At 42.9% G+C, this 72,089-nt stretch overlaps 1 protein-coding gene across 1 annotated transcript; it reads right to left on the bottom strand.

The window, feature by feature from the left end:
* Positions 1–29,880: 29,880 nt before the first annotated feature.
* Positions 29,881–49,158, bottom strand: LOC147628938 (coronatine-insensitive protein homolog 1b-like). The gene is made up of 3 exons (XM_086812110.1): positions 48,366–49,158; positions 31,388–31,892; positions 29,881–31,183 (listed from the first exon to the last, which is right to left on the bottom strand). The coding sequence occupies exons 1-3, from the start codon at positions 48,854–48,856 to the stop codon at positions 30,440–30,442; spliced, it is 1,740 nt and encodes a 579-aa protein (XP_086668236.1). The 5' UTR covers positions 48,857–49,158; the 3' UTR covers positions 29,881–30,439.
* Positions 49,159–72,089: the final 22,931 nt, after the last annotated feature.

Genomic DNA, 72,089 nt, shown 5'->3' with positions numbered 1-72,089 from the left:
ATTATATTGGTTTTGTCTGCAACTTGGCTATTGTGGGCTCTCTCTGTTAAAAAGGTGCCATTTTGAGTGCATCAAAAATAGTCATCTCGAGAAGTCACCATTTTGCTTTGTATGCTGCTCCGTTGATATGGCTACACATCAACAGTATGCCATACGACAATATCAGGATATGCAACAACATCTTCCTATCGCCTTATCAATATCGCCTACATGTTGAGGAGATCAACCATGCAAGTGTAATGCTCAAGGGTTGGGATAAGACCATGGTCATTGCTAATGAATGTGACCAAAGCTAGCTTAAAACCTTCTTTTACCATTGCTTGAGATTGTTGAAGCACACCTTCCATAAGCGCTTGGTTGGTAGGTGACGTTGTCCACATGAGCTTGACGGGTAGGTGATGTGGCAGTTAACTGCCACGTCAACTACCATGTCCGATTGACCTCTTCAAAACGGGAGATGCACAGCTTCAAAGCTCGCTATCAAAAAGGACATGCTGTGTGCAGCTGCCCCACTGAAAGCAGGAGTTACACTAACATTTACCCTCCACACTGAGTGCTTGTTAGCACTGAAAGCGGCGCCATTGGCCGTTATTTCTACCCCCTATTAAAGCAAATTATTTAATTTTTTAAAAAAAGCACCCACTTCGTTAAGTGTAAGATGGGTAAATTATTTAATTTTTTTAAAAAGTAAATCTTCCAAATTAGTTTTTTTATCCGTAAAACATAAATTAGTAATATTTAATATTAGTTTTGTAATCCGTAAAACATAAAATAAGTAATATTTAATATTAGTTTTGTTATTCATAAATCGTAAATTAAGTAGTAAGTAATATTTGAACATTAAATGTTGTGACCTTGGTTCTTTAATAGTAGCCAATCACGAGACGAAGGCAAGAAGCGTGTAATCACGAGAGTTGATTGGTGGGCTTGCTTGCCAACCAATCAACATGCTTTGCACCTTTTACAATCTTGAAAATTTCAAACACATGAAATGCAGGTAGCACCTGCGGGGCTGTACACCTGGATGTCCACGATTTACTTTAATGCTTTAATATGACCAACTTAAAAAGGTAAAAGGTTCAGTAGGTTGCCCAGGGGCGTGTAGTAGTTGAGTTGGTAGAATCGTTGGGTTCCATTGCGAGGACTGAGGGTCGATGCCATCAAAGTTGCACGATGGGGTGTGTGTTGTGAGCCGATGGATAATCCACCTTACCACCAACACAAAAAGGTCAAAGGTTTGAAGCCTTCATTTAATTATATACTCACTTCTTAAGTGACCCTCGGTGACCCGCCTCCACTAAATCATTAATTAAGAGTTCAGACCGTACACTACTCTATATGTAGCTAATAGCTAGTGTCAAGAAAAAAAACCGCCCTTAGTGCAATTTTCACGACTCAAAAGTCAAAACTGGTCGTAATTTTACCTAGCCTTGATTTTTAAAGGTTCACAAAAGTAATTGGCATTGGTAAAATAGCTCTAATATATTAGGTGCCAAACGTTTTTGGGCATTAATTAATTAATGGCAAAGGAAAGGAGGGGTAGCATACTCTCTTTGGTGCTTGTTGGCTGACTAGATCATGCCCAAGTATTGCATTCTCTTTTGGCCTATTATTCTCTACTATTTCATGTGAAAAATTCAATCTTGCCTTGATCATGGTAGACACAGCCATCTCGACAATAAAAGCATGTGGCTATGTAAACTCTAGAGCAATCGCATCATCATAGTAAATTTGATATTTGATATTTGGTGTTTGGTGTTTGATTTAAGGGACGATCAATTGAAAAACCTACAAAAGCTTCTTTACTTCCGATACAAGCATAGACAAGCACAAAAACAAGAGTAAGTATTTCAAACTCTCAATTTGCAAATTAGAACCTCCATGTATCTTTTTTTGACATCTCCTGCCCATTTAATATCCAAGCTCTAGAATTGTGCCAAAATCATGAATTTTTCCCAAAATTCCTAAATTGGTGTTTGCAAGGAGGAGTAAATGTACCTTCTTTAAAGAAAAATTTAGTATCTTGATTATGTATTTTAGGGTTAACTCCAGATCTTGCGCTATGATAAATTTGCCTTTACTTCTCAACCTAAGAAAGAGCTACCTTTCTAGTGGTCACCAGAATGTCAAAGTAGTTTTGAGAAGCTAAAGGTGGCACTTGCTTTATCAGCCTATACTAAAGCTTATAAACTTCAATGAATCATTTGAGGTGACCGATGCTAGCGGTATTGCCATTGGTGATGCCTTGAAGGCTATCCCATTGCATATGAGTCTCGAAAGCTTCCAAAACATGAGAAGAATTATCATACCCATTATTTGGAGCTCTTATCTATGGTTCATGTACTTAAGCTCTAGAGGCATTGTAAGGACTCTCTCTCTCTCTCTCTCTCTCTCTCTCTCTCTCTCTCTCTCTCTCTCTCTCTAGTGTAGCGTTTTTCTTATCCTCCCATTGCCATAAACATGCTAAGAGGGATGTAGATTTCAATTTATTAATTGATCACAAAATCTTGAAGTGGATCTTCTCTAATCCTATCCTTAACATGAGGTAGAGGAGCTGGATGGAACTACTTCAAGAGTTCCATTTTACGATTAAATTTTGTCCTAGTAAGGAAAATGTATTAGTTCATGGTCTTAGTTTTTAAAGTTTTAGTGTGGCCATCTCTATGCCCTCTAATACTCTTCTAGTAAGGAAAATGTATTAGTTGATGGTCTTAGTTTTTAAAGTTTTAGTGTGGCCATCTCTATGCCCTCTAATACTCTTCTAGGGAAAGTTAAGGGAATTCTTATTCAAGATCCTTATTTTTCAGCTAATCATGGAAGTTGTAATCTCTAATAGTAGGGATCCAAAGATTGAAGGCTTTATCTTGGTGGATGAATGTCTCTTTTATCATTAATGCATCGTGATAGAGACAATAAGTTTGCTTCTAGATTTTGGACCACTTTATTTGAGGTTGTGGACACTCAGTTATATATGAGTACAACCTATCATCCAAAGATAGATGGATATATCGAGAGGCTAAATAAGGATATTGAGTGACATAGAACCTTGAGAATGTCTCCCTTCAAGGCATTGTATGGGCAAGAATGCATTACACCTTTGAATTGGTCTGATCGAAGGAAAAAAATAGGGACTAATCTTCATCAATTGGCTAGAAGCTGCTAAATAGATACTAGATGAAATGGAATGCTAAGTGAAGCTAATTCGACAAGACCTTTAGAGATCCGAGAAACTACTCAAAGAAGGAGATATGGTTTTTCTCCAAGTCAAGCCAAATAAAATCTCCCTATCTTTGGGAAAACTTTGGAAGCTCTCTCCTAGGTATTGTGGTCTCTCCTAGGTATTGTGCTCTCTCCTAGGTATTGTGGTCTCTCCTAGGTTTTTCTCCAAGTCAAGCCAAATAAAATTTCCCTATCTTTGGGAAAACTTTGGGAAGCTCTCTCCTAGGTATTGTGGTCCACTGTGTGATCACAAGGTAGATTGGTTAAGCCTATTAGCTACTTCTACCTCCTCATCTTTGGATCCATGATGTCTTTCATATAAGTCTCCTTATTAAGAGGTATGTGACTCACCCCTCCCATATGTTGGATGATGCCCAAGTAATCATCCCTAAATAAGGAGAATATATAGTAGATCTATAGTAGATATTAGACTTCCGAGAGAAGCCTCTTCAGAATAGATTACGTTGAGAAAGTGGAAAAACTTACCTCTAGAGGATGCTACTTAGGAAAAAGATGATCATATTCATCATACCTATCCCCATTTCTCAAGATGGACATCTCATTATTTTTAGGGGGAAGGATATTGATCACTTATGTTGTAAAAATTAAACTTGTGAGTGCCTAGGTAGCAAGTTAAAAAATTAAACTTGTGAGTGCCTGGGTAGCAAGTTAAAAATTTTCTTAAACTGGCATTGTAAAGAGATATTACTTTTGACTCCAAGTTTTTGTTTCCAAGATTTAGTGATAGATAATAATAGATATTTTGTAAATTTTATAGGGCAATGTAAATATTAGATAATGAAATTTTTATTGGGTAAAGAAAAATTCTTAACCAAGCCATTATTAGGAATTATGATGACAAATCTTGATTTCAAGCTAGGCATGGTGAATTAGCAAGAAATCATAGAAAAATAACAAATTATTTTAGCAAATCAGAAAAAAACTATTCTTGGTGATTTTTTTATAGGTTGATTAATTTATGATCTTCATTAATCCATGATTTCCATGTATCTTAAGGTTCTTAACCATTCCTTAAGTGTATATAGATGTTTTGAGGACTTTCCATGAGCTTCATTGTGCGATTCCTTGGTATGCATAATAATGATTTACATATTTTTGGCACTATATGTTGAGCTTCTTTGTAACACTTCAAAGAATTCAATCTTCCTAGGATGAAGGAATGGATAGGGTTCAAATTTTTTTGGTCAAAAACCTTGGACTAATAAGAGGAAATCTAATAGATAATTATTCCATAACTAGGTTAGACTAGGTAGGTGTGGTCCAGCTATTAAGCTCACCCTAACATGTCATGGGAAGTTACCGATCCTCTGATCTTGAGCTATGCTCAAGAGCTCCACCGTAGCCACTCGTCGTCTCGCTATCCCTCCACGCTCATTGTCACACCAGAGCGGTTGCTAATCCAACGGGTGGTGCAACCTCTCTTATAAAGATCGTGTGGGATATCTGCAAGACGATTGCGGTGATAGCCTAATCACTTAAGCAAGGGGTGAGTAAAACAACGGTGTTAGTAAGCAAGTGGCAAGGGGGAATTCCAGAGGGGCAAGGAGATAACTCGCATGGAAATTTGTTGCACTCTGAGATGTTGTATTTCAATGGCGATGTACATGTAGCTCTAGCATCTTCATCAAGACACCTTAATGGGCATGTTGGCTCCCGTGGGGGTGTTGATTTATTAGGGTTCGATTTTTAGTGGTTTGTCTTCTTCTATCATTGTAGCACCTGGGATGGGGATCCTGTGTTAATAGGAGTGTTAGTTGATGGTGGCGAGGATCCATACTTGTTGAGCATAAGAAGACGTTATTCGGTTGAAGCAGGGGTGATTAAGAAGATCCAGGTAATGGGTTGTACCATTGACTAGGCTTGCGCCCGCCATGGTCCCCCCATCCAGAGATGTACCTGGATGGTTGTCGATGATGAGGCTTTGTGCAGTGCATGTGCAAATGATAGAGACCATTGAGGATTGTAGGTGTTGTGCACGGGCAAGGGCAAAAGGTGTGCCCATGGTCCTAATCACATAGATATTCCTAATCACCTAGAGACCTCCTTTCTTTTTTATTTTTTTTATTTTTTATTTGGTCCTCATGCAGGTGAGGACTTACATGTGTTTATTGGTCAGCACCCCAAAAGAGAGTTTTATACTGATTAGCCCATTTGGCCAGATTTTTGAGCTTACACTTGAGGTTATCTTTGAGTGGTTGGATAAGCTCTGACAGTTGTGGCACTTCCCCTTGGTGTGGTGACAAAGTCGAGGAGTGGGGGGAGCATCGTGGACCAGGCTCTTTTAGTTGAAAGGACTAGGCAAAGTAAGCTTTTGCGTTCTCGGGTTTGGTGTGTGGGCAAGTCTGTAGGATTGAGTTGATGAAGAGGGGACTTGCGTGCTTTGTTAGTCACCAAACCATCTACGTCGATTGGACAGGTACTGGCATGGTTTGTGTGGTTTGGGCCAACAGTTGAGGGTTATGCCGTGGGATCCAAATGATTGAGTTGGTATCATTGAAGCTTTGGGCTTCTAAGAGATGTTTAGGCACCCATTGTTGCCGAGTGATGTGGTTGATGAGACTTTTTGGTTTTTTGTCGACGAGGCTTTGAGTTATGAGTAGGTTGTCGACACGCTAAGGACAGGCTTTTGATTGTGACTTTGGGAGCCACAAGTGTGTGTTGCCTTCATGGAAACCTTGAGCTGTGAGCAAGTTGGTAGGCACCCATCGTTGTTGGCTGCTTCACTGTGCTTAGGTTTGCCTACCCATTTTGGGATCTAGAGTGTTGTGTAGTCATCGTAGAAGCCTTAGGCCACAAGAAGATTCTCGGGCACCCACCATTGATTTTCATGATAATGGTAAGAGATTAGGGTGTTTGTGAGGTGGGTGGTCGAGGATGTAGAATTGAGGGTGATTGTTGATGAAACGAGGCTTTATTGTTGGTAGTGTTGGATGGTGTCGATAGTGCCTGTGCGACCGGCTTTGGTGAGGCATGAGGTGTGGCAATAGGTGAGACTGTTGATGATGAGGATGGGACTTGAGTTTGGAGGGAAGTCGAGGGTGAGGCTGTGTGGATGATTTCCTCTTGGGGACACAAGAGGAGTGCGGCTTTTTTGCCTTTGAATTCCATGGTGGCTGTTTCTCCTCGCCAATTGATTTGGGAGTGAGTGGCATCAATCCACTCTTTTCTAATGATAATCTGGCCTTGGAGTGCTCCTGCATCTATGATATGAAATTTGCACTCCAACTAGTTATTTCCTATAGAGATTTTAGGAATGAAATACCCAACACTCATTAGACACATTTCATGTGAAATTTGAATGTAAGCGTTTTTTTGTGTAAGTGTGAGTTTCCTAAGAGTGTTCCACACCTCCAAGAATATGAGATTGGTGTGGACCATAGGATATATGTGGGCTTGCCATCGTTGTAAACCATTCTTAGTCGGGATTCCAATCCATATTCTTCGTGGGTTTAGTTCTGGTGGTAGTTCAGTGGGGTAATGGAAGACTTACCAGTTTTTGGGGGTGAGAGAGTACCCTTTGTGGAAGCAGTTGATGCTGATAGAGAATCGGATGTGTTGCACTCCCTATCCCAGAGGATCATCATTACCTTGCCCTTGGAAATTGAGGGTAACTGTATTGTCAACTAAGTTGTTTATACATGTAGCGTTCTTAACGCAGCTCCCTCCAACGATGACTGCTTCTTTGGCCTCACCTATGGGAACCACATAAAACTTACAAGTCAATGGGTAAGAGACAGTATGTAATATTTTTGTAAAAGACCCAAGGCTTTGTATATGTTGTCCACTAGGAAGCTGATGGTTTACTTAGGGAGACCCATATTTCCCATGGCATAATATTATTGCTAGCTATGGGAGACATTAAAACACGTGCTTTGCATGTTTCACCAAAAGGGAAATCTAACCATACCTGAAGGGTTTCCGTTTTGTGCTGGGGAGCTATGCTTACACTCAGGGTGTTAAAACGAGGCAAAGGCTTGGTAGGGGCCATGACGGCGCTCGCCGATTGGGACCACAAATTGCATTCCGAGTTTGCAATTTTGAAGGGCATCAAGTGTAGCTAGGATTTTCATCGAGTTGTGATCGGCTTCGTCATCATTGACAGAAGCGATTGTATATGGTTCCCATGTGTCATTAAGGGTTTAATGACAAGCTTTGTAAAAAAACAGATCACTAGTCCTAGCTGTGGTCACAGAATCTTTGATGAAGGGACCTCTGACCATGGGATGTGTCTACCAGCAGGTAGGTAAATTCACTTTGAGTGTTTGATCCCCTTTGTGGAGGTAGACATGATTTGTGTCCCAATCATGGACCAGTCTTGTTTATCTCATGGACCAGTCGTGTTTATCTCATGAAGGGTCTTCCCAAGATGCAATCATAGCCGCTGTGATGAAAGTCCATGACTACAAATGTGAGTTTGAAAGTCAGGTCACTGACTCTAATCTTGAGGTCCTTCGCTAGGCCAAGGGGTTGTGTAGATGTCCCGTCCGCAATCCCATCTTCCAGCCATATCTTCGATTGGGTGGGATCAAGGGGTGGTTGTCTTTATGAGGTGTATGGATTTTTAAGATGAAGCTTTCTTTCTTTGCTTATTGACATTCTTGTGTTATTTTATTTCAGATTTATACCCTTCATCGTATGAGACATGGCAAAACATCGATTGTATTCTAGGATTTATAGATGTTTTGCATGGATCGATAGGAGAACAACAATACCAAGGTCGATGTGCAACAGAGCTAGCTCAATCGGGTATATTTTTTACTGATCATTTTTATCAGTTGTTGCTGGACAATGCTAACACACATGGTGTGTTAAGAAAACAAGACCTTCCGGCATGGAATTCAGTGGATTGGCCTCTCCCACATTTTAGTGTTACAGAGGCATATAGGGCCAAGCTTTTCAAAGAAGTACAGAAAGCTCTGAGGCCCAATATTGCCACAAGGATAATAAAAATTTCTTTATGCATGCCTCTCACAGTTTTTGTAGACTTGTTTAATACCTTTCTAGTGAAGGTTTCAAAAACAATGTTCACAGTTAAAGCAACAAGTCTGGCATGCATGCCACAATTTTTGGATAAAGGTTGGGATAAGAAGACATGTAGTTTAGTGTTTTGTGAGGTTGTCCAACCTTCTATCCAACTGAAGTACATGGTTGCATCACAAAATTTTATTTTTTCTTTTTATTATAAGCGCAGTCGAATGCTAGGCACAAAACTAGTCCCAATGGATCAAGATGAAGATTCTTTTGGTGCAGAAAATAAACTTCTTGATATTGATGTTGAGAATGGTGATGTGCTAGTCAATATCTCATTAAGACAATGTTGCTCCCTATCTCAATTGCGCAATGACATTCTGTTTGAGACAGAAGGTTCTATTTCAAAGGACTTTTTATTTATCTACAACAATAAGAAGGTACACCATCTGACTTATCATAGTCTCATTAAGCACTGCTATTAGTTTACTTTACCCTATTGATTCATATTGCTTTTTTGCAGGTGCTCAAAAGAAGAGAGAGTTCAATAAAATGCAGACATTGAAAATTTGAAAATTGAGATAACACAGACTCCATAAACAAAGGTATTATATTCAATAAAGTAAAATTTTGTACAGAAGTGTTTAATTGTATATGTAGAACATATTCTTGACAACCATTTTCTATTTATCTATAGCCTGATCCAGAGGCTGCTCTACATGGTCCAAGCTCTCCGTATCATCTTTTTTTGGAGAATTTGTTTTTTGCTGCTCCATCCTGTCCTCCCTGTACAATCTCTTGGTGCTGCTCCATTGCCTCCTCTACTGCCCTTGGAGCATCTGTTTGCTGCTGCTCCATCTTCTCCTCAATAACATCAGCAGCAGCAGCAGGTCCTTGTTCCTGTGGCTTCTCCTCATCAGCACTAGGTCCTTGTTCCTGTGGCACCACATCAGCATCATCTATGTCATCAAGGTGTATGACACCTTCTCGACCTTTAGAGCTCTCACCCAACTCGACAGTAGCTGGTACAATAGGTTTAGGGGAGGCATACTTCAAAAACTTCCAAATTGTATCAGCTCTGAAATTATATACATAGTTCGAGCTGAAGCTATCTTCTCTCATCTGCAATGGCATATGATGATTTAGAACACTTTGTACCAATATCAATCATTTTGAAGCTAAATGAAAATTATTTTTTCTTACAAGGTCTGGCTGTCCTATCTCAAAATAGCTTAAAAGTATATATTTGGCACTGATCAGCACTCTCCAGCCAGCTACTTGAATCATCTTGTTGTGGTGTCTGTACAGTTGGAAAGATATGTTAGAAACTGTTAACATCGGAACAAAATAAAATTATTCAATAGGTTCAAAGGCATAGCATGAAATAGACATCAGTAGAGGGAACGACTTTCTACCTCTAAATTTATTGGCTCTATTGAATCCAAAAGATTGACATTAGGAGGACATTGATCCAATGCATCTAGAAGCCTTCTAATACAACTGCAATACAAATGCAATCCAAAAGATTGACATTAGGAGGACAATGATGCAATGCATCTAGAAGCCTTCTAATACATCTAGAACCTTCTAATACAACTGCAATACATATAATTCAGTTAGTGTGCATTAAATCAAAATAATGAAGTTTAAAGTTAAAAATAGCACACACACCACTTACAATTTCAGCTCTGTGTGTGTGTTTTTAAGAGAGTTGAACATAAAGCATTGCTTCTGCTGGGGATGTCAATAGAAGCAAAGCTCCAGTGGTCACTGCGTAAGGAAAAAAGCATTAAGAAATCAAAGGCTACAAGAGTTCTCAATCTTAAAGAAGAATCCCAAAAGAAGCAGTCACCCACATACATGTTATGGTATGGAAGTAGCAAAACATCGATAACATCAAAATTGTAGTGTCTGAACCAATTGGAAATATCCATGGGAGTTTCCTTTGCATCTCTTAACTTGGAGGAAATGGCAGGATCAATAATATGAACTGTATGCTGTACAGTGTGGTTAAGCCAGCTTCTCATCATGCTGCATTGGACCAAACAATAATTAGGGTAGGGTGTAAAGGAGGTACAAGAAGGATTGTTTTGCAAACAAATGTAAAATAAAAGACACTTACTAGAGCATTGCAAGAATGATAGTGTCTGAGCAATAGTCATTCTTATGAGCCAATGCTGCCAAGCATGGTTTTGTCAAGTCAAAATTATTCACTAAAGTTTCATCCTCAATATGGACAACTATGTTAGGGCCCAGCTCCTGCAACCTTCTCTGTATCTGCAGCTCCCTCTGTACAGTCTCCACATCTATAACAGATTTGGATTCTTTTATTTGCTGCTTCAGTGACTCCTCATAAGTAAGCAGCTTTCCCTCTGTGTTCTTTGAGTGGGTTACTTCAACAACCTTAACCTCATCTACCTTCAACTTTCTTGTAGGTGGAATTAATAATATGTCTCTCATCTTGATGTCCTGCCATTCCACAGGATGGACCAGCTTGTCATACCTCCATCTCACTCTGGACAAAGTGTTGAAGTCTTTGGCCATCAGAGTTACCCTGTGAGCATGGGCTGCTACCAGCATTGCATCTTCAAAATATTTCTCCAAGTAATCCTCTGCCATTTCCTGTAAGGAAAGAATGGCAGTCCTGTTCCACCTGAAACCAAGGTGCCAACTATCACATATGTCTTTCACTACTCTCTGAAAAGGTGCCTTGGGGATTGCAAAGCCTATAGCTTTCTATTTCTTCCTGATCTCCTTTAGCACACCTGCACTATGTTTCAATCTCTTGGCCTTTTGCTGGAGCATGCTCATTGGCTTCCCCTTCCTGCCATGTGCAACTCTTCCCTTTGGAGGCACACTAAATTCCTTGATACCTGCCCCAGCTGCTACTGCTGCTGCAAGCCCTGGCCCCTTGCCAGCACTCCTTGCAGTTGACTTGGTTCTTGCCATCACTCTGACAAGCTGCATACAAAGCAATGGAAAGAGATTACAGCCATGGAGAACATGGAATGACACAAAAAGGCAATGACAGGGGTGGATGAAGCAACATTTATAAATTTGCAACAAGACGCGATTTCGACAGTTTGAAATTCCTAACAGCTCACTCCCGTGTTTTCCTGCAAATACCTGAAGAAACATGCTGGTACATTCCTACAATGATTTCTCTATCTTTATAACTAAATACAATATGGATTGAGTTTATGCAAGGAGTGTACAGCCATGGACAACTTGGAAAGACACAAAACCACAATGACATGGGTGGATGAATCAACAGTTCAATATTTGCAACAAAACGCGATTTCGGCTGTTTGATATTCCTAAAGCCTTCTCCTCGCTTTTTCTTGCAAATTCATGAGGCAGCCTACCGGAACATGCCTCCAGTCATTTCAACCAGCCCAATTCAAAAGTCTTCCTGCTTGTGGTATTTATCCTAATATCTAAACTACATCACATCCCAAAAGTATGTGTGTTATACTATTAAACAAGAGGATAAGGATATAGAGAGTCTTACTGACCTGGAAGCTATCTGTGGGTGTGCTGTGCTGCTGATGAGTACCCTGTGCTAGGGATGAACCTGTGCTGCTGGTCAAGATGCTGATGGTGCAGAGTAGGGAGGTAGGGAGGCAAGAGAGCTGAGAGGGGAGGGCCAAGACAGGAGAGATTAAACAGGAGGGAAAAGATTAGTGCAAAATACAAACAAGGCAGCTACTAAATACCACACGTGTGGAATGGAGTCGTTTTTTCACATGTGTGGATGGGACCCAGATCTCTTGGAGTTTGAAACTTGGCACATGTGAATGGGATACTTTTTGCCTTGGAACTTGTGCCAATCATGATTTCATAATCAGTTCCATAACCACTCTTCCCTCCCCGTCTTTCATCCCTGCCAGCACCCTTCCATCATCCTTTTCCTTCCCTCTCTGTTCCCTTCCTACCCAACACACTCCATCCAGACTACAACCTGGCCTGAAGACTACTACCACTGCCAGATCTCAAGGTTACCTAGGCTGCAGCTCAAGTTTGGGAGAGACCAGAAGATTCACCAGTGCAACTCCAACAGCATGGAAAAGGAAAAGAAAGGTCAGAGTTCTATATTCTTTTCAATGCTTTTTGATATATGTTTCTTCCATCCATAGAATTCTTGATGTCCAGATATCTAGGCAATTCCCATCCACCACATCCCATATCCCAAATTTCCACATCCAAGTTTTATATTTGCATCAAAACGCGATTTCGGCTGTTTGAAATTCCTAAAGCCTTCTCCTCGCCTTTTCCCTCAAATTCATGAGGCAGCCTGCTGGAACATGCCTTCAGTCATTTTAACTAGCCCAATTCAAAAGTTTTCCTGCTTGTGGTATTTATCCTAATATCTAAGCTACATCACATCCCAAAAGTATGTGTGTTATACTATTAAACAAGAAGATAAGGATATAGAGAGTCTTACTGACCTGGAAGCTATCTGTGGTGGGTGTGCTGTGCTGTTGATGAGTACCCTGTGCTGGGGATGAACCTGTGCTGCTGGTTAGGATGCTGATGGTGCAGAGTAGGGAGGTAGGGAGGCAAGAGAGCTGAGAGGGGAGGGCCAAAACAGGAGAGATTAAACAGGAGGAAAAAGATTAGTGCAAAATACAAACAAGGCAGCTACTAAATACCACACGTGTGGAATGGAGTCGTTTTTTCACACATGTGGATGGGACCCAGATCTCTTGGAGTTTGAAACTTGGCACATATGAATGGGACACTTTTTGCCTTGGAACTTGTGCCAATCATGATTTCATAATCAGTTCCATAACCACTCTTCCCTCCCCGTCTTTCATCCCTACCAGCACCCTTCCATCATCCTTTTCCTTTCCTCTCTGATCCCTTCCTACCCAACACACTCCATCCAGACTGCAACCTGCCTGAAGACTACTACCACTGCCAGATCTCCAGGTTACCTAGGCTGCAGCTCAAGTTTGGGAGAGAGCAGAAGATTCACCAATGTAACTCCAACAGCATGGAAAAGGAAAAGAAAGGTCAGCGTTCTATATTCTTTTCAATGTTTTTTGATATATATTTCTTCCATCCATAGAATTCTTGATGTCCAGATATCTGGGCAATTCCCATCCACCACATCCCATATCCCAAATTTCCACTAAGCTCCAGCATTCACATGTCCCAGTCCTGCTGTCGAAGAATCTTACTATCCAGGAATCTAGATCATCACCCTAGGATTTGATTGGAGATGGATATCAATAGAACATAGAAGTTTGCAACAAAATGCGAGGAGAGTGCTTAACATTTTTCAAATGGCCCTATATCGCGTTTTCCTGCAAATTCCTATATTCCTTTTGGTTTTCATTTCTTCCTCATTGTTTTGCTTTCTTTGGCCCTGGGGAATTCTTCCTAGTATCATCTACTGTCTAGAAATCTGTGAGATGATCCTAGCATTTGATTGGAGATGGATATCAACAGAAATGGAAAATCTGCAACAAAATGCGAGGAGAGTGCTTAACATTTTCCAAATGGCCCTACATAGCATTTTCTTGCAAATTCCTGTGTCCCTTTTGATTTTCACTTCTTCCTCATTGTTTTGCTTTCTTTGGCCCTGGGTATTTCTTCCTTGATGATGAGAAGTTTTTGCTTTGGAACAGTTGATTCTCAGGCCCCTCCTTTCAAGAGGAAGTTGGACTTTTCTGCTGCTATACTTAGACCACAGCAATCTCACCAGGTGAGTCATGTGTGCTCATGAAGGGAGTTGTTTGGTGATATCCTATACATTCCCTGATTGCATATGTCAGCATATAGAATTCATGATATATAAATTTTGGTTCAGGCAAAAGGAAGAGACTGGAGCAGAAAGCTGAGTCTTCCCTCTCAAAACAAAAGGAACCAGAAGAGGACAAATCTCCAGATTTGCTCCTATTTGACTTTCTTCACAAATGCAAGGCTCAAAGGAACTTCCACATATACCACAGTATTTTCAACAGGGAGTTCACTATGAGCTCTGTACTGGAGCATCACAGAGATTTTCTTTCAGACCATTGGGATACCTTCAAACAACTGATAGAGGCAAGAAGAATTGTGGAAGGTGAAAAGGTTTTTGTGCATGTAAATCATATTGTCTCCATTGACAGGCTGAGGTACCATGTGAATAGAAGATTTGACATCCTGCCTGAGGAAGATAAATTCAACTGTAACTTGCACACCAGAAAGTGTAGAGTGCTTGAGGAAACCATGGCATTCCTTATGTACATTGTCTTTAGTCATCAGCACTCTCTAGAAGAGCAAGGGTAGGAGGCTGAAGAAGAAGACACATCTGAAGCAGAGGAAAAAGAGGATGTTCCTGTGGCAACAGAAATGGCAGAGCAGGAAGAAGATATCAACCTCCAGGATGAGGGGCTGTAAGTGACTGCTCTTGACCTTGTTCAACTGAGGACTGAAACTCTTAGGGCAGCACAGCCAGTTGAAGATTTTGATGTTCAGAGCAGCAACTATGTAGTGTCCATGCTTCCAGGTGTCTTGATTGGTGGTAAAGATTATGTTTTCCTCCATGATATAGAGTGTATGTTCAATTTGAGGGAGGACTATGCCATTTCCCTTATTGCCCAGGCTTCAAGGCTTGATAAGGAGGTTGGCATAGAGGATGACCATTCACTACTGGCTTTGGAAACAACTTTTGATCCTACAGAGGCCCTTACTATTTGTTTCAAAGAGGCTGAAAAGTTCCAAGGGCCAGATGAAGCTGCCTTCCAGCTCACACAAGAAGCTATGAATCTCTCAGCACTATACAAGGGAAATCTTAAAGAAGAGGCTGGACTGGAGGGGAGAGGAATAAATCTTTGGAAAGATGAACTTTTGTTGCTGATGAAAATGAGAAGGTATGATCTTGTTACTTCAAATCAAATACTTTATCTTGTGTTTAAATGTTTTGTAGTTGTGTATTGTCTCACTCCAATCTTTTGATATGTGGTAGCTACAAATTGAGGATGACACATTCCTCCAGAGAACAAGTGGAAGCAGGCTGGCTGGGTTTGGTAAAATGTCAAGCCTAGCTCATTATATTCATGATCTAGGCAGTGCTAAGATCTTGATTTACCATAGGTAGTTAAGCAACAATGGAGAAGACATTGTTTACTTCTTTAAATGTTTGTCTAGGCTTTTAGGTGGACATGATCTTTCATGGCAAAAGGAAAAGATCATTTTGATAGAGAGGTTGTCTACCATAGATATATTTGGGGATTATGTGAATAAGCAGGCCTTTAGGGCCTCTTACTTTTTGTCTTACACTTCTTATGCATTAGCATGTGGTGTTAAGGAGCCCAAATGTCTGCAGGGCTATGGAAAACACAAGCTCATAAGGTTTCGAGAGCCACCCATGATTGCATCAGGTGACATAAGGTTTCGAGAGCCACCCATGATTGCATCAGGTGACACAATCCAAGAAGAAGAACACGTGGAGATAGCTGAAGACAAGGATACCCCTCCCAGACAAGCAATAGAGGCAAGAATTGATAAACAGACAATCGACATCAAGCCAACAAGGAAGAAAAAGAGTCCAATCAAGATCAAAAAGAGAGTTCCGATTGGCAGGCCCTGGGAATAATAGGATTTAGTCATCAAATATAGCACAAACATTATGTTGAAGTTGAACTGATTTGTACAAAGTCTTTGATCCTCTACCTTTCCCTTTTGCATTTGTCCCATCACCGTACGACACTTCAGTACTCTTTCCACACTTCAGTAGCTTCTAAAAGCGTTTGACACTCAGTACCTTATTGGTAAGGATCAATAGTGTGTCTAGCATAATTAAGTAGTATTGATTGAATTTTTTGTGTGTAGCTCATGGATGTATTGATGCTTGCCATTGAATTGTCCAAAGTTTTTTTTCGTCTTTGCTTTTGGGCTAGAATAAAAGCAAGCTTGACTTTGGAGCTAGCAACTTTTCTTTTAGCATGCAGCCTCTGTAGTATGCCTCAGTAAAACCATTGGAAGACTTCCTTCAGACTAGTTGCCTTTTGACTCCCTCCGTAGTGTTGTGTGTGTCTGAAAAATGCATTACGTGCCATGTAGTGAGACTTCTCCATGCCTTGGGTAGACCAAATTGCTGGGCATCCATACTTTTTGACAAAATAGGGAAGGTGGTTGTAGATGATATGCTGTTTTCACAGAGACATAAGAATGCATAGTAAGTTATAAAAAAAAAGGATCACACTTAAGTAAAAGAAGAAGATAGAACTTTACCATGTAGTGAGTTATATTGCAGGCTATCCACGCGTCTTTCATTGACTTCCCAAAATGTTTAATTGCCTCTTCAATTTTCTTGTAATCACTCTTTGTCCATGTTACATTGTCACAGAACATGAAGAGTTGATCAAGAGACCTCCACACCTCTGCCTTCACATTTCGTGCTTCCCCATTTGCCTCATGATCTTTCACGGCATTATGGACTCTCTTCCACAATCCATAATTAATCCTTGAAACTGTTCTACCTTGCTCTACTTGCTTACTACTGTGTTTGGGTCGAGACAAGAATCTTCTTGCCTTAACACCACCAATAGAGGGCTTGATTGGTACCTCCTTGCCATTGGTAGACTTTTTAAAATCCTTTGTGATATGAACATCACCTCCATGTAGACTTATATCGGATAACACTTTTTCCAATGCTTGAAGAGCATCCTTTCTATTTTTTTCGAGACAGAGTTTCCAAGCAAATCCAATATACAAAAATACCAATTTCTCAATAATTCGACATAGACCATGCAATGTGCATATGTGAACATTACATAGTGGAATGTCAAGAATGGCCTTGAAGTCAAGGTCAACTTTATCTCTATTAGGTGCTCTCTTCCACCATTTGGAATCCATTACTTGAGTTGATTCTTTGTAGTAAAGACAAGGAGACTTTGAGTTGCCTCCTTTACTAACGTCAGGTATAATCATTTTTTGTTTCGTACTTGATTTTAGTCATTGTTTTCAAATCTTTTATAGTAAGACTTTTGTTTTCTATAATCACAGGTGAAGACACAAGACCATGAAACACTAGATTGGGTGTTTCACCACACGGAAATACCAAGAATAATTAAAAGACAAGTGCAAGGAGAGAATCTCCATGTTGCAGGAAAAGGTGATTTTCAAGTAGTGGCACATGGCGGGGGATCTTAAAACACTTAAACCACCATATGTGTTTCTCCGATTGCACACTAAAATACTTCGAACTCGCTTCAGTCAATGATGTATCAAGTGCTCCATTCATCAATGTAATAGTAATCCTTTCCATTTTCTTTTTCTTTACAACCTCACACTCATCCAGTTTGATAACAAATTTCAAAATGCCTTTGCACTCCTCAAATGTTATTCCATAAAACTCGACCATTCTTCTTTGAAGTTGTTGTAGATCTACAAATATATTGTTCCAAGGGTCATACACAGTGGTTCCTTTACCACCATGAAATATTTCTTCAATATGGATATATTGCCCAATAAACTCATCTATACTTTCATTCAAATGACCTCTTATCCTCCACACGGTTGCTGGATTTGGCAGCAAAACTCGTTTAATCCTTTGATCTTTCAAAGTTGAGGATATCGCATGGAAAATCGAACTATATCCCTTCTTGCTAACTCCACTAACATTAAGAGCCTCTTGGATTGTAGTGCCATCAACTTGATTATTGGATATAAAGTCCTCTACAACATTGCGTTTGATTGTTTTGTATTTTTTTTCTTCAATCAAACCTTTTGCTACACTACAAGAAAGCAATCCTTTCATTTGTTTAACAGGAAGAAGGTTGGGATCCATATTTTCTTTTGCAGGCTCCAATAGTTTCCTATAGTAACAACACAATATGCCTATATCATTCAACACCTCCATTCTTGTTTTGCGTTAATGAACAAAATAGATATAGTCATTTGAGAGCCTTTTTGAGTATACAAAATAAAAAATTTCAAACAAGCCTTGCTTCCTGAATTCTTTGCTTGCATCCACCAGTCCCAGCCTTCAAATTTGCAATGTTTTTAATCTTCCTGCTTCGTAGTCTGTCTCCAAGCACGGTTCTCTTCCTTCTTGCTCTTGTCAACTCTTTTTTACTCTTTGAATGCTCCTCAATTTCATTCTGCACAACTGCTGCTCCAATTTTGCACGAATGGCTATCTCTTGCATCCTGGCCCCCTTTTCTTGTAGGTACATCATTTTATATGTTTCTGCAAATGCAGACTGCGTTGAAATATAACCAAGAAGTCCATTTTGTCCATCGCCCGCAAACCTCAGTAGTGTGGTTGGATTGATAAATGGAGGTGTAGAGTTTTTTACTAGACATTTTGGATATATGCTTCCATCACACCATAAGTCAATATGTTGAAGCCCTTCTCTTCTCATATTTTCCTGTTATTGAGCATTCAGCACCGTATCCTTTCGTCTTTTTTGAGCTGGAGCATATTGTTCTTCTAAGTCGATGTGAAGATGGTGTAATCGCTTCTTCTGAGATTGTGACTCACTAGTATCAGACATTTTTTGTGCTTCTGAGGTTGCAAAGTTTTCTTGTCAATCTCATAGTCTTTTTGTACATGAATCGTGGAAGTGTGGCGGTATCCATGTAAATACTTTAAAAAAGTGCAATCATCAAGTTCAGTGATGGATTCTTTATGAGAGGCCTGCACACGTCGTCAAAAGAGATACGAAATCTTCAGGAAACAAAAAAAAAACTAAGGAGATATTTAATGCAAAATCGTGTTAGTTAGACAAAAGATTATCTTATTCCTTTTAAAACTGACAGTTCTATAGTCCTTACTGACAGTTCTGAGCCACGTTTTCGTATTTTACTATTTTTGAGGTCTTTTAGGAGAGAAATAAATCAAAAAATAGTGAATTTCTTACAGGGCCCCAAAATGAGCTCCCTTTTTCCCTAATGCGAGTATTGGTTCAAAGGTCACAAAAACGAGGCAGTTCTTCAAGTTGATCTTGGTAATAGTGCTCGACTAGTGCTTGGGCCTTTCGTGAAGAATTTTCTTCTCGAGGATAAGATTGGGATATGTGGCCAGCCGCTTTTGTCATTTGGTTAGTTTTTGTGGGATGCTTGTTGGGGGAGTGGCATTTCAGCATAATCATCACTCTCGGAGGAGGAGGATGTGGTCTTTGTTGAGCCATTTCTGATGGTAACCCGATCTTCACCTTGGCCAATGTTCTTAGAGCGTTGTAAAGGGCACATTTAGTAGCTAAGGTGCTAGACTGCTTTGGTTTATTCACCAATTGCTCACCAAATCATCATCTTCCACTGCATTGATAGACCTAAGGGATTCAATAATGCCCTTGATCTTTAAAGCATACTCACATTGATAGATATATTTTTCTTCTCCATAATATGCAGCTCTTGTTTTAGCTGTTGTTTCCTTACCTTTGTGTTGGTATGGAACATCTACACCAGGTTCTTTCATATGTAACTGCTGGAGTGTTGGCATCTTGCATATATGATATCATTATGTTTATGACACTAGTTGAAAGCCAATACATGACTTTTCTTGCACCCTGGTTCTACTCCCTGAATTTCTTCACATTTGCTGGACTGGCATTCTCTTCATGCAAGATCTAGAGGCTCATTGTTGTTGTCTCCTTTGACATAGTCTCAAAATCCTTTACCCATCAAGAAATTTCCATTCTAAACTTCCAAGCATGGAAGTCCGTCAACATGTTTGCTTGTAACAACTAGAAACGTGCAACAAACAGACAATTTATGTATGCAACTTGTAACACAACAATATCGTCTATGATTGCCACCGACAACGCTACTTCTGCACAACCTGTATGTTACCACATGTGACCAAAATACATGTATATATGCACAAGATCAGCAATACATGTGCAAACACTATCTACACTCCCAAAATGCAATGTGCACTGTAATAACCAAGTTTTGAGCAGAGAGATTTCTCAACCATGACTTCTTGGAACTGCTCGTAAACACCTTGCAATGGTTGAATGGAAGCAAAAATACACCCAAAATGTGAATTTGGCAACAAAACTTCAGTACAAAGTACTACGCGCCACACATGCATCTCCAGGGGCATGCAAAGACAACTTCTCAATTGGAGATATGTAGCTCCCAGAGCTACCCAGGGGTGTTGTACCTAAACAAGAAGGTAAAGAGATGATGATGCTCTTACCCATGTACCATTTCCTTTACCTTTGTAGATTCCTTTGTTGCTCAACTCCTTAGCTTGAACCAGGCTCAACTCCTTAGCTTGAACCAGGCTCTAATACCCATGTACCATTTCCTTTACCTTTGTAGATTCCTTTGTTGCTCAACTCCTTAGCTTGAACCAGGCTCTAATACCATGAAAAGATTGGGGGAAGAGAGAGAGCTTGAGCTTGCAAGCACACACACAAAGATGAAGGCTGAAATTTTCTTCTTCTTCTTACTCTCAAAAGAAGGCTACAAAAGGTAAGTGAAAAAACAACATAGGTACTAGAGTACTATGTATAAGCTGTCCATAATGTGAACACACTAAATAGGTAAGCTAGGAAGATCATATACCATAACTCGGTTAGACTAGGTAGGTGTAGTACATATGTAGAATCACTGACAAAGATTCTCATCTTAGCTACCACCCATGGCAGTGATGTAAATGTGGAACGGTCACCCAAGCACATTGTGAGTGTCAGCTGTGGTTGAGCCTGACATCTTAACACTAATTCCTCTGCCACTTTTAACCTTCTGATGTAGGAGATACACATGGATCAATTAGATGATTTTATCCTTGTCGTTCCTTTATGATATTCCATTGTATTCCAAGAATGCTTTTGATCATGAAATGCATGTAAGTTCTTGAGATTCTAAGAAAGCATAAGCTCTTTACTAAAAAGAGCAAGTGTACCTTGTCCACAAGTCATGTTGAGCACTTGGGTTATGGTGTCCAAGGATGGAATTTCTCTAGACCTTGTCAAGATTCAAGCAATTATAAATTGAAAAACATTAAAGGAAGCTAGAGGATTTTTAAAGTTAATGGGATGGTATCATACCTTTTTATTCTAAGATAGCCTCTCTCTTTTGAAGAAGAATACCTCTCTTCAATGGACGCCATGTGTCAAAGTGCCTATGACAAATTGAAAGTTACTAGGGTAACTAGTCTTGCTCTTAAGTTACTAGATTTCAACAAAGATTTTGAAGTAGTGATGTATGCTAGTGGATTTACCATAAGAGAAGTGCTTATGCAAGAAGTTTATAAAGTGGCCTATGAGTTTAGAAATCCTAGACCTCATGAATAAAACTATGCTACCCATGATAGACATCTAGCTTGTACCCTTGCACTTGTCTCATTTCCTAAGGAGTTTTACTACATAAGTAGGGCAAAAATGGGTGCAAAGAAGTTATCCTAGTTGACCTTCTCTTTAACTTCACTTACCAAGGGATTTGAGATCATAGATATTGTAAGTAAAGAGACTTTTCTACTGACTACATATGTAACTACTTTCTCCTTCCCTGGGTTGTACTTGATCTCAAAATCAAACTCTTGTAAATTTTCTTCTTTTGTGCTCATTGAGACCATCCTCACTGAATATCCACTTCAGGATTCTGTGATAGTCATTAGCATGAATCTCTGACCTAGGAGATAATTTCTCCCTAATTTCAATGTATAGAACTTTTCAAGTAGCTCCAATCGGCTATGTATTCTTGGTATGGATGGGATAAAGGGAAGAATTTTGAGTGAAGATCATGATAATCCCATAGCTAGGATATCTAGCCCCTACATAATGACTTACATGTCTATAAAGAAGAGTTTCTTTTAGCTAGGACTTAAAAAAGACGTAATAAATCGTGTGGATGTGTATTAAGAGAGTGCGCATTGCATACAATTGTGTGTGGGTGTGCAAGGGTAGAGGGTGTGTGCACACGTGTAGGTGCTTTTGGATTTTGGGAGTGTACATTGCATATAATTGTGTGTGGGTGTGCAAGGATAGAGGGTGTGTGCACATGTGCAGGTGCTTTTGGATTGTGCAAGTGTTGAGTGTGTTCATGTAGCTGTGTCATGTGTGTGGGTATGAAAGGATAGAGTGTGTGTGTGCACAAGCATGTGTTTTTGGATTGTACATGAGTGTGTGTGTGTGTGCGTGTGTTGTGTGCACATGTGGGTAAGGAGTGTGCACGTAAGTGTGTGTATTTTGTGTGTCAGTGTTATGTAAGTGTAGAGAGGGATTGCATATGTGTACATATGTATATGGTGTGTGTACATGTGATTGTTTTAGTTTTTTATTTTTTTTTGTTTTGTTTTTAATTTTAAGTTTTCAATCATTCCTAGTAGGTACACGTGTCTCTTCCAATTGATAGGAGGTGCTACATTACATATATATGATGGGAATCTAAGGTTTTTGGCTTATCATGTGGGCTTGCTAAGCAAAGGCAGAAAACCACTTACCCATTATAAAAGCTTTGATGCCACGACTGATGTCTTTACTAGTGCACTTAATTGAGCTTTATCCTTCTAGTACCAGTTGGCATGGTGCATGTGGGTGTTACAGGATTGTGGTGATGCCCTTGAGCCTTAGGGATGCTTGGTGTGCCAAGTGAGTTTATGTGCAACTTTCTTTGTAGTTTGACATTAAAGATAAATAAGTTCAATGTTCTAAATCCAACCTTAAAGATTTTTTTGATATCAATAGTTTCACAATATCAACTACGATATTAGTATGCCATATACTAGCATGACTATCTTGCTCAATACTTGTCATTACACCACAATCATGTGCTTTTCTCTTAGAGTCCACACATCGAGTGTGAAAGTGCCTTCCTTTTCAGACCACATTACATTATATATAACTATCACCAAACAAAAGTGCATTCCTTCTGACCACATTATATATTATACACGAGCAACCAAACAACAAAAACATATGTATAACAGCTATAATGAAAGGAGAAAGGTAAATTTACTTACATGAAAGTCCCATCCTCGTGCATACTCCCACTCTTCCCTCATGATGATCTCTCCTTTGTTCGAAGCTTGATCTAACACACTTCACTAGAGAGGCTCAAGGCATGGTCGGTAGGGAAAGTGTCTATTTTCTCTCTTAAAAGATTTTCTCTCTTTATATTGCATCTATTTGTTGTCTTAAAATATTTTCTCTCTTCATATTTGCATCTATTTGTTGTCTTAAAAGCTTTTCTCTCTTCATATTGCATCTATATCTTTCATTATCATGTCTCTCAAACCATGACCAAAATATTGAAAATCCAAAATGTAAGTTAATCTTTTGCCATAATGCTTTATTCATCCTTTAGATTCTTTCTTTCCCTTGTGGTACATGAGAGACCGTTCATCTTTCTTACTAAAATCTTGGCATGGTAGGATCTATTTGTTGAGATAAATAATCAAAGATATAGATAAGGGACTCTTCCCCTTATGGTACATGATAGTTAGAAATATAGATAGATAGTCAAAGATATAGATAAGGGACTCTTTCCCTCATGGTACATGAGATTCATTTTCTACATTGCTCCACATTTTTGGCATGGTAGGATCTATTCAAGATAGATATTTGGAGATGTAGAGAAGGGACTCTTGTGGCAATAGCCAACCCTCTACCATGCTTGGTTCTAACTGTACTCTTTGTCTCACAAAGTCCTTAAAGGTTTTCATGATCCTTTCAAGGAATATCATCCACTTCGACTATGAACAAAACCATAAGACTGACAGGAAACACTAAAAGGTAAGACTAGAAAAGATTATTTATATGTAAAAGGTTTGTATATAAATAAGGCTTAAGGGATTTTAAATGGAAAATACCTAAAGCAATGGTTAATAAGCATTAATGTTAAAGTAAAAGGACAGTAAATGGTGCACAATGGAAGCCCAAGTGCCACAGAAGAGATGTAGAGCATGTGTGCATATTATAGGTGTTGAGTGCATGGGCATTAGGCAAAAGGTGGGTCCATGTAGAAGGTCCTTTTTGTGAAAACACCAACACATCACTTTCTTTGACATTTATTTGTCCACTTTCTTCAACTCTTACACACGGTTTGAGATAGGGAATTGAGTGTTGATGTGTAGCAAGGATGGTCAATAAGGTCGGTATGAATAAGATTAGGTTTTCCATGAGTATGGAAGAATTTAGGACACCCAATATGGAATAATTTAGAACACTTAGTATGGAAGAATTTAGGACAGCTAATATAGTCAATAAGGCAAGTGTGAATAAGGTTGGGTTGTCCATGAGAATGGACACCCATTATATTTAATAAGGCCAGTGTGAATAAGGTTGGGTTGTCCATGAGAATGGAAGAGTTTAGGACACCCAGTATGGCATATACATTGATAAACCGTGAGCTTGAATATGGACGAATGGATCTGAGAACTTTTTGAGCCTCTTTTAGAAGCTTTGGTGGTTGTTCAGCCCACTTGTTGCTTAAAACATGGCGATGTCAATGGAAATAAGCGAAGCATTAGAGAACTTACATGGCTTTGAGGTGAAATGTTGGTGGTTGTTCGGCTCGCTTGTTGCTTAAAGCATGGCGACGTCGACGGAAATAAGTGAAGCATTAGAGAGCTTACATGGCTTTGAGGTGAAGTGTCTGATTACCCAGACAATACCGACCTTGGTGTGTAATTTTGCATTAACCTCTTGGGCATCTCTACCACCTTGCTTGATTTTAGCATGGTTGGAGGAATATTTTGCACCTTGGAGGGAGGTGTGGAGCCCAGTTGATTCATGGGCTTTTGCTAGCTCTTCTCCCCAGTTAGGTTCTTGTCTCAGTTCTCTGCAAGGAAGTTTTTCATGCACCTCTCGTGCCATCTTTCACTCTTTCTCTTTTCTTCTCTTCTTTTCTCTTTCTCTTTTTCTTCCCCTCTTCTCCTCCTCCTCCTCCTCCTCCTCCTCCTCCTCTCTCTCTCTCTCTCTCTCTCTCTCTCTCTCTTCATTCTCCTCTTTCTTTTAAAAAAAATAATAAATAATACAATAATTTAAAATTTTTTGAATTTTTTTGATGATGTGGCACACGAGCTTATGTGATGACATGGTAATTTTTTTGGACTTTTTTGGGTGATGACATGGAACACATGGAACACATGAGCCTACATGAAAATATGACACTTTTTTTAATTTTTTTGATGATATGGCACATATGAGTCTACATGATGATGTGGCACTCACATGGCACATGTGTGAGCCTACGTGATGATGTGACACTTTGTTGTTTTTGTTGATGTGGCACACATTAGTGTACATGATCACATGGAACCTTTTTTAAAATTTATTTTTTGGTTGGACATGGCACACATGTGATCTTATGTGATGATGTGGCACTTTTTTGTCTCTAGTTGTGTGTGTGGAAATTTTCTCTAAGAGAGGGGGTGTTTAAAGTTTTAGGGGGAGAAATTTAAAGGGTCTAAAGGGAGAAAAATTAATAGGGCCTAAGGCGGGTAGTTTAAAGGGGCTAAGGGGGAGAAAAATTACAAGATCCTAGGGGGGGTAGCTTTTAGAGCAGGACTGAGTTTGCATGCGTATGTGTGGTGCACATCTAGGTGAGTGTGAGTATGTCTATGCGATGTATGCTCGTAGGTGCATGTGCATGTTTTTAATTTTTAGTCATCTTTAGTTTTGTTTCAAGTTTCAAGTTTTTTTATCATTCCTAGGTATATGTGTACATACCATTAATAGAAAGTACTACGTTACGTATATACAACGGGTTTTAAGATTTTGTCTTATCATGTGGCCTCACTGAGCAGCAAAAGGGTGGAGAGTCACTTGCCCATCCATGACAAGAGCCTTCGCATCACTATCGTCAGCTTTGCTAGCATGCTTGATTGAGCTTTGTCTTTCCAGCGCTAACAGGCAAGTTGGTGTTATGACGTGGTGCACATGGGTGTTATGGGGTCATGGTGGGGATGTTTTTGAGCCTTGGAGTTGCTAGGTGGTACCATGGAACTATGTGTATGATGCTCTTTGGGGTTTGGCATGTGGATTTTCTTCAATAGGAACAAGGATGGGTAAGGCCATTTCCTCTTACTGCTTGGTGTCCACTGACTCCTCTGACTTCTCTGAAGGTGGTGTTAGCACACGAGTCGAGGTGGAACCCAATGCTCTCCATTCCTACTTAAGATTTTAGGTTGGCATCAGAGAGGCATAGCTTTTAGTCTCCACTCCATCTTTGGTCTGGTGTTTGATGGCATGATTACAGAGGCTTGTGGTGTAATTTTTCTTGACTTCAAAACCCAAATGTAAGGGTTCCCTTTGTAGAAACCTTGTACTTCTAACAGCTTGGTTGGAATAGCCTGACAAAATATCAATGTTGCCTCTCCTAAAACTATCTTTGGATTTGGAGATTGGGGAGTGGTCCGCAAGCTTTTTGGGACCCAAACAAAAGGGTTTATGCCATCGAAGCCTTGATCTTAATGTCTTATGATGAGGATCCAATGGGGCTTGGAGTTTGGATAAAACTCTATTGCATAGAGCTCAATCTCTACTCATGGGTAAGCTTCTAGCTAAGTGGTGGTTGACCAAGACTTTGCATGGTTATCATGATTTCCTTGCCTAGTGAGGGTACTCCACTCCTTGAAGGGTTGTTTAGGTTCACCATCCAAAGGATGATTCTCTCTTTCATACCTACGGGGGTTAATCTTCACCATCCAAGCTCTACATATATCAATCAAGTGGTTGTGTCAAATGCATCTTCAAGAATGCCTCGATTCATGGGATGATTCTTCTCTGCTTTCTAGTTTATTTTCAAGGATTGGTTACCTTTGCGTATATAAATATGATTGGTTTCTCAACCATGAACCAACATTACGTCTCTCATGTAAGGTCTTCCGAGGATCATGGTGTATGACCCTCTTCTTTGAAAATCCATCACCACGAATGTGTGGTCTAAGCTTAGCCTGAAGGCCTTAAGCTTTGCATCTTGAAGGATGCCAAAAGGTTTAGTTGTGTTCCCATCAGCGAGCTTGACCATGAGGCTTGTGCCTATGAGTGGTGGCCTCCCCCAAACCGCCTAGTAATCCTTGGTGATTATGCTAACACTAGCATAATCATCCAAGATTTCATCTTGTGCCTACTACAAGTGGTGGGCATTCCTAAGCCTCCCAAACTGTACTTGGTAACTATGCGAACACTAGAACCATCATCCAAGATTGTGGAGATCAATGCCTTTACAAAAATGATAGGTATAACACAATGTTCATTTCATCGCTTTTGAAAGTAATGTCTTAGCTTGTTCATGGGCACTTTTCATTGTCCTTTTAACTTTGCTATAGAAGAAGAGATCTCAATGTGGCACCACTCACCCTCCTCCTCTTCAGGTTTAATGTGGGCTCTTAAGTTCCAAGTCATCTAGTAGGATAAGTCTCTCAAAAGTTAAGAAGTTCCTTGTAAAAGAGAACTTATTGAGAATCAACCTTTCGAGGATAAAAAGGCTGTGAGGGGGGCTGCTATGTCCCTCGTGCAATATTTGCACTCACTTGGCTCATACTCACTTGGAGGTCAACTTGGACCTACCAATGTGTAGGGGATGTGCACTGATCCATCCCTAAGAGATGGTGCTTCTGCTAATGGGGTCGAAATGAAGCCGTCACCTATCACATTGAAGAAAATATTATGCTGACTATGATGAACCACGAAAGGCCAAGTTTTCCCCTCTATATAGAGTCCTCCTTCACTGCATCTAGCAATTCAGATTAGTTCTAAAGGCAGAGTCTCTAAGACTAGCTCTTTTTGGCAACTTCTTAAGAATGTTTACGGGTTCAGTTATGGCCTTTGGCTTGCTCTGAGATTCCCTTACTCTAGTTCTGTAATTGACTCTTGAATCGGGTCATAGAATCTCTGAAGTGGGGTTAATGGTTTGTACTCAACCACCTTCTCAAGTACTAGCTCTAGTTCAGCCTACTCCTTGGGCTTGTTGCATTCACTACTTCTCCAACACAAAGCTAGGGTACTCTTTGAGTTTCTTTGGAAGGTTTGTGTAGTCAATGGGTTTCTTCTATTTGGAAAGAGTTGGTTTGAGTGGCAGATTGCATGTTGTCTCCCCGCAAGGCAGGTAGCTTCATATCTATCATCTAAATCACTTTCAATGGTCATGATGTCATTGCCTTGCAATCGTTTCTGCATGCTCTTTGAGGTTTGGACCTCTAGTTCCAGCCCTTCAGCCTTTTGAGGGGATATTGTAACCTTTGGGGCTTGTGCCTCATGCTCTTTGGCGGTTGGCTTTGAGGTTAAAGCCTGAGCTTTCTGCTTTTTAGCTACCTTAAATGTTTCCTTGGTAACTACCCTTGTCTTGGTCTTGAGTCTTGTGATGGCATTAAGGGGGCATGTATGAATAATTCCTCCTTGTATTCTTATTAACAAGTTAAGTGGCTTATGCTCCTACCACTAGGGTGATTGTTACTTTGCTGGGATAGTCCTTGAAAGCATGATCGAGTCTACACTTATAAAATGTTCCTCTGTATAGAATGATATTGGAGTTTGGCACTCGATTCGGGGATGGAGTTGGGGTACTCTGTGATAGCGACATTTATGAGGACACTCAACAACATGATGCGGGCCCCTATAATGGAAACCTTAAGAGATAGCCTATGCGACATATTATTGAAGTCTCTTGCCCTTTGTTGCACCATAGCTTTTGAACAAGGAGGCATAGTATCAATGGTTGGGGGTTGCTTTGGTATCCATATGAATTGTGTTTCTCATATGACTTATATCTCTCATGTTTAGGACTCGAGTCCACTGGCAATTTTGTCACCGAGTACTATTATACTAGTGTGGTTCTAGGAGGAACCGGTTAGGTGGTAAAACTAGAGGTGAGTATGATGACATTAGTGGCGGTCTGTATATATCTCTCGACACAGAGAGAGAGAGAGAGAGAGAGAGAGAGAGAGAGGGGGGGCTCTTAGCATGTACTCTACATTTATTGGACATGCTTTTTACACATTTCTCCTCAAACACAAGGTATCTATTACATCATTTCATCATTTTTGTCAAATTGCAAGTTAATTAGGTATATGATTTATTTTCAAAAGTCTTACCATGTGTAAATGTATAGTGACAAAGCACACTTAAGTATTTTTCTGCACCATGTGTCAATGTATACTAACAAAGAGCACTTAAGTACTTTTATGGCATTCAAAGATTTTTTTGCTTTCTTATTTTGGGAATCAACCTTGGGCCATTGCTTTGGATTAAGCCACTTTTTTGGTTGAGCACTAGTTTAAAGATGCTTTTTGTGAAGATTGTCAATGGACTTCCTTCTAGAAGAGAAGTAGATCACTGGTGCTGGTAGTGCACCTATTTTAAAACCCTTATAAGCTTAGCAAAGTAAAACAAGGGAAGCTAGAACTATTAAAAGTGAGCCATGAGAGGCTCTGCGTAGACAATGTCAATCCTGCTAAAGTTATCATAGGCAAATGCAAATGAAGAAGCTTTCCATAAGCATAAATCTAGGCTAGTTATAGGAGGACTCAAATAGAAAATGTAGATAAAGGATGACTATGATTTATAAAAGAAAAGGTATTCATCTAAACAATGCAAGAAAACATTATTTTCCTTTGTTTTTGTTCTAGAGAGATATAATACAATTTTGAGATATTTTTGGATATAAAGTTATACCTTTTATTTAAGATGAATTCCCCTGAAACAGAAGTTCAAAAAGAGTTTTCTAATGTGCATTAAGAATTAATTGAATATGTGCATTAGACACCTTAGCTTAAAGGTCCACATTTTCAGAAAATTATGGATTAAGGTCCAAAGAGTGTTCTAAATAACCAATAGGATCAATCCAAGTGTTGCTAATTTTAGAGCATGCCTACACCATAATCTCCCCAAAAGTCAACTTTGTGTTGAGACATAAAAACAGCCAAAAACAAAGCTAACTTTATGTAGGACCTGATAACAACACAAAGTACAAATAAAGATACTAAGGAATAGTTCTGTGCAAAGGGTATCTGATCGAGCTACTAAAGAAAAAACTAGCACAACACATTCTCATACATATGAGCCTCCGGGTGGTGCCTCCTGGGTTCTTAAGACTTGAACCGCACATTAGCGTACAGAACGTGGCTCATTTTTCTTATTGCTATTCATGTGTCCATGTAGAAAAATCTGACCGACCCTGTCCCACTGACTCAGGGAGCTGCCACCCTGGTTTAAAATGACATTTGCTGGTTTTTGCAGCTCTTTGCGTTTATGTAAATCCATCCACGATGCATAGTTGTACAACGTAACTAGAACTAGAATAGAACTTTCCCAGACCATAGGAGGCTTCTCATCAGACAAATATCAACCAAGGCAAGTAACTGTTCCTGGAACATCGCCTCGCTTTCCTGCCAGAGAGCGGTATGCTAGGAACTGTGCTGGTGCCTCAGGCTCTTCTATTAATTCTACATTCCAACAAGCACGTGTCATAGGCAACAAATCCTGCCCATCTCCAGTCGACCTATAGCCTTGTACCCAAACATACTTCAAAGTTCCCATCTTCAAAACAGACTCTGCAATTGCTGCCTCGTTGAAAACACAGTCCCGAATTTCAAGCCTCTCTAGGTTAGGGCAACCGTTTGCAAAAAGTCTGAGCCCCATATCAGTTTCACCAAGCAAACCAAAGAGTGCCCACCTCAGCTTCTTTCCATACATGCCAATCTCTTCCATACCCTGGTCAGTCAATAAGCCAGGCCTTAAATACAATGCAAAACGATGTATGTCTGGACACCCTTGCATCAAGGCCCTCACCCCCTCATCAAGAGGGTACTCTAAGATTTCATTGCCTTCATCAAGTAGCACTAGTCGAAAATCCTTCAACTTCGGGCAGTTTGTGGCAATTGTTGCCAGTGCAGCATTGTTTATGTCTGACACATATGCTGCTATGTACTCAAGGTGATGGCAGCTTGTAGCAACCGATATCAAGCCCTTTTGAGTTACAAAACCTTGCTGGACATCTTTATCTCCACGTTCTACACGTAGCCAATGTAGATTCTTACAATTATTTGCAATGACCTCAAGGCCCTCATCACCAATAGCATTGAACACCTGTCACAAACAAACCCATTTCACAAATTAGCCTCATAAAACAATGATACCCCCCTCACAGCAAGTGTGTGCAAACGGAGACCCGCGGCGCGGGAGGGGGGGGGGGGGGGGTATTTACACACACCTTGACAGCTGACGAGTAGAAAATCCTATTTGAAAAGACTTGGAAGGCCCACATTACAAGTGAAATGACACATACTTTACCTCCAAAGCCTCAAGGTTTGCACAGTAGCCAAGAAGCTGGCAGTGACCATTCACGCTAAGAAATGCACACTGCAGATCTATCTTCCTCAAGCCGGCTGCAATTGGTTGGATAAGTGAGTTCACAGTTACATCTCCCTCATCCGCACCCATATAGTACAGACCAACCAAAGATGTTAAGCTGGTTGGCAAAGTAATTGATACTCTTGGATGCTGATCCACACCATTGGTACCCCCTACTGAAACTCCTCCTAGTTCAAGCAAAGCTGTTGTTCCCCTCAGAATCTCTGTTAAGTTTTCTAATTCCAACTCATTAGTAAGTTTCAAAGAAGTCAAGGATTTGCAGTTCAATGCTAATGTTGTTAGATCGGCCATGCTAATGTTTTGCAGATATGTTCCTGTGAGATTTAACACTTCCAAGGACGAATTATGGAGAGAGAGCTCGTGTAACCACTTTCTGTCATGATCTTCAATAGAGCTCTCCTCCAAAAAAAGAACTTTCAAAGATCTGGAAAAAGAGATTTAAAAAACAGCTCGTAATTACGAAAACCAGATAATGATTAAACAACTCTGGAATTCCAACAAATTTCAGAAAATTTTGATAACAAAGGAAGCAAAATATATGTAGCTCAATATTGTTGGGTACATAAAGCTAAATGTTTATAGCATTGCTTTTAAGGTATAAACTAGTTTTTGAAAGACCAAAAAAAAAAAAAAACTCAAGTTTGATCCTAAAGCAAGAAAGGAAACCTGTAATGTCACCTACATCCTGCACTTGGATGCCACGTAGACATATCTGAACAAGAAGGTGCAAGACCTGGAGTGGAAACCGGTCCCATGTGAGCCTAGTCCAAGACGAGTCAGCCAAGGTTCCACTCTGTGTGTCCGAGGTCAAGTGTGCATTGTCCTACACATCACGCAGTGCCAGTCCGTACTGTGAGTCTCCCTCTGGAATGATGTCAAGTGATCTGTGTATCTGGTCTGCAACCAGGTGCCGGACATCTGTAGTTGCATGTAGGTTTGCATGTAGAGAAGGGGCCACAGCCCATAAGGCTACCCCATGGCAACAGCTTGTGCTCGTGTTGTGGGCATGGGGGAGGTGTAGAACCACCCCCATGCCGCCAAGAGGGCCCCAGGCTGTGCCCACCAGCCTAGGCTTGGGCAGGAGGGGCTGTCGGTAGATGATCGTCGAGGATATTGCCCGTTTGTTCATTTAGCATCGGTAACCTATTGGCGGGATCCCTAGAACCATAGTGTTAGACTGAGATGCCAAGTTTACCAGTCATTTTTGGAGGGCATTGTGTCATGTGCATGAAAGATGCCATGGACATTCACCGTTGCTGGTCCAAAAGAGGCAGCCAGATAAAGAGTATGAACCAGGTAGAACCAGGATGATGGAGCACAGAGCACTTTTGGCAGTGTAGACTGGGAGAAAGGCATGGAGGTCATGAAGGAGGATGCTGTCGGCTGATTCTAGGAGGTACTGTCGGCTGATTCTAGGAGCTGTCGGCTGAACCAGAGAGCAAGGGGACTGAAGCGCATCAAGAAGACAAGGCGGCTGACCAACCAGAGGCGGCGCTGCATTTTGTGGAGTTAATGCCAAGACTGTTGGCCGACTGCTGGTCGGCCAGTTCTCCAATGAATAAAAGGGCCTATAAATAGGCTAGGAGGCCCATCATTGTGTTCATTCAATCCTCTAGGGATTGGGTCTTAGGGGTCCAAGTAGGGACCAGCTCTAGGGTGTTTACCACCTTTTTATGAAGGCAGCCTAGGGCTGTAGCAAAGTACCCTTTTTGTACTATATGAAATATACTGAATTTCCAGCATCTCTCTCTCTCTCTCTCTCTCTCTCTCTCTCTCTCTCTCTCTATATATATATATATATATATATATATATATATATATATATATATATATCTGCGTTTTGCATCAGATGGGAGTGTTTAGGGCTGAAAGAAGACTCCCAGAGCTTCCGCACGTTACACATTGTTTGATAACTTTGATACTAATTTTAATTTTTCCATTGCACTTTACCCACAAACCGATGGCCAGACAAAAATCTACAACCAGTTGACCTTTGATGTGCTGAAGTGTTATGTCCACGATCAAAAGATACGTGGGAATTGTATTTGCCTTTAGTTTAAGCTGTTTTAAATCATTCCTTTTCTTCAACTATTGGCAGGACTCCATATGAAGCACCATTTGAAAGACCATTCCAATCGCTATTAACCAAAACCTCATCTTCAGTACCCGAAATGAATAGAATGACGGAGTCTTACCAGGAGATTTTGGAGTCAATGAAAGACAGGTTGGCTAAAGCACAGGAGGCCTACACTCGACAGGCCAACAAAGACTAAAGGGATATGAAGTTCTCGAAAGGAGATTGGGTTTATCTTCAGATTATGAAGCAAAGGCTAAAACATGTGGGCAAGCGATGTCCAAAGCTATCATTCAGGAGCTTTGAAACTTTTTCCATCCAAAGAAAGATTAACGAGGTTTCAATGAAGTTAAAGCTACCTCTGACCTCGACTATGCATGATGTATTCCATGTCAGTTGGCTAAAACCGTATGTAGGTCCAATCCCTTCAGAAGTGAAAGACAAAGCGGAACCAAATATAGTTGACGAAGCGGAAGTGATGGTTCCAGAATAGATCCTTTTGCACCGCTTCAAGCATGGCTCCGACCGAAGACAAAGAAAGTTCCTCGCGAAGTTTTAGGTCCGTGGGACCCACGAAGCGGTATGGCTTGACAAAGAGTTCTTCGACGACTATCCGGCTTTATTAACGAACTATTTGGAGGCTATGCAGCTTCTGTCTATGGCTTGACAAAGAGTTCTTCGACGACTATCCGGCTTTATTAACGAACTATTTGGAGGCTATGCAGCTTCCGTCAAGTTAAGCAGAAGGGGATGTCACGTGCATCCCGCACTTGGATGCCACGTAGACATATCTCAACAAGAAGGTGCAGGACCTGGAGTGGAAACTGGTCCCATGTGAGCCCAGTCCAGGACGAGTCAACCAGGGTTCCACTCTATGCGTTCGAGGTCAGGTGTGCATTGTCATGCACATGAAGCAGTGCTAGTTCGTACTCTGAGTCTCCCTCTAGAATGATGTCAGGTAATCTATGTATCTCGTTTGCGACCGGGTGCCAGACATCTGTAGATGCATGTAGGTTTGTATGTAGAGAAGAGGCCAGCCCATAAGGCTACCCCAAGGCAGAGCCTTGTGCTCTTGTTGTGGGCATGGGGGAGGTGTAGACCCACCCCCAAGGGGGTAGGAGGACCCCAGGCTGTGCCCACCAGCCTAGGCTCGGGCAAGAGGGGCTGTCGGCCAACCCTATGGCCATTGGACCTAGGCCGTAGAGAGGCTGTCAGCCAGCTGCCAGAACAGCCACTCCAAGGCCTGCCCAGCAACCAGCAGGTTTACTTGGGGTGGCCGGTCTTGTCAAGTGTGAAAACGTTAGAATATTCAACATTTATTTGCTATTTCTGCTGGTCGTGAGCATTTATGCTACTGGCCGACTTCAGTAAGCTAGCCCACCAGGGCTAGAGAAGGGTATAAAAGCCCAGCCAAGAAAACGATGAAGTTATCTCATTATTCACAAGGGATTGACACTTCCAAGGGCCAGGACAACCAAGGAGACAGATCCAATCAAGGTGAACATTGCAGGTCAAGATTCTCTCTTCATTCCTTTTTTTTTTTTCCCGAGAAAAGATCCTTTCATTAGTTATAGAAAAAACGCTCGTAGGGCTACAAAAGATCTCTCCTGCTCATAAGAGAAACACAGCAGTGAATACAGCATGGCAGCCCGGGAGACTCTCCCTAGGTGCTGCAAAATACAAGCATCAGTACAAAGGACTGAGAGGCTAAATCATACAATAGGGGGGGGGGGGGGGGAAGAGCCAAACAGGTGGCCTGTAGTGCCAACGGGGGGGATCCCGTGTGTAAGGTGTAGAAGGGGCCACAACGCCAAGTGGTGTGAAAGGCCTGGCGCCGCAAGATCGCCTCATCCGAGTCTCCCCGGATGCGGTCGTACTGTCCTCGCAGGGTGTGGATCAACTCCTGCCAAATCCCACGTACAGTCTCTGCTGGTGGCTCCAATCTCCCCTCAAAGGCCGTAAAGCACCGGGCCCTCCAGGTGAACCAGATGGTGAGGCTGCTGAGGAGCTCCCATCGTAAATCCCGCTCCTGTGTCCAGCTGGCGGACGAGAAATCCGGTGCCGGAACCAGGCGAGGCTGGCCCCTAATAAATCTGATGGCCTGACTGCCCTGCTCCATCTCATAGCCCATAGCAGGCCCTGACGAAGTCGACCAAGCAGCGGCACCCCACGTAAACATACCCTCTGGAGAGAGGGGAGCCAGAATACGCAGCATCCGCAACCAAATCTGCTACGCCTGAGGGCAATCCCAAAGGCAGTGTCTTTGTGTCTCCATAGGGTGGCCGCATCGGACACAGGCCGCCGGAAGACCGCTGTAAACAAGCCAAGTGCCAACTGCTGAGCCTCTGTGGGCGACCAGCCACTGAAAAGTCGAGATCCTGCGGGCCTGTCGACTAGCCCAGAGCCGAGCCCAAAAATCCTCCAGGAACTCCTGTGAGAATCCCTGTAGACGCCAATGCCCCGCTGCCGATGGAGAGACCGTCCTCCTCGCCGTCAAAATATGCCGCCCCAGCCGAACAGTATACTGGAAAAAGGTAATCTCTGTGGCCTCAAGGGATGCATAAGGATCGTGCCACTCATACTCCCCGGGGTCCCACTGTAGCCGGGCCAAGGGGCGTGCTGCATATGCCCATATGCGCCAATCCGGGAGCACATCAGCAGGATCGGAGTCTATATGCCACTTCCGAGAAGCGGCGGCCACTACCCGAATCCTCTGAAAGGTGCACTCTGCAACCAAAGGCGACTCCTCCTCCACTCGCTGGAGTCTGCCCTCATCCTGAATCTCAAAGTAGAGGCAACTGCCATCCTCAATGCAAGCTCTGACAGCAATCAGGATCTCCAACTGTGTAAAGGCTCCCATCCACCGTGGGGTCACTGGCTCGAGAGGCGTGAACCACTCCTCTGTGAGTGCCTCCTGAATATCATCTCTCATAATCAACCCCCCTCTGAAGTGACTCAGCCTCTCCACCTGGATCTCCTCTGGGAGACTGCAGAAGGCCTGCCAGTCTCCAAAACTACGAGCTGGGCCTGCCGCTAAAGGTCCCTAGGCTAAACGAGGCCGAGAACCCAGCATATGACCCTGCTCTGTGCGAACCGCTGGGCTCCAGATGAGCGGCTGTCTGGCCCGCTCCTCAACACAAGAAGGAGGTCGCTGAGAGAGCCCCGGTCTCAGCAGCTCCCAAGCTCTCAGGATACTCAAAGCAAATCTGTCCTCCCATCCTCAACTGAGGCCTGTCCTCCTCATCTCTATGAAGATCCAGCGAATCTCTGGTGCCCAAGTGCCCCCTGCTGGGGGCGCCCGAGCCTGCAGCCGCTGCAAGAGGAGCTCTTTCCAAGGCTCACCGCCTGGAAGCAACCCCCGAACAATAACCTTCCCCAATAAGGCTCTGCTCTGATCGACTGGATCTATAATGCCCAAACCTCCCTGAGCCAGCGGAAGTGTAATAACTGCCTGCCCATGCAACCTTTGCCCGAGCTGGCTGACCGTCCCGCCCAGACCACGGAAAGTTCCTGATCAGCCTCTGTACCTGGCTGATGCAAGAGCTCGAGAAGATCCAGCAAGACGTAATGTACCACATGGTCGCTAACAGCACCTGATTTGCCACCACCACCCTCCCAGCCAAGGATAGTCGAGCTGTACTCCAATACAAAAGCTTCTTCCGAATGCTCAGAAGAAGCGGGGCAATCTGCTGCTCAGGTGACAAATCTAGGCCAATCTGGCATCCCAAATACCGCACTGCTGTGCCTGGAGGAATCCATCTAAAACCGGGGTCCGGGCTCCATGCCGGAGTGGGAGCACTACTGATCCAAAAGGCCACTGTCTTGCGCCAATTGATCAATGCTCCCGAAGCTGCACTAAAAACCGGGAGCGACTGCTCTGCCCGAAGAAGATTGGCCTCTTGGCCATGCAAAAATAAGCCCGTGTCGTCTGCAAACTCAGTATCAAGCAAGTCCTCCCCCCGGACTGGGAGTTGAAGTCCTCTCAAACCAACCTCCTCTGCCGTCAAATACATGCTCATAGCCTCCGCAAAGAAGAGAAAAAGAAAGGGGGCGAGGGGACACCCCTGACGGACTGATCTGGTCAGCTCAAAACTCGGCCCCCGTCCTCCTGCAATCAACACCTGGCTGCGAGCTGTGGAATACAGAGCTGCCACCCCTCTGATCCATCTTGGCTCAAAGCCCAGGCGAAGCATAGTGCCCTCTAAGAAACCCCAATCAACTCTATCGTATGCCTTCTCAAAATCGAGAAGCATCACGACCAAGTCCTCGCCAAGAAATCTAGCTCTGGCCGTCGCCTCCCAGAAAGTAAAGATGTTGTCAAGGATACTGCGCTCCTTGACAAATCCTGTCTGAGTAGCATGAATCAACTCCCCCAGGAAGGGCTGGATCCTCAAACTCAAGGCCTTTGCTAAGACCTTGTAGACAGTATTGAGGATCGTAATAGGCCTCCAATGCCGAATATCATCTGATACTCCCTCCCCCTTGGGGATAAGATAGATCAAGCCCTCTAAAAAGCTCTGCGGCATCACCCCAGTGTCCAAAACATGCTGAAAGCCCCTGCGGAGGCCTGGCCCCAAAAGGTCCCAATAGCGCATAAAAAAGGCCGGCGTCAGTCCGTCCTCCCCTCGGCAACTATGTCGCGGCAGGACTCTCAAGGCCTCGGCAAGCTCAATCTCTGAAAGAGGCGCACCAAGAACCGAACGCATACGATCTGTGACCCTCCTCTGCACATGGGCCCACACAGTCTGTCTGCAAGCATCTCTGTCCTCAGTGGCTGGCTCCGCTGAAAGCATGTCTCTATAAAATGCAGTGGCTATGGCTCTGATCTCCCCGGGCTCAGTAGCTACCGAACCATCCGGTCTACCAAGCTGACAGACTCCTGCCCGAGCATGGCAGTGATCTCAAAAAACTGACCAGTCACTCTATCACCAAGCTGCGTCCACTGAGAGGCCTGACGACGATAGTAAAACTCATGTCTCTGCTCCTCTGCCTCTCTAACCTCCTGGCATGCCTGGCTCAGCTGGGACGCCAACCACTCACATGCCGGCTGCTGCTCCTGGAGGCGCTGTAACGAGGCAAGGCTGCGTCTCAGCCGATGCTCCCTCTCGCGAATCTCTCCCAGCCGTGTCAAAGCTGCAGCGTGCAGAAAAGAGCTAAGCTCGATGAGTCCCTGGGCACACTCGCCTGCTGCATCCTGGTCAGAGCACTGACTATCATGCCAGATCCTCTCAATGTCCTCAGCGAGACTGGGATCTGTAAGTACCCTCTCTAGGATCCTCAACTGCAAGCTGGGCTCCCGTGTCCTCTCCTCCCATGTCAGGATAACTGGCGCATGATCTGAAAATGAGGTGCCAGCGAGAATGCCAACGGAGCCCCCTCGCTCCCCTAACCAGTCGCCCACATAAAAGCGATCAATCCGTGACAAATTAGTCCCTCCCTGTTGACGATCCGATCGAGAGAAACTAAGATTGTCCTGAGAACGGGAGAAAGCCCCATGCTGCCATGCATCAGTGATCCTCAGTGTCATGCAAAACCGATCCCAAGCTGCAAGCTCTGTGCCGTGCACTGTAACATGACTGCCTCCCACCCTATCGGCCGGGTCCTCAAGCATATTGAAGTCTCCCCCGACACACCAATGTGCAACCTCTGGCAATGCATCCATAACCTGGGTCCAGAACTCTGCTCTGGCACTAGCATGATTAGGCGCATAGACGTTGAGCACGCCCAATAGCTCATCATGCATCCTCAGAATGACATACTATGCTCTACCAGGCACAATGATCCCTCGATCCACAATGGCCTGCCGCCATACATCTGCAATGACCATGCAAACTCCTCCCTGTCCACCCAAAGGACCAAACCCTACAGACCAAAAGGTATCCCATCTACCAGGCATCACCGAACCATATCTCCGGATCCTGCTCTCACCCAAGTGGTGCTCCTGCATCATCAAAATATCAATGCTGCCACCAACCAGGCATCTCTGAAGCTCCTGCCTCAAGCAACCTCAATAGCGTATAAAATGTGCTCCGCCCAGGCCCTGTACATTCCATGAGATGATCCTCATGGATGACCTGCTGAGGTAGATGCTGTCTCAGCCGTGCGGCGGGCCTTCGCAAGCGGCTTGGATGGAGAGTAGTCCCCATCCGAGCGGCTGCGAATCTGCCCACCCGGTGTACTGCAAGAATCCCGGATCAGGCGCCAGTGGCTGTGGCCCATGGCGACTGCCTCCCGCTCTGACAGAGCAACCTCGTGTATACATACATATCCAGGGTCGCGTGCTAAGTCTGCCACTATACGCACGACCAAATGACGAATCCCTGAGGCATCCACACTCCCGGGATCCAAGAAAAAATGAGCCAACTCCCAGAGCCGGCCTATCACATCTGTCACCTCCACGTCGCTCACATGATGTGAAAACTCAACTGCCTGAGTCTTCGAAGTGCTAATAGCGAGCTCTAGAGTCCACTCCCGGTCGCAAGGGCCACAGAGAGGGAACGAGAAGGCCATTGCTGAATCAAGTGCCTCCTCCCCGCGGGCCAGAGGTATCACTACATGAACGCGGATGGGTGCTGGCTCATGGGGGCCCTCTGCTCCAAAAAGCCGAGTGAAGGCGTAACCGAAAGCCTCCGATCGCTGTCTAGCACCGAGGCGACTCAGCCAACTGCGGATAGATGATATCCGTGAAGCCCGGATCGGCATGGCAGGTCTCCTCTGTGGTGCTCGAGTGAGATCGGTGCTCAGCGCCCTCCGGACTGCGGGCGAGCGCCAGGGGACTGCCAGGGTCTCCCGGGAAGGCAAGGCGGGTGGGGGGGGAGGAGGGGGGGGGGGGGGCAAGGGGGGCGGAGGGGGAGCCGCTGCCCAGACCGGAGCGGGGGCAGGCGGAGGCGAAGGTGGAAGCGAGGCAATGGGAGGGGATGAGGGTGGGGGTGGGGGGGGTGAAGGAGGGGGTGCTGGCATCTCCTGGTCCTCAGTCGCTGCAGGGGGCTCCTCCTGGAGGGGAGCAAAGCTGTTCCTCACGGGAACCCGGTGAGGCTGAGCCTGTGGCTGCTGCTGCAGCGGTCTCTGTGCGTGCTGCTGTGACTGTCTCCCTCGGCGGCGCCCCTGTCCAGGCTGCCACTCCGAGGTCTCTGTGGCCTGAGCAGGTGTCCCGGAGGCAGCCTGCCGTGCCGCATCTGTGGGCGGGCCATCAGGGGCCTGCTGCTGTGGTGAGGGTCGAGGTCTCCTGCGAGGGCAGGCCTTGGCCAGATGGCCGACCTGCCTACATATGAAGCACTGGTTCGGGAGCCCCGAGAACTCCACTCTCTGATCAATCCATCCCCCCCCTATCCTAGGTAGCTGAATGACCTTAGGAAGGGAGGAGATGTCAGACACCAAAACTCTGACGGAGGGTAGCCCAGCTGCTCTGGCCACCACTGAAGCTGCTGTGGGGCCAGTCTCGAGTACCGAGCCCACCAATGCTCCTAGCCGAGAGAGAAGCGGAAGATACTCCCGGCGGAGTCCAGGGAAGCAAACTGTAACATGAAAAAGGCGCTCTCCCTGCTCAGCTGCTGCTGGATCAAAGCCATGCTGCCAAGGTCCGAGCACCCCTGATGTCAAGGGGACTCATGGCAAGGACCTTGGCCACACTCTGGGCGGTCTCGAACTCGATCTGATAATGTCCCCGGCCCAGAAGCTGTACGTCCAGGATCTTGCCCACATCTGCAAGCAGGCGGGCCTGGAGAAGATCCCGGATCTCCCCTCTGCTGGGGCGAGTGCCGACTATACGGCAGATGGTGGAATGGGCCTGAAGGCGTTCCACCTCTGCGGTGAGGCTTGCTTCCTCTTCCGGCGAAAGAGAAAGCCTGATGGGGGTGTCCTCGGGGGCGGGCGAGGGGGCTGCGGATGAGTCCCTCTGAGGCAAGGCGGGAGGAGTCTCCATCAGAGTCTGAAGCTCAGGCGTAGGCGAGGCGAAAGCGGAAATCCTGCAAGAAACGGGCTGCACACAGAAAGGCGGAAGACCGGAGGAAAAAAAAGAAACAAAACCCCCAGGGGGGCGGAGGTTAGCACGAAAAGGGAGGGGGGGTAAAAACGGCGAAGGAAAAGCCTTGGGGGGGGGGGGGGGCGGCAGCTGCGCGAATGAGGGGCGGGGAGGAAAATGCTGGCGGAAGGGGGCGATGCAGAGGTGAGATGGGCGAAGAAGGGGATGCGAAGAGGCGAGGAGGGAGGGGGCGAGGGGGCAAGGAGGGAGCGCAGCAGCGAGGGAGGGGGGGCGCAGCAGCAAGCAGGCGAAGGGTGGCGGGCAGAGCAACGAGGGAAGGGGGCGCAGGAACAACAGTAGGCGGGGGGGGCAAGAGCAAGCGCAATGGCGGGGGGGAGCTGGTGTGCAGGTCGCGCAGGCAGGAGACGGGGCGCAGCTTCAGCGAGCGTTAGCTCTTGCTAGACCGATTCTCTCTTCATTCTAATAAAGCAAATACACCATTCGTGGTGGGGGCCCTACAGAGGGTATTTGGGACCCAATAATGTGTCCTCTCTCTCTCTCTCTCTCTCTCTCTCTCTCTCTCTCTCTGGATTCAGAGCATCATTGTGAGGCATCGGGCTCGTCCAACCAGGCATCTCACTATGGCAGATATCCAGGCCATCCGGCAGAGACCCATGCTAGAGCTCCTAGGATGATTACCACTCCAGCCATAAACTGTTGTACTCACTGTCACTTTTGTACTCCCCCATATTCATGTATTCATGTACTCATGTACCCCATTTTGACTAGTAGCATTAGCTTCCCACTCTCCCTAGTTGCTGCTTCCGGATGCTCCCTACTGATGTATTGTAGGGCTAGATACTTACCTTCAGTTCTTTCTTTTCTTTTCCAAACAGTGTATCAGATGTCACATGGTTGTAACTTTGGTCTCATAGGCCACTTTGGCCTTTTGAAGACGTTAATATAACATTTCATTTCATCTCTCTCTCTCTCTCTCTCTCTCTCTCTCTCTCTCTCTCTCTCTTCCGTTACCGTAATCATAAACCGCCTCTCCAAACTCGAGAAGGGATTTGACAAAATCCAAGAGCTCGAAGAGAGAACATCCAGTCAAGAGACTGAGATTTCAGCCCTAAGGGAGGAACTAGTGGAGGCCAAATTGCATGCTAAAAGTCAAGCGGCTGAAATCTCAGCCGTCAAAAAGGAGTTGGAAGCCACTTCACAAGGCAAGCTTGAGGATGGAAAATTTCAGCCCTCTTTGATTGAAGAGCTGAATACCATCAAGGAACAAATGAGGATCATTCGAGAGGAGGAGGAGCAACATAAAGAGAAGACATCTTCATGGGTGGAGGTGATCACAGAGACACAAAAGAAGATGGCCGAGGCGGAGAAATGGATCGAGGTCGCCAAGAAAGGGAAAGGTAAAGAATCGCCACCCATTCCCACTCCCACCATCATCAACATGACCCTTTAAGAGGAGCGAAGGAGGAAGACCCGGACCTTACATGTACGAGTGCCCGGTCTAAAAGACCGTGATGATGCGGAAGGGGAAACCAAGGAGCTCTTCTCTATGATAGGCATTGAAGCCACGCACACAAAGGCATGGAGAGTGGGAAAGAAGAGAGAAGGTAGTGGCGAATCTTCTAAGGAGAGAGCACTTATCATTCGTTTCCCCTCCATGGAAGTGATGGACTTCTTGAAGAGACGTCCTACACTCAAGAAGACGGGAATATTTCTTGGAGATAACCTCACACTCTTGCAGCTTGCCCACATGAAAGAAGTTATGCCCGAGCTAAGCCTTAAGGGTAGCCCGAGAGAAAGGGAAAGTGGCCTTCTATGGAGATGGTAGAGTGGTGATTATAGAGAGGCGCTCCTCATGACGGCGCGAGACCTATGGGACTACACTCAAAGTTGCTACTTGGAATTGTAATGGATCTCTACGCCTTGATGTAGGGGCTTTTGAGGATAGTTTCACTGGGAGGGACATCATCTTCTACTCTGAGACGCATCAGGCTCCTGGACAGTCCATGCCACATGTTAGTGGATACCGATGGGAGACATCTTGTAGACAGGAGACTCGTTCAGAGCATAGAGGACGGGGCTCAGGAGGAGTGGCGGTATTGTTTAGAGAGGAGCTGTAGCCACTGATACATATAGTCCGCAGAGATGAGCACGCTAGGTACATTTGGGTTAGACTGAGGGCAGAAACAGGCAGATATCTCTACATTGCTATATGCTATTTTGCTCCTAGTACATCAGTGTATGCATCACCTAGAGGGCAGTCTCCCTTTTCTATTTTGGATGATGACATTTTGGAGTTCTCCAGGGATGGTGACATCATTCTCTTGGGGGACTTCATTGCCAGGACCGCCCATCACCAGACAGTATTTTATGATACCTCAGAGGAGATGTCGAATGAGCTTGATGTTAGGGATATGGGCCTATCTAGACTCTCACACGATGAGGAACACACTGAGTATGGGCGGTATTTGATAGACATGGGGACTACACATGGATTGGCCATCCTAAATGGCCTACAGAGATTCCTGGCAACGAGCGGTTTCACTTGCTTTCCACATCGGCATGATGCTAGTGCAGTGGACTACTTGGCATTCGCCAAGTGCTTCCTGGTGGCTCAGTCCAGTCTCATTCCCTCTTTTCAGGATTTTATGGTAGGCACTAGGCCGGTTGGAGTAGCAGTAGATCATGCTATCTGGTCCTTCACTCTCACATTTCAGTTCAGCATAGTTCCATTGATACAGGTCTCCACACACACTCGTTATACCTTTACGAGGGAGACTGACACCGTGTACCCGGATGAGATATACAGACGCTTATGTGCCGAGGAGCCGAGACGGCCATTAGATGAGCTCACTCAGATATTGATAGAGACACTTCATGCTGCAGCATCAGAGGCGTATCCCCATAGTCACCCTACACGGAGACGATCTAGGAACATGCCCCAGAACAGCTGGTATGATGAGAACAGCTGGTATGATGAGGAGTGCAAAGAGATGAGGATCAGATTACAGAGAGAGGTGCTCATGGGTGTTACCACTCCTTTTATGCAGACGCCATTGAAGTCTCATTGGGACGCAGGATTGCGTATCTTGCGATATCTGCAGAGTACGAAGGATCTAGGACTCTGTTACACAGGAGGGGATGGAGTCAAACTCCAAGATTGGAGTGACTCATATTGAGGAGGAGATCCAGACACGAGGAGATCTACTTCAGGTTACAGTTTTACCCTCGGCTCAGGAGCAGTTTCTTGGAGCAGTAAGAGGCAGCCAACTATTGCCCTGTCTTCGACAGAGGCAGAGTACCGGGCTGCTTGTGGTGCTACTTGCAAGGTTGTGTGGTTGCGGAGGTTGCTAGGCGAGATTGGGTTTCCATAGAAGGAGCCCACAGTCATCCAATGCGATGACCAGAGTTGTATAGCTATTGCTCGGAACCCGGTCTTCCATGCCCGGACCAAGCACATAGAGATACAGTATCACTTTGTACGTGAGAAGATCTTGGCTGGTGACATCTTGCTACTTTGTTGTTCGACGGAGGACAATGCGACGGACCTCTTCACAAAGTCTCTACCTCAGGCTATGCTCAGGCGGCACTCCAGCTCCCTTGGGTTGATTTCACAGCCAAGAGCTGAGAGGGGGTGTTAGAAGTCATCTCTTGTCTTTATCAGACACCGGGCCTCTGTTGTGGGTGTGCCCGCCTTGTATAGGTGTGTGATCATTTTTTCTCACTCCCCGTATTTTTTTCCCATTTTTCCATGGTGTGGGTGGCTGCCACCACAGGCTGGCAGGAGCTTCTGATGCTGGCCGACTGCACTCTTGTTCACCTGGAGCTGGCCGACTTGATTAGAAGGAGTCCTGGGTTTTTTCTCTGCTGGCCGACTGGCTGTGCCCAGTCGTGAGGGCTGGTGGGGCATGATGCGCTGGCCGACTATACTCATGGGGCCATATAAATAGGCCCCAGGCTCCCACATTGTATTCATTCAGTTTTTCCTTGGGATCTTGTGTATAGAGAAGAGTTATACGCCTATCTCTCTCCTTCTCTTGTGCATTCACGGAGGATGGGTTTGTGATTAGACCCAACTACATGGATACTCATGGGGTACGGTATGCTATTGGTCAGATGCGCACATCCTCACACGAGCTAGAGATTGAGACTGGTAGATTCAGAGGAGTACCAGCTGAGACCAGGATTTGTCAGTTGTGCCAGATGGAGCCAGAGACAGAGTTACATTACATGTCACTGTCCAGTATATTATGAGATACGAGGCTGTTTTCACTGCCTGTTCAGAGAGGGTTTCGAACCACTTTCTAGAGTCATGAGATACCAGGATAAGATTAAAGAGATGCCTCGGATTATACTTGCTGGAGTTGCGTAGACATAGAGAGGGTCTCTTGAGAGGGAGGGGATCAGAGAGGGAGAGACACCTATAGAGGCAGATTACAGACTTCTTTCGACCAGAGATTGAGCAGTCAGGCCAGCAGGCATTGCAGCTAGCCCCAGAGTATAGCCACACCAGAGGTACACTGATTGATCGGACTATAGAGCTGGGGCGGTCCAGGCGCCCCAAGATGAGAGGCCCATCTCGACACCGGCGAAGACTACAACAGAGGATCAAGACCATACTAGCACGGCATGGGAGATGTCCAGTCAAAGTACTCACCATGGAGGACATTGAGGATATACGCCATCGACCAATGAGAGACATCTTTGGATAGTGATGTATATGATGCTTACCTTTGTTGCTGGAGTTTTCCTTCCCAGATGTTATCCATTAGGAGCTCCTAGTACCTTACTTTTCCTCATAGTAGTTGTTTCAGTTTTCAGTTAGTTGTTAAGTTGTTTTAGCTTTTCTTACACAGACATTGTCTCAATTGTTGTAACCTTTTTGGTCTCATAGGTCATTTTGGCCTTTTGAAGACGTTAATATATCATTTCATTTCATCTCTCTCTCTCTCTCTCTCTCTCTCTCTCTCTCTCTCTCTCTCTATTTTTCTACACATCTACTTCAGTTGTGTGCGTTATATTTGTCGTAAAAGATTGCTAAATTCCGAGCATTGAAGTTACCGATTCGACCACGAAGCTTCCGCATGTTACATGTAAAGCATGCCAAATACCTGCTAGCACCACTCATAGCAATATTTTCAAGAGCACCCACCCGTATGTATGGAAATCAAAGCAGTCACATTGCTAACGGCATGGGGGTCCATGCCATCAGTTCAACGATATTGCAAATGGTGTGGTGCTTTTTCTCCAACAATAGCGTTATAAAGCCAATCGCACTTGCAATGACATCTCAATCTTATTTATCTTCAAAGAAGATGCAAATGGATCAGAAAGCACTAAAAAAGTTCCCTACCCGAGTATTTGGTTTTAGGCCAAAAGATAGGAAAGCAGCCATCCAACGTTCAGATTTAGCCCAAATTAGCAACAAAGCAGATGATACCTTCAAGGCCTGCAAATTCAGTAAAGTACATACCTATTGCATTGAAGGAATGGCAGCTGCTTTTTCCACATCAGCTGGCACAGAGATGCAGCAAGTGTAAACAGTGCATGCAGGGAAGCTGCTTATGAGAGTGGTGTGAAGCACACAGGAGAATACAGGTAATTCCAGATTTCCTATAGAGGATTTCTAGTGTAGAATCTAGCAGAAGAGTTTTCCATGAGTGTGCATAGGAAAAGATTATCAGCAGCAAGTGCTTCATCAAGAGATGCTTGAATTTCATCAATCTCTCTGGCTTCAACGCGAGGTGCTTGGTGCAATTCAGCAGCAGCACGTGAGCAGCCCACACACTGATGGATGGTCCACAAGACCAGTCATGGTCCACAGACCAGGAATCAGCATATCAGTTAGACAAGTTTATCAGTTCAGTGTTAGTGCATGTGTCGAACCTAAGCAGAAGGGTGTACCACTTTCCATGGATCACTACTAATTTATGCCATTCCACTGGCTGGGAAAATGGATATATGCAGAACAGGTTTAGGATAGTGTCATCCCTTTGGGTGCTCTTCACAATACCAGCAATAGCAGGTATCAATCTCCACCATAGGCATGCTACTTGGAAGAGACCCAGTGTTCAGTTAGTAGACAATATATCGTTGAAGCATTTCAAGCACCCACCTTTGCCTACCCGTTCAACACCAGCTATCAAGAGCTCAACAAAATGAACTAGACACATGAAAGAAGAGGGTCTTAGGAACAATGTTTAGATAAACTTCCAAATTGTACACTCTATCCAACCATTCCAAACTTCCACCGTAACGGCCCCCCAATCTAATGGCAAGAAACCACTAGCCATCTGATTTCCCACACAAAACTGGGGCACTCTGGGTTGTCTCAACCCCTCTTTATTGCTATGAGTCTGTTTTTTGCTAATGTATTTATGAAGCATCCTATTTTTTCTTCCTAAAAATTCCATCTTTAAACTGGCACACATGCAGATGGAAGCAACCTCCAACAATGGAGTAAATATCAAAGCTTTTGCTTCTTGTTTTTCTGTTCTTAACTTTCACGAAGTCAGTCACAAAGGCTTCTTTCCTCTCATAAACCTGCAAGAGCATACCGCCGGCACCAGCGATAAACAGGCCCCTGAGTCTGGACCCATCAAGTTTATTGAGTGGGATTGGAAACCGGTTCTTGATAGTAAGCTTGTTTAAAACCCGTTATTCTTCCAGTTTGTTTTTTTTTTTGTCACAGACTGCTCTAGCATGATGCCACAATATTGCACACCAGATTAACTTATCCAAGATTAGATCCCCTCTTGTCGAGGACACTAACCTCATTTCTTTCTATTACATCATACTTGACAGATGTCTTTTTTCTCTCAAAAAAGGGCAGGAGAGCAAATTACCTGCAAGATTTAGCAATTGCTTCGAGGCCAATGGTAGAGAAGCCAGAGCACTTGTCGAGCTTGAGGACCTGCAACATGTGGCCACGTTCTTTTGCAAGGGTGCATAGGTCTTCATCAGTGATGACCATGCGGCGGAGGTGGATGGATTTCAGGCACTGGCAGTTCACAGAGATCTCAGAGATCCAGGGTTTCGCATGTCCTCCCCAGTCATCAGGGATGAGCTCGAACATGGCAGCCCTGGGTTTGCCCTTGATCTTGAGGGCTTCTAGGTATTTGAAGCGCCGGGTGAGGCTGGGGGGGTCTATGGCATAGCAGCATCCAATGGTGACGGACTTGCGGGTTAGCCTGTCCACGCTGTGCCACTTCTTGCAGACCAGTGAGATGGAGCTGCGATTGGAGGCTTCCTTGATGTATGCGAAGATGCACTCCAGCGCTGTCTCTGAAATGCTGTCCCCGCCGAAAAAAGCAGGAGGCATAGGAAGCTCCCCCATGTCCTGCTAGAGTTTTAGTGGAGATGTAATGATGGTGATGATGATGCTATGCAGGAAGAGGTTACTATGATGATTGCGAAGATTAGAGCAGAGAGAGCTTTACACATTGGATAGGTATTAGAGATTGGCACATAATTGTTCAGTTCCTGCCACATGTGCCATGAGTGACGCGAGCGTGGCACCATAAAGAGGGAAGTAGGGTTTCTTTAAAAATGGAAATTACAAGGGTATCTACAACAAGACCGTGAAGTCAGACGAGAAGAGAGAGGTCTAGAGTTGGGCAGTAGAGCGCACCTGTCATCGAAGACCTGTAGCAGACTGATGATGGGGGTGATGTTTTTCTTCCCTCGACAATGACGTGGTCTATGACGATAATGCCTGCAGGTAGGACTCCCGTGCAAAAAAGCTATGGTCGCGTGCCGTGACCCGTCCTTCCCTTTCATGGCCCACATGGGCAGTGGCCACTGGGCCAGCCTCCTTCCTCCCCTCCACCTTTCAAAGATTCCAATCATAATCTATTCCATCTATTAAGTTAAAGTTCCAAGTGGCTTAGAAGTTAACACATTCTAGGAGGAGCCAGAATTTTGAAATTTCCAGAGGAGAAGTTAACACGCTTGGGAAAAGACACATGAATTGAACACGATATATATGTCATGCAAACAATGCCGTAGCATCGCACAGGTCTCGAACTAGTATATACAAGTCGACTCTCACCTGTCTCTCAGAGGGTTGACACCTCTCTCTCTCTCTCTCTCTCTCTCTCTCTCTCTCCACCCCCCTCCTGCACTTTGCATTCTTTGATGACACGTGTCAAAAGAGACTTTAGTCTCCTCTATATATATTAGGGCGACTGCAGACTGAGAATCACCAAAGGCTAAGAGCTCCACGATTTCTCCACCCAACCATGCCAATCTTCCACACGGCTCACCTAAGTTTGGACCCCTCCTTTTTTAATAGCCTATTGGCCCTTTTCATGTGCCTAGCCACTATTATTAGTGCGCGGCCACCCTTGAGTCCATTACCGGACATATTGGCTCCCCTAAACCCTGCCTGTGCCTTGTCCGAGGACCCTGCCCGTGCCTTGTCCGAGGACGGTTTAGCTCTCTATGCTCCCAGAACTACCGCTGTCGTGACATCACTCCCCCCTTAAGAGGATTTTTCGTCCTCGAAAATGAAATTCGGGAACCTTTGTCTAAGTGTGCTTACCTTTTCCCAAGTAGAACCTTCTTCTGGTCTATCCTTCCACTTGACTAAACACTCCTGTCGTCGTACAGAGTGTCGAGTCCTTTTCTCTTGGAAATCCAAGACATTTTTTCGTTCGTATAGTAAGGATGGGGGTTCGATAAGTTCTACTAGGATCTCTTGAGACTGACGAGATTATCGTCATCACCCAATTTCTTTTTCAGTCTACTAACGTGAAAAATTGGATGAACTTTAGAGCTTTCTTGTAAAGCTAACTTATAAGCAACACTACATACTTTTTTAAGTATTGTGAATGAACCACAATACCTTGGAGATAGATTTGGACTTCTCCCTATTTTCAAAGATTCGGAGTGTTCGGGAACCTTTAAAAACACTTTGTCACCTTCTTCAACGATGATATGTCTACGATCTTGGTCTGCATAGTGTTTAGCACGGTCTTGTGCTCTCTTAACACTATCTTTCGCAATTTTCGTCATCTCTTGGAGATCTTGAAGAAAATCTTTAACCTTTTGTATCTTTTCTTTCTCGAGTCCAACGGCCACTAGGGCTCGTAGTTGAAAACTATACATCAACATGAATGGACTAAATCCCATTGTTGAATGTTTGGCACTATTATAAGCGAATTCCAATATTCTTCCCAATTGGATTGCTTTTTGCTTACATATGCTCGTAGCATATCTTCGAGGACTTGGTTGACTTTCTCGGTTTGACCATCGCTTTGTGGATGATCAACCATACTCATACTTAGAATGGTGTCCAATCTCTTGAATACAGTATGCCAGAAATGACTATTAAACTTTGTATCTCTATCACAACTATATCAGTAGATAGGTAACCCATATAGTCGATAGATATTCTCAATGAACAGTCATGCTAACTCAAGCATAGTCACTGTTGTTTTTGTCGGAATAAATAGACACATTTTTGTCAACCTATCCATGACTAACCAAACTGAATCGTGGCCTCTGTTCGTTTTAGGTTATCCAACTATAAAGTCCATGAGATACTCTCCCACTTGCCATTTGGGATCTCTAGTGGACTTAGTAAACCAACAATTTTAGGCATTCTGCTTTATTGACCTAGCACTTTTGGCATTTTAAGACATAGTCCTGGACGTCCTTACTTAAGCCAGACCAATAAAATTGTCTCTTAACTAGTGCATATATCTTTCGTATTCCAGGATGACCAGCACTCGAACTGACATTCATATAAAATACGGCGCCTAATGCCTAAGTCCGAAGGTATACATACTCTACCTTTGTAAAGTAAGTAACTGTTATCAATGAAAAAATTCTTCCAACGATTTCTTTCATCACTTGTAAGTGGCATGTCTCTTGAGACATCCCTCGAGACACCACTGGTGGAAAAGTCTGTCTCGTTAACGGGGCTGTCTTTATTTACAATCAAGGGATCCCTAACACTCTACACGTGGACATAATGCGGATCATCAATGCACTTTCCCTTAAGTGATTCCAAAAACCACTCTTAATTTGAGTAAAACTCAACTCGTTAACCATGGGCATGCGACTCAGTGAATCAACTACCACATTGTAACTTCCTTTTCTATATCTCAGTTAAAAGTCGAACTCTTGGACCTCATCCAAACTCTTTGAACTTGATGACTCATAACCTGTAATTCCAATTCCTTCAACCTTCTCTACCTATCAAGCTTTGCGTGCTTTCAACTCTCTTTGACTAGCTGGCCATTTGATACTCTCATGATCAAAGACTATCTCAAACCTAGCACCATATAAATAATGCCTCCACTTCTTTAAGGCATGAATTATAACATATAAATCCTTTTCATAAGCCGAATAATTTTGTTGAACTTTGTCCAACTTTTTACTTTCAAATGTAATAGATTTCCCCCCTTGTAAGAGGATTGCACCTACTGCATTGTTACTAGCATCCGTCTCTACCACAAAGGGTTGATTCGGATCGACCACTTGTAAAACGAGAGCCGTAGCTATAGCTACCTTAAGTTTTTCAAAACTTCTTTGTTGGAAATTCCCCCAAACGAAGGTCTTTCCTTTTCCTTTAAGCTGATTCATCATCGGAACAGCTATCTTAGCATAATCTTGAACATACTTTCTATAGAATCCAGACAAACTAATAAAAATTTGTAATTCTTCTAAGTTTGTGGGATGTGGCCATTTCAATATGGCTTCAACTTTTGCTAGATCCATATGAATGCCATCTTCCGAGATTGTGAATGCCATCTTTGGATTTCTTTTACAAAGAATTCACATTTTCTCTCTTTGGCATAAAGTGAATGCTTTCTAAGTAGCTCAAATACTTGCCGTAAGTGTTCGAGATATTCTTTCTTAGTGCGAATATAGATCAGGATATTGTCTAAAAAGACCACGACAAATTTTCCTAAATAAGGTTTCAAGACACTATCCATGAGCGTCATGAATGTGGCTGGAGCATTAGTCAAACCGAAGGGCATGACTAAAAACTCATAGTGACCAAACTTAGTTCGAAAAGCAGTCTTTTGGACATCCACCACTTGCCGAATTCTCACTTGATGATATCCAGATCGTAAATCGATTTTCATAAAGTACTTTGCTCCTTGGAGTTGATGAAACAACTCATCTATTCATTTTGCAAAGGATAGTTATTCTTAATTGTGATTGTATTCAAACCACGGTACTCTATGCATAGACCTATCTTTTTTCTTCACCAATAGAATCGATGAAGCCCAAGGCGAAGTGCTTGGTCGAATGAATCCACCCTTAAGGTATTCTGTTAACTGTCGTTCTACTTCTTGTGCTTCCTTAAAACTAAGTCTTGATACATTGAGATAGAGTCCCCCCTTAATCACAACATAGGATGTGCGTACTCTTCTCTTACAAACTTCAAGGTATGGATTAACAACCAGTGTGGGTATACACAATAAAGAGTTAAACCAATAACACAACAAGGCTTACTCAACAACTAGTGTTCCCACAAACATAAGGCATAGCCAAAACATGACTTAGATAATGCTTTAAAAGGCATAAGAGTCATCCACATCTTCACACACTTGAGCAAGGTTGGTTTCTTCTACAACAATGTTGACTTTCTCCTTTCCTTTCTTCTTGTCCTTGAGGTAGCACCTTTGAGACGAGTGGTTAGTCTTTCCACAATGCACACATGGATTGTTGGTGAAGTAGTCTTTAGTAAGATGATTTGTTCTTCCACAACTTGCACACTTCTTCTTCATATTGTTAGAGGAGACAGCATAGGCACTTCCAAAGTCATCTTTGACCCACTTCTTCTCTTCTTCCTGTGTGAAGAGTTAATCACACTTTCCAAAGAAGCAATGGGTTCCTTCTCTTTAAGCACAGTGACTATTTGATTGAAATTTGACGGCATAGCCTTTAACAGTATTGCAAGGGTATCTTCCTCAGTGTGACTGGAGCCTTCACATACACAAGTTGAGTCATAAGACTCTTAAGTCTGTTGATTAGTGAGCCACACCTTCACTATCTTCCATTTTAAGCTCATACAATTGCATTTTAAGACTAATTTTGGAGTGTTTAACCTTAGCACCAAAGATCTTTTCAAGTGTACATCAGTGTCATCATCATCAATGTAATGAATGTAACCATCATCAAGTGCAGTGTCATCATCATCAATGTCATGAATGTAACCATCATCAAGTGCAGTGATTATGATGCCTAATGCTTGCTCATCTTTGGCTTGCAATGCAACAATGGTTGCTCTATTAGTAACAGAAGAAGCTTCATCTCCATCAGGTTGTGGTTTAACAAGGCTCCATAGATTCTTCTTCATTAAATACCCCTTAATTTTGGTTTGCCAAGTGTGGAAGCCTTGGCCATTAAACTTATCTGGAGTTTTAGATGAAGCCATGAGAAGGTCTTACCAGTGAGATGAACCCAAGGTAGTGTCTAATCTCTTACAATTTGTGATTAATTATCCCAAAACCCCAATTGCATTGAGATAAGCATCTTATTTTGTATGCAGAAAACTATATGTTTTTGGTGGGTACAATTAGGGTAGGGAATGAGAGTAAGAGTAAAAAATGTGTATATAAACATCAATAGCAACTCTCTAATGTTGGTTTAGACGAAGCAACGGTCACCAAACACTTCAATTATAAGGATTAATTACTGATTTTTCAGAGATAAGCTCACTGTTGGCATGTGTAGAGGGTACCCTGATTTGGAGTGCTCATTTGGAGTACCAAATGAGAAGGAAAGCTTGATGTGAGGCTACATAAGGCTTTAGCGACACATGAATTGAATATTTGCAACTTAAATGTCTCAAAAAAACAATTATGCAAAGATTATTTGAGCAAATTGAAACTTTTTTCTTATTGTGGTATTCTGCAAAAAACAGGGGCCTGATGATCTCCCTTGTGTAGCTTCTATGGTTGATCTTTTTGAGAACCCTTTTAGAAGTTTGAAGCTGACTTCTAGAGCTACAAAAGCCCTCAACCAATTTCTTGAATGGCTCATACTTCTGTGAGTTATAGACTCTGCAAGTCGAGGATGGCATTTTCTAAAAAACGTAGAAATTTGTAGCAGCACGTGAAGATTCAGAACAATTGATTGACCTCGGCTGTGTGCCCTGATGTGCTGAAGAGGCTCCAAGTTGTAGATTAGCAAATGATCAAGTATGCATAGAGATCTAAGGCCTCCAAGGAGTATGTGTGCTGTGGGAAGAGGAGCTAGATTAAGTTTATGAAAAAACTCAATAATCTATTGATGATATTGTGTGCTATGGGAAGAGGAGCTAGATTAAGTTTATGAAAAAAACTCAATAATCTATTGATGATATTGTGAAAGTATGATTAGATGAGTGTAATTAAGTACCAAGGGATGGCCTAGCTACCATGAAAGAAAATTGAAAGAATGATGTAACTATGGTAGATCAAAGCATATGTATGCCATTACTAGTGGATGATTAACAATATGATTAAGATATGATTAGGCTAATTACACAAGCATGAAGAGGGTATGAATCAAAACACTTGAATTGATTTCTCATTCCCAAAGGTGCCTTCTTATAGGTCAAGATTACATCCTTGAATATAGGAGAGGTGGCTTGATTTTAGGAGAGGTGGAGTGAATGTAGGTGGGCACTGCCCTCATCTTTCTCCTTGATTCTCTACAAAGGAGGGCGCCTTCTTTTCACTTCTTTGAGTGGATTCTTATGCCTTTTACAATGCTAAAGTTACATGGGTAATAACCTTTGAACCTTAGGCTTTAATGTTGGGTTTATGTTTGGATTATTTCCAACAAAAAGGCTGTAAAAGAAATTTGATATTCTTTTTTTTTTTAAAACGAAAATCTCTGAACTTGAACCCTGCAATGCGGCATCGAGTGAGCAAACTACGATGGAGACTTAGGTAATAAGCTAACGGCATCGAATTGTCGTCGTAAGCTTCCATTGACTGAGCGATGGCCTAGGATAGGCAATGTCATCGGCTGAGCGATGGCCTAGGGTTAGTCAAACTATTTGTTGAATTACGACTCCCATGAATTGACATCAAAGTGGGAAAGTATCTAGTAAGATACTGAGGTTGGGCAGCTTGCTCTGCATAGCATACACCAAGATGACTCTCTAAAGAGAAGCGATGGGCTAGAGATGGCCGACCAACCAAGAAAACATTGGTTCCTTGCTCCCAAAATCAACGCAATCCTCGAACAAGCTCTGTTCCAAACTAATAGAAGATGCAGGCACCTAGAGATTCTATAGCTGGACCACACCGACTAGTTCACACCTACCCACTCCACTTAGCGTGTTCATATTATGGACAACTTGTATATACTCTATTATGTGTGTTAGTCATCTTATCTTCTTTGTAGACCTCTTTAGAGATACCAGAGATTAATCCAACTGCTGAAGATATAAAAGAATTCAAGGATTGGAATCAAGGAGCAAGGAAAGTCATGTATTGGCTTTCTATTACTATACATGACACCATAAAATAGTTCAAAGCAGCAGGCCTTCTACATAAGTTCAGGTAGAGGAAGAGGTAGAGGTCATGGATGTGGCCAAGGTGGTGACCGAACAGGTAATCAGAATTATGGTCAGCACAGCAGTAATAGTCCCAGCAATAATAGCCTTCTACATAAGTTCAGGAAGAGGTAAAAGTCATGGATATGGCCAAGTTGGTGACCGAACAGGTAATCAAAATTATGGTCAGCACAGCAGTAATAGTCCCAGGATGATAATTGGTGTTCCTGTGGTGATAATGATAAGGTGGACGTGTGTCTACATGGTCTCAAGCCACAATACAAGGCTTTCAAGACATCTATTCAAACTCAAGAGAACATTCTCAACTTCACAGATTTGGTGTCAATGCTGATCATTGAAGACAAGAATTTGGGTGAAGATCAATAGTCTTCACAAAACAAAAATAGTTTAGAGAAGCAGGCCTTCTACTACACAAGTTCAGGTAGGTAGAGGTCGTGGATGTGGCCAAGGTTTGGTGACCGAACAAGAAATTAGAATTATGGTCAGTGTAGCAGCAATAGTCCCAGGATTCACAACAATAACACACAGATGGAAGAGGCCAGTTTAGAGGCAGGGGGAGTTAAAGAGGTCATGGTAATTGGCAAAGGCAACATAATGATACACGAGGCTATTTTTTTATTGTGGTAAGTAAGAAATTGTGATAGGGCTGCCTAAGTTTAAGGTTGAAGGTATGCAGATAGTATGTGAAGTGTGTCAATTTGGAACGCAAACAAAGCGTGCATTTCCACATGACAAAAATGTGAGTAGGAATATACTAGATGTTGTGCATTCAAATGTATGGGGTCCTACGAAGACTATGTCTATGGGTGGTTAGGTACTACGTAACATTCAATGATGACCACATGAGGAAAGTGTGGGTGTATTTCATGAAGGAGAAGAGTGAAGTGTTCACTCATTTTTATAATTTTAGAGTGATGGGGCTGAAAAACAGACAGGAAAGCGTGTGAAGTGCTTAAGGTCATATGGAGGGGGAGAATACTTCTCTAATGAGTTCTCTGAATTCTTGCAAAAGAATGGCATTCAGAGACAATTTACATGTAGATGCACTCCGCAGAAAAATGGAGTTGCTGAGCAAAAAAATAGGCACATTGCAGAGATAGCATGAGCATTGATGGCAGAGAAGAATATGCCACATAGCTATTGGGCTGAGACTGTGTCTACAACAATTTATATCATGAATAGGACTCCTATTGTAGCCATACATGATGTAACGCCAGAGGATAAGTTTATTAGCAAGAAACTTGATTTGTCTCACATAAATTTTTTTGGATGTATTGTATATGTGCATGTGCTAGATGAGTTGCGTGTACTAAGTTGGATCCAAAGGAAGAAAAATGTGTGTTCATTGGGTATTCCCTTGAGCAAAAGGGATATAGATGCTATAATCTTGCTACACATGAATTGAGATGAATAGCTGGTATGCTATTGAAAAAGATGCTGTTGGGGCTGATATAAGTGGAAACATGGTTGCACAGAATGCAAGTTAGCAATCACAGTCATTGAGTGGACTAGGAGAGTCCTCATGGTTTTGTTGATAGACCATGGAGTGGCCGGCTGCGTCATAATACCAGTCTTGGAAATGTAGTTGGTACATCACATAAAAGCAAAGAGAAAGTGGTTGAGCCCCTTAGTATGCTTGATATTTCTTCATGGCATTCTCTTGTTGATGGAGAGTCACTCACAACCAACTAGGGTCACCCTCATCAAGAATCAATTCAAAAGAGTTGATTGGATTCACTCACAATCAAACTCACACATTTCTTACATGCATCATATATGTCACAGTTGGTTGGATTCACTCTCAACCAAATTAATCACACTTGGATCACCCAAGATATTATTTTCACTTATTGGATCACCCAATAATAAATTAATTACCATAACATTCCCTCTTGTTTGGGTTGCAATTGACCTCAATTACATATTTAATTAGCCAAGTGAAGAGAGTCAGAATATAATATCCATCATAGATAGAATCCCTTTCAACACTAGATTGTGATAAGTTATCCATCACAGATAAATATCACTTGGATTATCCGTCACACAGACATCAAAAGAGTATCATTCACATACACCAATATGAGTATCTTTCACAGACACTAACACAAGTATCTCTCACAGACACATGGTTAATCTTATTTGAAATAGAAAAGAGAATAATTTGAAGAAAGTGTATTAAATGAGGTGTCAAATTTTAAAGGTTGAATGTGAAATAATAATAAGTTACATATATTCTTTGGTGATTAGTCGAAAAACATATGTACATATGTTAGTTCACTCAAGTCCTGATAGTGAATGGTCTAATATGTATTTTCTTCCACGTATAGAAAGCACATATCAATCATTGAACTATCTTGACCATTATATTTGAATTTAACTATAGTTTTTTAATAATAATAATAAAAATAAAGAATGCATAAGTATGAGTTTTAGGCTTACCTCTCTAGTGGTAGAAATCATGATTGGGAGTACTCTCTTGTTTAGGTTGGTCGCCTTTGTTTTTGTCTTCAATCACGTTCATGACCACAACTTGATTCTTTTTCTTTTCAGGACACTCATATGCATAATGTCCTTCTTTGTCGCACCTGTAGCATGTAATCACATGAGGTTTTTGATCCCCATTGTTGGTCTTTTTGTAGCTTCAGTTTTCTTTCCATTCACTTGTGGACCATTGTGCTTCAGTTTTCTTTCCATTCACTTGTGGACCATTGTGCTTCTCTACTTTATCTTTATGCTAAAACTTCTCAAAATGTGTAGATCGGGAATATAAGAATCTATCAATGTAGTGTCTCTTGGAAATTCATTTTTCTTCTTGCAGTTTGTTGCTAGAGAGATGGCATTGCTAAGAGAATGATGATGAAACATGTTAAATTCTGCTCTAATAACTGGCTTCAGACCTGCTAGGAACTTCCTCCTTTGCTCTTTTTCACGCACTTTCTCTATAGCTTGAAGTTGCAATAAAGTTTGCCAAAATCTGTCAATATAGGCTGATATGTTCTCCTTTTCGAGCTGTCTAAAAATATCCCATTGCTATCTGGTTTTACTCTTATATGTGACAGAGGTAAGAAATCCTTCTTGATCAGCTTCTAGAAGTCTTTCCATGACTTTGGTTTGCATTTGCCCTGTCTAATAACATTCCACCAAAGAGCTGCACTGCCTACCAAATGATTAGTAGCACATTTAACCTTATCCTTCTCAGAAAATATTCCTCTAGAAAAATAATCATCAAGCTGGCTCAACCATACGAGTATGACATGTGCATCCTTTTTGCCATCATAATCTTGAAAAGTAAAAGCCTTTTTGCTAATCTTGTGTCCCTTTTGAGACTCTTGAGCTTTGAGAGTAGCTCACAGTCCTTTGAATAGGGTCCTCATGAGAATTCAAAGAATCAGATTTGGAATATGCACGTCTTTGCTTCTTGCGAGTAAATTTCCGCTCAAAATCTTCTCTTTGCCTCTTCTCACTCAACAACCAAGCTTGAAGTACGTTTACTTTTTGATCTTGATAGTAGGTGGTTGTGGATAGATTACCATTGTAGAAAAAAAGGCGAGTAAAATAATATGGAAATGCAAAAATAAAATAAAAAGGTAGCAAACTTATCTAACTCCCGTGTATTTCAAAAGAACGGTTGTTGAAGTGCTTAATGTCGATGGCATCCCACGAAGAATAAAAATAATAATCCAATAACGCCTTAATGTCGATAGTTCGGTAAGAAGCTCGTTCTATACTGCTTCGAAACAAAAATCTTCAAAATTTTGGCTTAGAAATAACACCCAAAATCTTTATTACAAGAGGTTTCCAAAGGAGTGAAGATTTTTCTGTTTTTTTTTTGTCAAAGCCAAAATGTTTTCCCTCTTTAGCAAGGAAGCCATTGCCAGCATATAGTGGAAAAAGAAGAAGAATCCGATCGTGGGAGAAGAGATAGGAAATTCGCTAAGCTTTTGAAAAGATTAAAGCTTTAAGTAAAATCTTTAATTAAAGCTTTATTAAGATTTGAAGCAAAGGTATCAAGCTTTGTAAAAATAATAATAATATTAAACCTCATTGTTCCATGGATGTAAATGGCGCTATATATCTAGCTTCTTATATTTATATATATATAAAGCTTATTCAAAAGCTTTGTAAGGTTCCCCCCTTCCAAAATAGGGGAAACACTTAAGATAGTCCACTAAGTCTTAACTTGGAGAAAATTTTCTACTCATCAACACCTTGACCATGCAGAGATTCAAGAATATGATTTATAAGGAAGACCTAGTCCTATCTCGCAGGGGGAGCGTGATCTTCTAAAAATCAAATCACCCATAGGGTAATTGATTATAATTTGGGCAACTACTAATCTTGATTCCTAGAGACAATGCTTTTTTTCTTATCCATGCAAGGCACAGCCACTAGCCTAATCTTCTAGAATAGAATTACCCAAGACAATGCTTTTTTCCTTATCCATGCAAGGCACAGCCACCACTGGCCTAATCTTCTAGAATAGAATTACCCGAGAACCTATTTATCTAGCGTAGCGCTTTCACTTAATCTGTTGGAAAGCTACCTGACTAATCGAGTCCACCTGTCCGTAGGATGGTGCCGTCAGGGCATTCCATCCTCCCACTTTCCACCCTACTCGCGTCAATTTTGTTTTCTAATTAATCCAACCACACTATTTGTTCCTTAATTAAGGCTCTTTTCACAAGGTTTGTTAAAATAGCCTTTTGCCGCCATAGTACAATAATGCCAAATACAAGATTTATATATAAAAAAAGTTTATACATGAATCAATCCCATACAAGCCAAACTGGCTCTCTTATTATTTTCCTTTACACTGTCGATGATCTAGAATTCGGCCTTCCAGTCTCTACATGCTAGGCAAAACCCTACGGGACCATACACGTCATCGTCAGTCGCGCTGGGGAGGACTCAAGCCAGCCTGTCGCCCTCTCAAGCTTCGTCGCTCGATCCTCCCGCCCCCCTCAGAGGGATGTCTACGCACTAGGGTGGGCTTATTCACTGCACTAGCTTAGGCCCTCAGAACTAGACAACATCACAATCTCTCGCCTCGATTGATGAATCTTATTCTCCCAATGGTATGAGGGATACCTTGGGCCAATCCTGGGCTTTGCTAACGACGCCGCCCGGTTTCACAAGCATGGAACGGAGTTAGCGTCGAAGCCAAGAAAAACTTGCACTCTTTCTCTTAAAGATAACAATTTTAATACAATTCATTGAATACAGCATCACTTCAAATCGTAGCTTCATACAATTTTTTTAAAAGGAAAAGATACACATTTTCTTTCTTCATTTATTAACATTAATATTAAAGAAAAAACTCTTCTTTAAAAGATAGCCAAGCTAACCTGGCCACCATTTCCTTGAGGAGCTTGTAACGGGGGAGGGGCGGGGTCGGAGCCGCATTAGGAGCATCTTCTCCAATCTCATTGTTGCGTGCTCCTCCCGAGAGGTAATATTTTGGCTTTTCGGGATGGGGCCATCTTGGACGTTGCCTTGTAGTGCTCGTTGTCGTGGTCGTATTGCTTCAATCAGATCTCGATTCCAAGATCGTTTGCTCACTGTATGAACAAAAGACCACAGCGCATGAACCCTCTCTAAGGTTAAAACCTCTTGCTAAAGTCCACGCAAACTGCTCGGGGGGGGGTGGAGGGGTGGGGGATTTGTGAGATGTCCTTAAGAAAAAGACAAACTTTTTGCTGAAGGGGAGAGGGGTGCTGCTGTAAGTCTCTTCACACGGGGGGGAGGAGGGAGGGGAGAAGAGCTAAGGACACTGTCTCCTAAACAATGGTGGGCTTGAGGAAAGTTGGCTTATCTAAAGTGGCAGATGAGGGGGTGTTGAGAGGGGCGGCTGCACTACAGCAAGTACATTATGCAGGGACAGAAGGGCGGTACAGACGATGACACGGCCTTATGCAGAGTATAGGCTACGCAGAAATGCTTGCTGCCCATGGAGCAGCCCGGCGGGGGTTTATATAGCTGTGGGGTACAGGTGTGGACGCTGTGTAAAGTGTGATCGAAAGGACGGTGTGCCAAAAAAGGATGTGGATCAGTGGCCTGCATGGCCTTGGGGGAAAGGTACGATGGCGGTTAACAGGGGAAAGGAGTGGTATGCATGTACCTTATCTAGTTAGAGGCAGCATGGGTATTCCCGTAGCGGTACATGTGGACCACACAATGGGTGGCGGACCTTTGGTTCTTGTGCAACCATTGTACGGGCACCCTGGTGAGTGTGTACGGTCTCCAAATTTGGGGCGTTGGCCTCGATTTACGTGTCAGACCCGCCCGAAGGGCCTTTAAAATAAAAAATAAATTTCTTTTTAGGATGCTCCCCTGGTCGTTAGGGTGCAGACCGTTCGTCAAAAATCGGACGCCCGATCGTGCATTTATTAAGGTTTAAAGGTCGTCATTTTTAAACTAAAAATAACTAAAATTTACGTAAAAGCTTGATCTGGTGTCCGTTTTGGATACTGTAAAATCCTATATTAGGATAAAATTGTGCACAGATTCCAAATTTGGGCTTGGAATTTGAAGATTCTAAGTAGAAATGGCTCATTTAATAAAATAATTGATTTTTATACCATAAAAACTCATAAATTCATTTATTACATGGACATTTCTTTATTAGTGAAGATGGGTATGTTATATCCTTTCCCCCTTAAAGAAATCTAGATGTCATCTCGTCATGAATTGGGGATAATCCTTTAAGAGTGTAGCTTCGTCTTCCCAAGTTGCATCCTCTTCAGGGTAATCTTTCCACTGTACTAGATGTTCTACAAGAGTTCTATTTCGGAGTTGCCGTTCTCTAGAATCTATGATCCTACTAGGCTGTAATTCAAGGACTCCTTGAGTAGGGATTATAACTTGTTCATCATCAAGAATATGATTGAGACTGGGTACATAAGGTTTTAACAAACTTACATGAAATACATTATGGACTTTGATATGGGTTGGGAGCTGGATTTTATAGGAACTTTTACCTAGACACTTGATAACTGTATAGGGACCACAATACCTAGGGCTAAGCTTCTTATATTTCCTAAGTGATAGAGAACTTTGTTTGGGTTGCACTCGTAGAAGAACTTTGTGTCCTTCCTTGAAGATCCTTTCAAACCTCTTGGTGTTAGCATAATGCTTTTGCCGATCTTGAACAGCTTTAATATCCTTTTGGATTGCCTTGGTTTGTTCCTCCATCTCTTCGAGCATTTTCCTGGATGCCTCAACTCTTATGGTCGGATCGGACAAATTTAGAGGAGATAACCATTCTTGCCCATAAAGTGCTTTGAATGGTGACATTCCTATGCTCTAATGATAAGATGTATTGTAGGCAAATTTTACCAGAGGAAGGTATTGAATCCATCTTCTTAGTTCCCGTCCATAATATGCTTCGAGAATGTCTTCAATTACCTGATTGACTCTCTCAGCCTGGCCATCAGTCTTTGGATAATAAGCTATGCGAAAGTAAAGTTGAGTGCCCAGGGCTTGAAATAAGGACTGCCAGAACTTTGACGTGAAGTCAGAATCTCGCTCACTTACTATCCTCTTTGGGAGACCATGAAGTTTGAAGACTTCCTTGATGAATATTCGAGCAACATTAGAAGCTTTGAAGGTTTTCTTTGCTGGTATAAGGTGAGCTACTTTGGTAAGTAAGTCCACTACTACCAGAATGGAGTCATATTCTCCTTGTACAGTGGGGAGACTTTTGACAAAATCCATACTAATGCACTCCCACTTCATTTGGGGAATATCCAAGGGTTGAAGTTTCCCAGGCATTTTGACCCTTTCAGCTTTGATCCTTTGGCATGAGAGACACTACTTCAAGTATCGAAGGACATCATTTTTCAAGCTTGCCTAATGAAAGCTCCTTCTTATGGCATTTAATGTTTTTGCATAGCCTGGGTGTAACAGGATCCTTAGGGATATATAGCTTGTGATTGAAGTAGAGGCTTCCTTCATGAGTGGAGTATCCCTTGATTAGATTCTTCTCTTTCTCTGAATTTCCCCCTTCTTCTACTAACTTCACCATCCTCTGATAATCTGGTTCATGACTTCTTTCACCTTGACCAGTATGGGATTATTTGGCATTGAAATTGCACTTAAGAAAGATTTGTTGGCTAAGTGCATCTGCTACCACATTATCTTTCCTAGGGCGGAATTTAATGTCGAAGTCATATTCTTGTAGAATTTCAATCCATCTCCTTCGCCGCATGAGGTTAGGCTGGGTGAAGATCCACTTCAGACTTTTGTGGTCAGTTACAAGCTAGAATTTACCCTCCAAGAGAAAATGTCTCCATAATTTGAGGCAATGAACAACTACTAAGAGCTCAAAATCATGGGTGGCATAATTTACTTCATATTGCTTCAGCTTGCGGGAAGTAAGTGGTCTTCCTTCTTGGCCTAAGACACCACCAAGTGGTAGACTACTGGCATCAGTAACCACTTCAAATTCCTTGGTGAAATCATGAAGTTTCAGGGCTAGGACAGAAGTAATAATGATCTTGAGCTGATCAAAATTGTTTTGATGGATTGGCAGCCATACTATTTTGCAATCCTTCTTAAGAAGGTCCGTCAAAGGTGCAGCTACCAAGGTATAATCTTTGATAAAAATCCTATACCATCTCATGATTCCCAAAAACCTATGAACTTCACGAACTGATTTAGGGGTGGCCACTCCAGAATATATTTGACCTTGGTGGTGTCTACTGAGATGCCATCTTTAGAGACGATGAATCCAAGATACTCAATTTGATGAGTAAAGAAAGTACATTTGCTCTTCTTGGCATAGAGTTTGTGTCTGTGTAGCAATTGCAAAACTCTACGCACATGCTCCTCATGCTCTTCCATTGATTTGGAGTAGATTAAGATGTCATAAAAAAAACAAGCACCAATTTATCCAAGTAAGGACGGAATATATCTTGCATTAGGTGGTTGAAGGTTATAGGAGCATTGGTTAACACAAATGACATTACAGTAAACTCATAGTGGCCATAACGGGTATTGAAGGCTGTCTTGGGTATATCTGCTTCATTGACTCTGATCTGATAATAACCAGACCTCAAATCTATTTTTTGAGAAAACTTTAGCCCCATGAAGCTTGTCAAGAAGCTCGTTGATGCGAGGGATAGGATACTTATTCTTGACAGTGACTTGATTTAGCCCTCGATAATCTATGAAGAGGCGGAGAGTTCCGTCCTTCTTCTTTTGGAAAAGAATAGGTGCCCCCCAAGGCAGGAGAGCTATTGGGGTGTACGAATCCTTTCTCAATGAGTTGGGAAAGTTGCTCTTTAAGTTCAATGGCTTCAAGGAGGGACATTTTATAGGGCGTTTTTAAGACGGGTTGAGCTCCAGGGATCACCTCGATTTCATGATCAACTTCTCAAGGAGGCGGTAGTCCTGTAAGCTCGTTAGGGGGAAGATGTCAAGGAATTCTTGGAGCCAAGAGGGTTATGTCTCCTTACTAGGTTTAATGGCTTTGTTGAGCTTGACTAAGAAAACTTGCTGACCCTTACGTGCTCCCTTGAGAAGATGTTTTGCCTTGACTACCCTAGAATTAGGTTTTCCTGTTTTTCCCTGAATGGATATTACTTGGCCATGCTCATTTTCAAAAGTGATACTCCCCTGGCTACAATGAATGCTAGCTTTGTTTGCAATTAACCAGTCCATCCCAAGGATTGCATCATAAATTCCTAATGGCAAGACTCTAAAGTGGCCATGAGTTTGCTCATTACCCAGCTCAAAATCAAGGTTTCCTACAGAGTGGCCAGATACTACTTCTTTCCCACTGTCACTCTACAATCATTCTTCTAGCTGCTTTTTGACTCAAGTTTTATTTTTGCAAACACTTAGGAAAAAGAAATGAATGGGTACTACCACAATCAACAATCAAAAGCTGGAATGGCTTCCCGTGATGATGAGTGGCTAGGGTTTGGATTACACCAAATTGTTTATTTGGACCTTGGTGTTCTACCATCGCATGGACGTCAGCCATTTGCAAGGTCGGTTCTTCACTTATAATACAGGCGGTCCTAGCAACTGCTCCTCCGCGGCCTCTGCCACGTCCACCACCTCTCTTACACCTTGGTGGATAGGGGTTCCACAGCCTTGATTTCCTCTGCCACCTTGGGGAAATGATGTTGCGAGCTTGGGACAGTTGCCCCTAAAGTGTCCCAGCTCATTGCATTCAAAACACTGGGGGCCTTCTCTGGAAGAAGCAGCATACGAGCGGGGGACAAAAGAGTTGCTTCCCGCCCTCTGTATTGTAGTAGGGGAAATTTTGTTGGGGTTTCCTGTAGGGTTGATCTTTAGGATTTGCCTCAGGGTAAGATCTCTTTTGAGGCTTAGCTTTGTCAGTCCTCATTTCTTTCACAAGGGGCTTTGCTCATATGAGAGCATCGTGTAACGTGCTTGGCCTCGTTGCTTCAAGGCGGGAATCTAAGGGTTCATTTAACCCTTGGCAGAAACGAGCCACTTGTTGGGAAGTAGTCATAGCTGGGGCATACTTCCGAAGAGTGATAAATTTGGAATAGTAGTCCTCAAGAGTTAAGCTGTACTACCTAAGACTAAAAAACTCATTCATCTTTATGGATTCATGGGATGGGGGAAGATATCTTTCCTTCATAGCCTGTTTGATGTTTAAGAATGCTCGGTGAATCCCTTGTCACGGCACCATTGTTTCCACCAGAGTTTAGCATCTCCAAAATAAATGAGGTGAAACCGTGCAAGCATAGGCTGATTTGCTACTCCAGTACTTACCCGGCAGCAGAGAAATAATCATCCATCGCTTCAATCCAAACTTCAGCATCCTTCTCCTTTAAAGGAGGGAGGTTGCATTTGCTTGAGCAGGAGCTTCTTCTCCTGGATATCAGTGTAAAGTGCATTGGGAAGTGGAGGCTGATCGTCTGGCCATCATTGTGTAAAAACAATTTTAAGATTACAAGATTCATACTTGCACAACGCTTACTTTGGGAGAGTAAAACATTAAAATCATTTTATTTCCAAATATTTACAAGGACAAGTTTTATTACAAAGATCTGATACTAATATAATTAGTCTTATTTGCCCCATCAAGGGAAATTTCTAAGCTTGATTATGACATAAGGGTAGAGTGGTCCACATAGGTTAAGAATGGGGGTTCCGCTGTATTTTCTAAGACTCGAAAAACTGATGGTAAGGGTGGTAGCTCTGGATTGGGGTAGGTCCCAACACAGCTACTCTGTCATAGCAGATAAGATCTGCATCACTCGATCATACACCCGTGATCCTCAGATATCCGAATCCCATCTATAGTCACAGAGGTGCGGGCCTGGGAGTACCGACGAACCAAAATAAACAGATAATCTTCAACTTTTCAGTCCAACAAATCCGCTTTAGGTCGGTGGTAAGGTTTCCAATTCGATCCGCTCGGATGAAGAAATATCTCAGCCCGCGACTCCATAAATCTCTACCCCATCCTCTTTCGATACGAGAGAAATGGGGGAGGGACATCTTCTCTAGTATCTGCACCATGGTGTCACGGAACTCAAAATTTGAGGAGTGACTAGCAGTCTCAAAGATGCATTGGAAAACTAGAAACTTTGAGTAGGCATCTTCCTCTTCCTATACAATCATTCAAACATCAATTCAACTTGTTTTTAGTAAGATGTTTTTATTAATTAGCATTATGTTAGGTAAAACATACATTGCAAAATAGTCCTTAAATGGCAAGTCCTAGGAGCTAAGATCGGCTCTGATACCAATTGTAAGGTTCCCCCCTTCCAAAATAGGGGAAACACTTAAGATAGTCCACTAAGTCTTAATTGGAGAGAATTTCTTGCTCATCGACACCTTGACCATGTAGAGATTCAAGGATACGATTCATAAGTAAGACCTAGTCCTATCCCGCAGGGGGAGCGTGATCTTCTAAAAATCAAATCACCCATAGGGTAATTGATCATAATTTGGGCAACTACTAGTCTTGATTCCTAGAGAGAATGCTTTTTTCCTCATCCATGCAAGGGACAGATGTTGGCCTAGTCTTCTAGAATAGAATTTCTCGAGAACCTATTTATCTAGTGTAGGGCTTTCACTTAATCTGTTGGAAAGCTACTTGACTAATCGGGTTTACCCGCGTCCGTAGGATGGTGCCATCGGGGCTTTCTATCCTCCAGCTTTCCACCCTACTTACGCGTCAATTTTGTTTTCTAATTAATCCTACCATACTATTTTACTACAAGGTTTGTTAAAATAGCCTTTTGCCATAGTACAATAATGCCAAAGATAAGATTTATTTAAAAAAAAATTATACATGAATCAATCCCATACAAGCCAAACTGGCTCTCTTATTATATTCCTTTATACTGCCGATGATCTAGAATTTAGCCTTCCAGCCTCTACATAGGCAAAACCTTATGGGACCATACACCCCGCTGGCGGCGAGGACTCAAGCTGGCCTGTTGCCCTCTCAAGCTCCGTCGCTCGATCCTCCCGCCCCTCAGAGGGATGTCTATGCACTAGGGTGGGCTTATTCATCGCACTAGCCTGGGCCCTCAGAACTAGACAGCATCATAATCTCTTGCCTCAATCGGCGAACCTTATTCTCCCAATGGTATGAGGGATACCCTGGGCCAATCCCGGGCTTTGCTAACGACGCCGCCCGGTTACACAAGCATGGAACGGAGTTAGCGTCGAAGCTAGGAATCTTTCTCTTAAAGATAACAATTTCAATACAATTCATTGAATACAACATCACTTAAAATCGTAGCTTCATACAAATTTTTTAAAGGAAAAGATGCACATTTTCTTTCTTCATTTATTAACATTAATATTGAAGAAAAAACTCTTCTTTAAAAGATAGCCAAGCTAACCTGGCCACCATTTCCTTGAGGAGCTTGTAAAACGGGAGGGTTGGAGCCGCATTAGGAGCATCTTCTCCAATCTCATTGTTGCGTGCTTCTCCCGAGGTAATATTTTGGTGTTTCCGGGATGGGGCCATCTTGGACGTCGCCTTGTAGTGCTTGTTGTCGCGGTCATAATACTTCAGCTAGATCTCGATTCTGAGATCGTTTGCTCACTGTATGAGCAAAAGATCATAGCACACGAACCTTCTCTAAGGTAAAAACCTCTTGCTAAAGTCCGGGCAAAATGCCGCGGGGGGAGGGGGGCGGGGAGGGGGGTGAAGAGCTAAGGACACTGTCTCTTAACAAGGGTGGGCTTGAGGAAAGTTGGCTTATCTGAAAAGTGGCAGATGAGGGGTGTTGAGAGGGGCAACAGCAAGGGGCGGCTGCACTGCAGCAAGTACACTGTGCAGGGACACAAAAAGGGTAGTACACACGGTAACACGGCCTTATGCAGAGTATAGGCTACACAAAAATGACTACTGCCCATGGAGCACCCCAGGGGTTTATATAGGTGTGGGGTACGGGTGTGGGCACCGCGTAAAGTATGGTCGAAAGGACGGTGTGCCGGTAAAGGATGTGGATCAGTGGCCTGCATGGCCCTGGGGGAAAGGTACGGTGGTGGTTAACAGGAAAAGGAGTGGTAACACATGTATCTTATCTGGTCAGAGAGGCAGCATGGGTTTCCACGTGTGGCCAATAACCTTTGAGTAGAAATCAATTTCTTGATTTTTCTTTAATACTCTATGACCCAAATTCAATACTTGAATTTGCTGTGCTCTGATATCACTGTTATTACAGGACCATGGTACATGGAGATTAGATTATTCCATAAATTAAATAATAAAAGAAATAAACCATAACTAATCAAACTAATCACGATATTCTTTTCACTTATTGGATCACCTAATAATAAATTAATTACCATAACAGAGACATTTGTAGCATGGCAACTGTGAGAGTTGTGATTGTAGTGGTTGTAGCTAAAGGCTGGTTTTTACATCAGATGGATGTAAAAAATATATTCTTGCTTCATGGTGACTTGCAAGAAGAAGTGTATATGGACCAGCCACCTGGTTTTGAGGATACAGGTCACCCGGAGTATGTATATAAGCTTCGTAAGGCTTTGTATGGGCTGAAGCAAGCTCCACGAGCATGGCATGACAAGATTGCTGAGTATCTTGTCACTATTGGTTTTCATATGGCAGATGTAGATAACTCTTTATATGTGCACAAGAGTGATAAAGGTATTGTGATCATCACCGTCTATGTAGATGATCTTATTGTTGGGGGTGACAACTTGGATGAGATTGAGCATGTGAAAAGTCTTTTCAAAAGGAAGTTTGAGATGAAGGATTTGGCAGATCTGTGCTACTTTTTGGGAATTGAGGTCATTCACACACCTAATGGTATTTGGATGTCACAGAGATGGTATGTATTAGACATGTTGTCCAAGTATGGGATGGTTGATTGTAAGGTAATCTTGGTGACATTAGATCAAAATGACAAGCTTAGTGTGGATGCAGGTTATGTGTTGGAGGATCCCACTATGTACAGGAAGATTGTGGTGGGGAGTTTGATATATGTCACGATTAGAAGGCCAGATTTGACTTACATGTTTGGCTTAGAGAGCCAGTTTATACAGGTTCCACGCAAACCACATCTTGTTGGCCAGATTTGACTTACATTGTTGGCTTAGAGAGCCAGCTTATAGAGGTTCCACGCAAACCACATCTTGACAGTGTGCGACGCACCCTTCGATATTTGAGGGCCATTATTGATTATGCATTGTTTTATGCAGCAGGTGTACCATTGGAGCTATATGGGTACAAAAATGCAAATTGGGTAGGTAGCATCTCGGACAGGAGATCTACTAGTGGATTTATGTTTTCATTAGAGAGTGCTGCTATGACATGGAGCAGTAAGAAGCAGCCCCCACAGTTACCTTCTTGAGTATAGAGGTAGAGCTGCGATGGCAGTGTATGAGCTAGCTTGGTTACACAAGCTACTTGTTAATTTGGGGTTACATGTGGAGAGAAAGGTTGTCATATATTGTGACAATCTTAGCAGTATACAATTGGCTAGGAACCCAGTTTTCTATGTACGGATGAAACATATTGAGGTAAATTACCACTTCATCAGGGAGAGAGTCTTCGCAGACAACATTGACTTGGCCTATGTCAGCACACAGGATCAGGTCGTTGACATCTTCATGAAGGCCTTGGGAGCTGAGAAGCTCCGTAGATTTCGAGATATGCTTGGAGTTCATGAGCTGGAGTTGAACTTGAGGAGGAGAGTTGAACTTGAGGGGGAGTGTTGAACTTCAGGGGGAGTGTTGAGATGTCAAGCTCAACATGAGCTGACACTCACGAGGTGCTTGCATGAGCGTTCAACATTTACATCACTGGCATGTTTGGTAGCAGCACCGACATATCTTCGCTCGCCAGAGATTCTACAGCTGGACTACACCGACTAGTTTACACCTATCCACTCCACTTCGCGTGTTCACATTATGGACCGCTTGTATATACTCTATTATGTGTGTTAGTCATCTTACCTTGTTTGTAGACCTCTTTTGTTGAGTGAAGAAGAAGAAAATTTTTTAGCCTCTCACCTTGTGTGTTCACTTCTAGGGTTTATGTGTGCTTGCAAGAGCTCAAGCTCTCTTCTCCCTTGCATCTTTTCAGGCAAGAGATTGGCACAGCAAGGGCAACATGATCGAATGATCTGATACCAATATTAGGTTGACTACAGGCTGAGAATCACCAAAGGCTGAGAGCTCCACGATTTCTCCACCCAACCATGCCAATCTTTCACACGGCTCACCTAAGTTTGGACCCCTCCTCTTTTAATAGCCTATTGGCGTCATATTGGCTCCCCTAAACCTTGCCCGTGCCTTGTCCAGATGGTTGAGCTCTTTAGGCTCCCAAAACTACTGTTGTTCGTGATAATATATAGAATAGATAAGTATAAAATTTTATAAATGATAATTATAAGTAGTAAATTTATTTTTCCTAGTTAGAGACTTCCTTTTTTTAAAGTTAAAAACAATTCTCTCTCTCTCTCTCTCTCTCTCTCTCTCTCTCTCTCACACACACACACACACACACACACACACACACACACACACACACACACACACACACATTTTTTTTTGGGTAATACGTTATATT

Source organism: Cibotium barometz, chromosome 18 (assembly GCF_041138505.1).
Source record: "Cibotium barometz isolate CiBa-2024 chromosome 18, ASM4113850v1, whole genome shotgun sequence".
Taxonomy (NCBI): domain Eukaryota; kingdom Viridiplantae; phylum Streptophyta; class Polypodiopsida; order Cyatheales; family Cibotiaceae; genus Cibotium; species Cibotium barometz.
The sequence above is the reverse complement of the archived record's forward strand: the minus strand, read 5'-3'. Positions and strand labels throughout refer to the sequence as shown.

Excerpts from the sequence above, each read along its gene's own strand:
- LOC147628938 (XM_086812110.1), bottom strand. The coding sequence starts at position 48,856 with ATGGGGGAGCTTCCTATGCCTCCTGCTTTTTTCGGCGGGGACAGCATT. Across the intron at positions 31,893-48,365 it reads GCAATTGCTAAATCTTGCAG|ATCTTTGAAAGTTCTTTTTT; the intron begins GTAATTTGCTCT and ends CTCTTTTTCCAG. Across the intron at positions 31,184-31,387 it reads CAAACCTTGAGGCTTTGGAG|GTGTTCAATGCTATTGGTGA; the intron begins GTAAAGTATGTG and ends TGTTTGTGACAG.